The sequence below is a fragment of the Ochotona princeps genome, chromosome 3, assembly GCF_030435755.1.
Source record: "Ochotona princeps isolate mOchPri1 chromosome 3, mOchPri1.hap1, whole genome shotgun sequence".
NCBI classification, from domain to species: Eukaryota; Metazoa; Chordata; class Mammalia; order Lagomorpha; family Ochotonidae; genus Ochotona; species Ochotona princeps.
Genome location: NC_080834.1, coordinates 27,112,168 through 27,180,952, shown reverse-complemented (window position 1 = coordinate 27,180,952; position 68,785 = coordinate 27,112,168). Strand labels below are relative to the sequence as shown.

The 68,785-nt window shown below is 58.9% G+C and overlaps 1 protein-coding gene across 1 annotated transcript; it reads left to right on the top strand.

The window, feature by feature from the left end:
* Positions 1-22,752: 22,752 nt before the first annotated feature.
* On the top strand, positions 22,753-65,990 carry UMODL1 (uromodulin like 1). Its single transcript, XM_058661254.1, has 23 exons — positions 22,753-22,868; positions 25,700-25,942; positions 28,662-28,829; positions 29,750-29,871; positions 30,197-30,383; positions 31,278-31,421; positions 37,941-38,195; positions 39,861-39,973; positions 42,117-42,336; positions 43,747-43,884; positions 45,508-45,650; positions 45,759-46,053; positions 46,942-47,199; positions 49,253-49,365; positions 50,862-51,075; positions 54,241-54,378; positions 55,120-55,397; positions 57,612-57,757; positions 58,397-58,633; positions 58,763-58,922; positions 60,695-60,779; positions 61,588-61,790; positions 65,680-65,990. Exons 1-22 carry the CDS (start codon positions 22,793-22,795, stop codon positions 61,767-61,769), a joined length of 3,915 nt encoding a protein of 1,304 aa, XP_058517237.1. The 5' UTR covers positions 22,753-22,792; the 3' UTR covers positions 61,770-61,790; positions 65,680-65,990.
* The last annotated feature ends 2,795 nt before the right edge of the window (positions 65,991-68,785 follow it).

The following is a 68,785-nucleotide window of genomic DNA, read 5'->3' as shown; positions in this document are numbered from 1 at the left end:
ATTTATTTGAAAAGTAGAGTTGCAGAGAGGAGAGGAAAAGAGGGTTTCTCCAGCCGCCAGTTCACTCTCCAAATGGCCACAGTGGCCAGAACTGGGCTCATCAGAAGCCAGGAGCTTCTTCTGGGTCTCCTACGTGGGTGCAGGGGCCCAAGCACTTGAGCCATCTTTTGCTGCTTTCCAAGGCGCATTAGCAGGGAGCTGGATGGGAAGTGGAGCTTCCCATCAAGCCAGGGCTTGAACTGGCACCCACACTGGATGACTGTATCTCAGGTGGAGGCTGTTTGTATAACAACCGCAGTGACTCCGGGACACTGTCCATTGCTGCGTGCCACAACGCTAGCTCCCAGGCTACCAGTCTGATGTACCCATTTCTGGCTACCAGTATCTGCCAGTCAGAGGCTGCTTAGCCCAGCCCCAGTTCCAGTTTCGCTTCCTTCCCTGCCCGGTGTCATCTGTTTTTAATCTAACTCATCTTTCTCCGGTCACCTGACTGCCTTGCACGCTGCCCTCCAGTGGCTTGCGGTGGCTTGCTGTCTTCCCTGTGTCTGACTGAAGGTGCCTTGCTGCTGCCTGCCTCTGCCTAGGGCTGTCCACCGCCAGCCGTGCTGAGCACACCCCTGCTGAGGCTTGCGGTGTCTGCACTGGGTCTGACGGACAGGTGCCGTGTAGGTGGCCTTGCCCAGGGCTCTTCACCGCCAACATTCTGACATGGGGTTTCCCAGAAGCCTGGCACCCCGATTTCTGTCCTATGGGGTCAGGCAGGCCTGCGCTGCTGTGTCCTCCCTGTGCCTGGGCTGTTCCAGTCTGCTCTGTGTGTTCATTGGTAGCAAGGCCAGGCCTGCCAACCTGAGCCTTCTCAGAGTCCCGAAACCTTGCTAGGGCTGTGCCCGGGGCAAGAGCTTCCCCTCCAATGCCCTGTTGCAGGGGTGGCCCTGTCAGTGGTGTTTGTAATACTGGAGTCCTATTTGTGTTTCTTGTGCCAGACACACACACACACACATACACACACACATCCCTTCTGTGCGTTGTGGGAGGAAAAAAAAGATTAGAGATTGTTGTGACAGACTACCACGGCGACTCGGTGGTTTCCAGACAGCAGCCATCAATCCTGCCTCGGCTCTGCAGGCCACGTGTCTCTCCTCGGTGTCATGGGGGTGGACGTCAGGGTGCCAGCAGGGCCACCCCCATTCCTGGCCTCTTCTAGCTCCAGTCGCTGCTGGCATGCCTGGGCTCATGGCCCTTTGCCCTGGCCACTGTCACCACAGTCCCACCACCTCTGTTCTCTGAAATTTCTCTGCTTGTCCCTCAGCAAGACGCTTGTGGTACACCAGACAGCCTGCCTCAAGATCTTTGCAGAGACCCCTCCCCACCTTCCCTGTAAAAATACCTTAGTGAGTGCAGACGCAGGCCCCTGGGGCCTGTAGGAGTATGGAACACGCAACATCCCTTCCTCTGTGTGACAGAGAAGGCAGAGGGCGGCACAGGGCGGGGGCAGCCAGGAAGGTGGCAGGGTGCTACCTCCATGGCTTATTGTAGCCGCCATGGTGGTGAGTGCCATGTCACAGCCTCAGGCAGGCCTGAGCACATGGCTCGCAGCACACTGCAGCAGGCTCACAGTGGTTGGAGTGATTGGATCCGTGGGTTGGGAAAGTCCTGCTTTTCAAGCATTGTCTGGGGCCAGCACAGTGGTGCAGTGGGCCGATCCTCTGCCTTGTGGTGCCGGTGTCCCATATGGATGCGTTTTAGTCCCAGCTGCTCCACTTCCCATTCAGCTCTCTGCTAATGCACCTGGGAAAGCAGCAGAGGACGGCCCAGTGCTTGGGCCTCTGTGTCCACATGGGAGAGCCAGAAGAAGCTCCTGGCTTCCAGTTCCAAAATTAACTCGACTCTGGCTGTTGTGACCATTTGGGAAGTGAACCAGTGGCTGGAAGCTCTCTTGTCTCTCTCCTTGTGTCTCTATAAAATCTGCCTTTCAAATAAAAAATTCTTTAAACATTGTCATCCAAGACATGGGGTAGCAGTCTCCAGAGCCAGCTCATTCAGAAACCTCCATTGCTGGAGATTTTTCACTGAAGGACCTCACATGTTCCACCTCTCCCTGCTTTTCCCCCAACTGTTGTGTTCTTACTCCTCCAAGAAGAGCTTGAGCCTGCAGCTCAGTGCACAAGTGTCCCTGGGGGGCGCTGGGCTGCACCCACTCCCCAGCCCCCAGTGTGCGGGAGGCCGTTGTGTGGAACAGGTGTAGTAGCCCTCCAAGTTTGACAGTGAACTCTGGGGGGGATATGAAGATGGGGCTTTCTCCAGTGTTACCCCTGACGGAGCCACCTCAAGAGGGCTCGTTGCACAGCTGTCCCATGCCCCGTGTATGCACGAGCCTCAGGGCAAAGTGGAGGGAAGGGGAGAGGAAGCAGCCCTCTCGGTGACCTTGTCAATAAGCAACGCTGCTCTGAGAATATCCTGGGAGTGGCTGGCTGCCAGCCAATGCCACTATCACGGAACACCCGGGACAAGAAGCCTAGGAAGCAAAGAGGCTTGTTTTGGCTCATGGTCCTAGAGGTTCAGAGGCCGCCGTCCAGCAGCTCCTAGACTTGGGCATCTGGTCAGCGGTCCTTACGACAGTCTCCTGAGCAGGTATAAGGTTGGAGGGACCATGTGGGCCAGCACTGTAGCACAGCAAGTAAAGCTGCCACCTGCAGTGTCGGCATCCAGTGTGGGTGCTGCTCCACTTCTGATCCAGCTCCCTGCTGATACGCAAAGTGTGTGGACCCCTGCCTGCACCCACATGGGAGCCCCGGATGAAGCTCCTTGCCCCGGCTTTGGCCTGGCTCAGCCCTGGCCATTATGGTCCTCCAGGGAGCAAATCACCAATGGATAGAAGATCTCTTTCTGTAGCTCTTATATTTGTTTTCATTGGAAAGGCAGATTTACAGGAAGAAGGGGAGACAGAAACATCTTCCAGTCTCTGCTTCACTTTGCAGATGGCTGCAGCAGCCAGGGTTGAGCCAATCAGAAACCAGGAGCTTTATTCGGGCCTCTCACATGATTGCAGGGGTCTAAACACTTGGGCTGTCCTCCTCTGCTTTCCCAGGCCACAGACCAGGAAGCTGGATGGGAAGTGGAGCACCTGGACCTGGCGCCCTGTGGGATCCCAGCACCTGCAGGCAGAGATTAACCAGTGGGCCTTCACACGGCCCTCTCTGTAGCTTCGGATTGGCAAGTTGATGAGCTCTTTGAGGAGGGAGTGTGTGGGGGAGAGCGGGAGGGTCTCCCTTGTTGGCCCCTTGCGTCTCCCTGCCTAGCACAGCCCCAGGCTCTGGGACTGCACAGATGCCGCCATTGGTATCCTCTCTGGGTAGATAGATGTGAACCCAGCTTCCGAGGTCGATGTTCTGAGACGTGGGGACACTCAGGGTCACTGACACGGCAGCAGGGAGGTGTTCTGTCTCTCCTGGGCCCTGGGCCAGGGGGGTTCAGAGACCCTAGATATTGACTGCAGAACTCTGTTTGCTCATAAAATGGGGCTCCCTGGCCAGGGGCCGGACAGCCCTGGTCACAGGTCGAGATGGTGCAGGTATGTTGCTTCCCACGTGCTGGTGGCTGTGAACTTGCAAGCTGGCCCTCAGCCTGGGAGAACAGAAGAGCATGGCGGAGGTGCTAGTCAGGAATGTCCCAGCCATGCACAGGGACTGACCACAGGGGCACGTGGCCAAGCCGTGTGGCCAGTGCGTGGGTCACCGCCGAGAAGGACCAGGTGTTCTCGATAGTTCTTGCTGTTGTTCTTCGGTCTCCGAGAGTTGCGGTCAAGGTGGGCCGGGAGAACTTCCCGGCGTGGAGTGGGAGAGCTGCCTTCTCCTGGAAGGAGATTGGAGTGTGCGTGGAAGTTGCCCTGCCTCCTCTGCGACGCAGCTGTCTCCGGGAAAGTGTGTGTACTCATGTCACCAACCTGACATCTTCCAGTGTCTCTGAAAATGGCTCCCCCTGAAATTCCTGTAGAATCACTTGTTTGAACACTAGACTTGTTGCTGGATGCTTGCTGCCAGGCACTCCCAGGAAAACTGGGTCAGATGGTTTCATCATGTCTTCTCCAGTTAGCCAGGGGCAGCTATCCTCTCGCCAACCCCTCCTTTTTAGGGTGACTCAGTTGATTTCGAACTGTCTGCTTCTCTACCTGTGACTCGGTTGCTTCTAAAAATAGTTGCTCTGGGCCTTTCTTTGTTTCGGAGCAACCATGGTCTGGCCCTGGAACTCGTCACGGCGCTGGCCAGTGACCAACAAGCCCGGGTGAGGTCATCTGTGGTTTGACACAGTCTGCACGCACTATTGGCTCCAGCAGGTCTACAATTTCCAGATGATAGTTGGAAATGCCCCCAAGGATTTTGCCTTACAAGTGTCACTGGAATTTTAATTTTTGAATTTTATTCTTATTGAAATGACAGATTTACAGAGACAGGAGATCTTCCATCTGCTGGTTCACTCCCCAAATGACTGTATTACAGTGACTGTGCTGATCTGAAGCCAGGAGCCAGGAGCTTCTTCCGGGTCTCCCATGCAGGTGTCGGGAGCTAGGAGCTTCTTCTGGGTCTACCACATGGTGGCAGGGGCCTGAGGACTTGAGCCATTCTCTGCTGCTTTCCCAAGTTTATTACCAGGGGGCTGGGTGGAAATTGAGGCAGCCAGGATACAAATTGGCACCATATGGGATTCCAGCCTCCCAAACAGTAACTTTACCTGCTATGCCGTAACACCAGTCCTCAGGCAGCTAATTAATTTAAAAAGCTTTTTAAAGATTTATTTATTTTTATTGGAAAGTCATATTTGCAGAGAGAAATAGAGGCAGAAAGAAATGTCTTCCCAGCAGCGCGTACAAGGCGAGGACTTTAGCCAATAGGCTACTGTGCCAGGCACAGCTTAAAACAATTTTTACGTTTATTTGTTTTTTCTGGAATGGCAGATTTTACAGAGAGAAGGAGAGACAGAGAAAAAAATCTTTTATCCACTGGTTCACTCCCCAAATGGCTGTAATGGCCAGAGCTGAGCTGATCTGAAACCAGGAGCCAGGAGGTTCTTCCAGGTCCCCCACACAGGTACAGGGTCCCAAGGCTTTGGACCTTCCTCTGCTGCCTTCCTATACCATAAGCAGGGAGCTGGATGGGAAGTGGAGCAGCTGGAACGTGAACCAGAGCCCGTATGGGATCCCGGCACTTGCAAGGGGAGGATTAGCCTATTGAGTCATCATGCCTCTGCTTCTGTTACTTTGCCTTTCAAAACAGATACCTGGCATTTGATCTGCAAGGCGTCTGTGCTCAGCCCTGGCTCTTATTGGCAGAGGGACCGGAGGCCCGCGGGCCGGGGAGCAGGCCTCGAAGGTCTCTGAGCAGCTGGCAGTGTCCCCGCTGCACACCGCAACACTGGCAGGTACAAGCCTTGGCACACGTGCAGCCCTGTGCTCTGGGTCTCCGAGAATGCACGCAGGCCCCCAGCCCATCTGCTGCCAGGGCCCTAAGTCTCCCGACGTATGAGCTGGTTGAGATGCCTTCCAGAATGTTCAATCTGAGCCCTACCCCTGTCCACGGTGAAAGGCTCGGGCTCCTCGGCCCATTGAACGCCGGTGCCTTTTCTCAGCTGCACACAGCCTTCCCCTCCTGCTGCTCTGGGATTTCCTTCCAGAGGCCCTGCTCCATGCACACCTGCCCCTGCACCACTCCCACCCCCAGCCCTTGAACTTGGAGTTGGATTCTGGTGGGTACTGTGCTGACACAAAGCCTTTGGGCTTTTGAGGGTCCCTGCTACGCAGGGCAGTGGGAGGTCCACATTGCAGTGCCTGGACCAGGGAAGCCGTAGCCACCTGGATACAGCGCACACAATGCAATTGAGGGAGGTGCTGCAGAACAGAGAGTTGCTCCAGGGTTTGCCAAGGGCCGGAGTCCCCAGTGTCATTAGAAGAAGGTATGGTGAGACCGCTGTCTGCCAAATCTGAGGACGGGGCAGAGGAAGGGCCAGGACATGGGGCCTTGGCCCGTGAGGCTCGGGGAGCGGGCAGCCCTGCTCAGTCTGTGCCTTTAGGCCTGAGCCACAGAGCTGGGGGAGGATGGGCAAGCTGCAGGTGGGTTGCAGATGCTCGCTTTTGGCCTCCAAGACTTTGTGTGCTGGCAGCTTGGTCCCCAGTTGGAATCTTTGGGTCTGGAGGAGTTTCTCCCTGAAGAGATCTTGGATTGTTGTGGTAGGCAAATGTGGCAGAGGAGGTGGTTACTGAAGAGGAAGCCCCGCCTCGCCCCACCCCCCTACACCTGTCTGGCTACATGATGATGTATTCATAAGGGCTCTCACCAGGAGCTAATGGGCGTCCAACCTCCTGCGCCTGACTCCAGAGAGGGTGGCTGAAGCCCAGGCCAACTGCCAGCACCCTCCCTCAGGGCGGGTGTTTGGCTCAGTACCCGCCAGGCGCTGGACTGGAAGACTCTGGTTTTCTGACTGAGGAGTCGTCGTTTGCAGGTGCTCTAAATGCCGGCCTGAATTCCCCTGCTGCAAGAAAGCGCAATGGGCGTGGTCTGTGACAGTCTGCGAATGGTGGCGTTTAGGCTGAGGGTGGCTGGGACACGGAGCACGCGCGTGGATGTGTGTGCATGCTAAAGGTAGGGTGGTGGATTCCGGATGTGTTTGAAAGGACAGTTTGCTTGTACGTTCTCCACTTGCAAGCCAGCCTGGGGCTCCAGGGGCTGCCTGTGGAACCTCTGAGCTCAGGTGGACGGAAATGGGGCTGTAGACATCAACAGGTGATCGCGGGAGAGATAAGCTTGCCCCACAGTGATGGTGGGGAACAATGCCAGGGTGGTGTGGGTGTCCTGCAGGCCGCTGGGGGGTGAGGAACAAGGGGCGCCTGGGGCTGGCAAGGGCAGTGGCGGGCTGTGCGGTCCCTTTAAGGAGGGGCGCAGGCCCAGAGCAATGAGTCTTGGGGTGAGGGGATCTTGTGTGAATTCCACCTACTGCTGCTCCCCAACCCCTCTGCCTGGGTCAGGGGAGGCGTGGAGCAGAGAGCTACATGGGGGCAGGGCAGACAGGCTTTTCGCAGATCCCAGACATCCCTGTAGTCGTTAAACCCACACACAGCCAAACGTCCTGGGCGATGCAGCAGGCACCAGTGAACACCCTCTCACCCAATGACTGGGTTATCCCTGTCAAGTTCGAGGGCAGGCTGTAGGTCCCTAAGGGAGTGACTCCCAAACTGATCCCAGCTCCCTCCTCAAGTCCAGAAGGGAGGCTGGACTTGAACCTGGGCCCTCTGACATGGGAAGTCCCAATGGGAATCCCTAACCGTTGGGCCAAGGACCCTGGGGATACACTTTTTTTAATTTGAAAGTCTTTTCTTCAGAGTAATGATCCATGATACATTTTGTTCCATGTCAGAATTACATTTTACTAGTTGTGATTGATCAATAGAGAATATTGAAATATCCGGAGCTAGCTTTGCCTTATGCCCCAGGATACAGTCATGTGGCTACAGGGTGTGTCCTGGGCTGCTCCAGTGTGAGCAACAGGGAGAGCGGCCCAGTAGGGAGTTGTCCTGGGCTGGGCAGGTGTCCTGGCTGGGTTGGGATGCCACCACGGATGAGGGGTCAGCTGCATCTGCAGCCAAGATCACCTCCCAGCTGCATGCCAGCCATTGCCCACGCCAGTGAGGGACCTCGGAGAAGGGGCTATGAGTGCAGGGGCCACAGATCACCAGAAGGAGCCACTCCTAGGCACCGTGTCCACAGCTGGACACAGCGTCTGACAGCTCACAGGCTTTCTGATGGACAGCAGAGGTGGTGCATGCAAGAGCAAACCTGGGCAGAGCTCCAGGGACAGGAGGGGACTCTGGGCATGTTAGCCTTCCTTTAGATGGTCTGAGGTGGCAATGTGACCGTCGCCTAGAGCAGAACTGGGTGACGAGAGCTCAGCGTGCCATTGTTATCCTGGTGCAGGCTTGTGGGGTCGGCCCTGTGGGCTGTGGCTCAGTCCCTGCTGCCCCCTCAACTTGTCTACATGGCCACCTGGCAGACCGTGAGCTCGTTATCCCACAGGTCTCAGGATGTGGCAACTGGGGTTGGGGAAATTCTGAAGCTTGCTGTCACAATAAGAAGTATCCTCTCCTTGTCAAAGGGCCCCAGTGTCCCCTGGCCTGTGGAGTCAGATCATGGGTTGAGATCTTTGTGTAGCACAGGGGCTGCTGGGCTGTGCCCGAAGAGGAAGAGATGAGAACGAGCCCGGCACAGCTGTTTTGTAGAGTGTGCCTGCGGAACCCTCTGCCACCCACGACCGGTTGTCACTGTGATGGTGGGAGTGGCCAAGAGCGCTTCACATTTCATGGAGTTCCCGTATCCACGGTACCACGCGATCGATGCTTGCCCATTAGCTGTCCTTCGTGTGTTACCCAAGAGGAAGCAGAGTGCCAAGCGAGAGGCAGGGAGGCCCGCATCCCTCAGGTTCCCTGGCTTGGCCTGGATGGTCGTGGGTGCCAGAGAGGTCAGCCTGTGGACTTGGCCACAGCAGCTGTGCCTGTGACTTCCTGCCCTGTTCTCAAGAGCCAAGGGGGTGGCTTGTGCACGGTACGTGTGTGTGCATGGTGTGTGTGTGGTGTGTGGGACCTGCGTGGTGCCTGCCCCGGCCTTACTGTGCATGCGCTGACCTGGGGCCTGGGTCTGTGCCACCTTCTCACCGTTCACCCCACAGTCCTCAGGAACCCGCTTTGTGCTTTTCCCTTTTTTCTGGATCTTACGTTGAACAGCCGAATCCTGGAGGCCCTCAGGTCAGCCAGTGTGTCCTGGGCGCTAGAAACAGCTGGAGCACCTTGCACTCACTGGGAGGAAGGGGGTGAGGCCGGAGCTGGTTGTGTCCTTCCAGAGACCAGCTCTGCTGGGCAGCATGGTGCAGGTGCAGTGACATATTGGACAGATCTCCACCTCTACCCCATGGCTCTGCATAATGCCCACAGATGTCTTCCTCCACAGACCAACCTCTAAAGAGATGTGTGTGCGGGTGGGGGGACAGGACAGGACCAGGAGAGCAGGCCATAGGGGCTCCCTTGGCAGCAGAGGGGGGCATCACCTCCAGCAGCCACACCCCTGGGGGCCTCTGCAGGAAGCCAGCAGGGATGCTCATTGGTGGCTCCTGGTAGCTGCCGGAACTCTTGTTTGTCATCTCCGTGTCCACCCTGGTGGCTGCTGCCTGGCCTGTCTGAGAGAGGGACGGCCAGAGTTCCTGCTATAACTCTTACACAAGCCCGCGGGCCAAGGTGGGTATGCAGCTCTGGTGCAGCAGCCCCAGCTCTTCCTGCCGCGCTGGAAGAGACGTGCCATCTTTTCCGTGGGCAGCAAGCTGTGTGGGGCCGGGCTCCTGGTCACCCCAGAATGGACTCCAGGCCACTTCCACGGCCCCGGGCCAAGGCAGGGGCGCCGGATCCCTCTGCACGATTTGTTTTACAAACAATCGGTCAGGCTTTAGACGCCAGCGCCGACTTGGTGTTTATTTGAAGAACAGTGGTGGAATCTTTAACAGCGGCAGCCTTAATGCATAATCTGTTTCTGTGGGGAAAAAAAAAACCACAAAAACACAATATTTGATTTCCCACTGGGGAGGGGAATCTGGGAAATCCAAACTGGGTCTCCATGAACTGGAGCCCGCAGCGCTGGGGGCCATGGGTCTCCGTGCTGCTGGGTCTCGCGGTGACGAAACAGGGCGGTGGCTACCTGCAGAGAGATGTTGCCGCTTTTCGCCTGTGGGGAAAGCTGTCTGCTGTGCCTCTGGGGACGAGCAGGGCAAGGAAGGCATGTCAAACAAAAATATTCCACTTTGGCCTAAATGGAACATATTCGGAGAATGTGAAGTCATTTTCTGAGTAATGTGCCCATCTTGGAGGCACTTGGGGAGGGAGGGGGGTCTCTCTCCAGCTTTGTTTAGGTCATTACCACAGAGCTGAGGCGTAGGCTGGGGCTGAGGTCATCGGCTGGCTGCCACCCAGGACAGACTGACGACCAAGCTGGGACCACTTGAGTGCTGGATCTGCCACCCCACGCTGGGGTTGGCATCTTCTGCAGACTTCATTAGACCGCAAGGTGCTGGAGGCTTGGGAAGCCCAAGGAGCTGTCGGGGTGCAGCTGTGGGTGACCAGGGATGCAACCAAATGGCTTTCCTCCTCGCATGGTGCCAGTGAGAACTGGCCTGCTCGTCCTAGGCCAAGGAGCTGTGGGGTGGGGAGGGTCAGGGGTTTGCACTGGGCAGCTGTGTCTACTGCCCCCTGGGTTAAAACTTGTCTGCTTCCTGCCTCCACCCTGCCCCTCCTCCGCTTTTCCACAGTAAGCATGCCCTAAGACTAATCTTCCTCAAATGCTAACCAGCGCCAAGAGCCACCTGGGGAGCTTGGGAAAGCACAGACTCTGGTTTGGTCCATCCAGGGCTGGCTCGGGAGACTGCTGGTGTTGCCTGGCCAAGGTCATGGCACGCACGTGGGTGGGCGATGAGTTCACCTTTGTGAGAAGCTAAGGGAACACCAGCATGTTGAAGGTTTGGCCAGGACGCTGTCACAGCGGAGCTCGGTGGGGATGAAGTGGGGACTTGAAGAGCAGAGGGTGGAGGACGCCAGGGGCCGCCTTGGTGGGAAGAGCCATGGGTTGGGCAGGTGGGGCTCAGCCACGAAGACCTCAGGGCGGGGCATGCTGTGGGCATGCTGTGCACCAGAGGTGTCAAAGGCAGAGGGGTCATGGTCTAGGCTGGGCCTGAACCCTGCAGACCCAGGCCAAGTCCCCATGCTTCCGGGAGCCTCAAGGGAAGGGGTCACCCCTGGATTCCAGGGCCACGGTTAGAGGCTGGAGTGCAGCATTTCTTCTAAGGCCAGCTTGGCTGGACCACATGGGGAGGGAGGAGGGCAGAATGGTGAGGCGACACTGTGTGTGTCACTGGGTCAGGCTGACTGGCAGGGACTTGGGGTTGGAGATCACCCTCACGCTTGGGAGATGTGAGTGCAGTGTCTGTATCTCTGGAGGAGGAATTGCGTGTGTGTGTGCCTGTGTGTGAGCGTGTATGTGTGTGCGTGCCCATGCCTGTGTGTGAGCGTGTATGTGTGTGCATGCCCATGCCTGTGTGTGAGCGTGTATGTGTGTGCGTGCCCATGCCTGTGTGTGAGCGTGTATGTGTGTGCGTGCCCATGCCTGTGTGTGAGCGTGTATGTGTGTGCGTGCCCATGCCTGTGTGTGTGTGAGCGTGTATGTGTGTGCGTGCCCATGCCTGTGTGTGAGCGTGTATGTGTGTGCGTGCCCATGCCTGTGTGTGAGCGTGTATGTGTGTGCGTGCCCATGCCTGTGTGTGAGCGTGTATGTGTGTGCGTGCCCATGCCTGTGTGTGAGCGTGTATGTGTGTGCGTGCCCATGCCTGTGTGTGAGCGTGTATGTGTGTGCGTGCCCATGCCTGTGTGTGAGCGTGTATGTGTGTGCGTGCCCATGCCTGTGTGTGAGCGTGTATGTGTGTGCGTGCCCATGCCTGTGTGTGAGCGTGTATGTGTGTGCGTGCCCATGCCTGTGTGTGTGAGCGTGTATGTGTGTGCGTGCCCATGCCTGTGTGTGAGCGTGTATGTGTGTGCGTGCCCATGCCTGTGTGTGAGCGTGTATGTGTGTGCGTGCCCATGCCTGTGTGTGAGCGTGTATGTGTGTGCGTGCCCATGCCTGTGTGTGTGTGAGCGTGTATGTGTGTGCGTGCCCATGCCTGTGTGTGTGTGAGTGTGTGTGTGTGCATGCCCATGCCTCTGTGTGTGTGAGCGTGTATGTGTGTGAGCGTGTATGTGTGTGCGTGCCCATGCCTGTGTGTGTGTGAGCGTGTATGTGTGTGCGTGCCCATGCCTGTGTGTGTGAGCGTGTATGTGTGTGCGTGCCCATGCCTGTGTGTGTGTGAGTGTGTGTGTGTGTGCATGCCCATGCCTGTGTGTGTGTGAGTGTGTGTGTCTTTGTGCTTGTTCATGTTTGTGCGTGTGTCTGTGTCCACACACATGCTTGTGTGCATGTGTGTGTGAGTGGTAGACTCACTGCCAGCCCCAGGAGCTGTGAGCCATGCAGTCCAGGGAGCAGGGGTTGTGCTGGGCTCGGAACCAGCTGGCATTCAGCTGAAGGCACTCGGCAGGAGTTGCTGTTCGCAGGGCCCAGGGAGCAAGGTGGTCTGGAGGGAGGTGGTGGAGGATGGCGCTCTGGGCATGCTGTTCCGGTGCTTGGCCCTCCACCTGCAATTGTGAGGCCTGGCCGTCCTGGGGGTCGGTGTGGTCCTCTCAACCCTCAGTCCTCTGGCGAATCTTTCTGAGAGCATGGATGTGGTCTCCCTCAGTCACTCACCTTGCTCTGTCCAGTCCCTGAACGCCGTCTGGGTTCAGCCCTGCTCCAGCCCAGCCCCTGAATGCCAACTTTGCTCCCTCCTAGCCAGTGACTGCCATCTGGGTTCAACCCTTCTCTGTCTTAGCCCCTGGCATGCCGTCCGGGTTCAGCTCTGCTCTGTCCCAGCCCCTGACTGCCATCCAGGTTCAGCTCTGCTCCGTCCCAGCCCCTGACTGCCGTCCGGGTTCAGCTCTGCTCCGTCCCAGCCCCTGAATGCCGTCTGGGTTCAACTTTGCTCCGTCTCAGCCCCTGACTGCTGTCTGGGTTCAACCCTTCTCTGTCTTAGTCCCTGGCTGCCATCTGGGTCCAGCCCTGCTCCGTCCCAGCCCCTCTCTGCTGTCTGGGTTCAGCCCTGCTGTTTTTTGTAACTATTTTTCCGGCCTAGGTTCTCTCCCAGGTCTGATGTTTCATTTAGCTGTCACAATGCTAAATGATCATGTTCACTTTTGAGTCTGCGGCTGGAAGCAGTGAGACCAAGAGGCTTGGATGTGAAGGCTCAGAATCCCCAACATGCTCTGTCAATCAATAATCTGAATGCAAAGGCAGGTCTGTGTGGGCCCGGCTGCCCCGCAGGGAACAGGTGCGCGTAGAGGCCTGTTTGCAGCTGTGCAGCTGATAAGGCAACGCCGCCTGGCCTAGTCTTTACTGGCCTGGGGGCAGCATCTGCTCCCTTCCATCCTGAACCCAGCTGTGGATGCCACAGCAAATGTACCCTCCATCATACACTCAATGGCAAGTGTTGTCCTAACTCCGAAGGACTAAGCAGCTAAGCAAAAGCAGCAGTTACCTGATATGGACTTGACCAGTTTGCCCTGGCAGCGTTGAATAAACATTCTTTGTCCGGGAATGCTGTTGGGCCAACCCCAGCTCGGCGCCCTTTTTGTGTGTGTCTTTATCTCTGAGGCCTGTGTGGTGCAGATAAGGGAGGTGAGAGGCGGTGATGGGATCGCTCCTGGCCGCAGCCTGCAGGCCCCAGCCGGGTGAGCCCACAGCGTCCTGACCTCATCTTCAGGCCACTGACGCTCACATCCCTTGCTGGGGAGTTAGCCGAGAGCCACGTGCAAACTTAACAAGTGCTTTCAGCTTTTATGTTAAAGAAACCCCAAAACCCCAAGTGCTAATGTCATTTACACTTTTTTTTAAAGATTTTTTTTTTTTTGAAAGACAGCTACAGAGATAGGAGAGAAGGAGAGAATTTCCATCTGCCGATTCATTCCCCAAGTGGCTGCAATGGCCGGAGCTGGGCCGACCTGAAGCCAGGAGCCAGGAGCCTCCTCCAGGTCTCCCATATGGCTGCAGGGGCTTACAGTGTTGAGACATCCTCTGCTGCTTTCCCAAGCTGGATCAGAGGAGGAGCAGCTGGGACATGACGGTGCCCATGTGGAATACTGGTGCCACAGGTAGAAGTTTAACCTACTAGGCCACATTGCCAGCCCCCAAGTATACTTTTTGACTTAACAGCAAAGTATTTAGGATGCTGTATGGACCAATTGGAGGCACTGGTACCACACCTGGCTTGGGTCACACACCTGATTGACACAGGTGGCTTTGCAAGTGCGTCATCTTCTTACTGTGCTTGGAAGGCAATGATGAGAGTGGCCCACCATAGAACCCATGGCTTCATGGTGGGGCCCGCCTTTTGGAGCCCACCAGCTCCATGAACACACCCTAGAGGTCCTCTTGATGCTACCAGGGCATGGAACCTGCCAGAGCTGACTGGGGAGAATCATCACTTGGTGGTGCCCTCGGACTGCCATGGCCGGCGGCCTAAGGGAAGGTCACATCAGCTGCGAGTGTCCCCGTGCTGTCTTACTTTGGTTCCTGCATGGGTTGACAGGTGGACGCCTTCCATACCCACACCCGAAGTTTCTTTCCCCAAGATGCACCCACATCCGGTGGAGGTAGAGAGGGCGGCTGGGCTGGGCTGGCTTTTATTACATCCTTGCGCAGTGCCAGCAAGCAGGGCCACCAGGCCTCCTTTGCTCAGGTTGTTGATGTAAGCCTCGGTGCACCTGTGCACAGGGGGCCCAGTGCTTGGCGCAGGTACCTAGTAACGTCGTCCGGCAAGGTGAGGCGGGTAACACAGCGCCCTCTGCTGCCCGGTGCCCGTGGCCAAGGGCTCCTCGCTGCTTCCAGGAGGCAACCCTGAATCCTCAGTGATGTCTTAGTAACAGTGTCCACACGGAGAAGCTGGGAACTGTGCGAGCAGAGGCCCTGAGTCCCACAGGGAACGCTGGTGCCCTTGCCTAACCACGCTGACTGGGAGCCTGGGCCTGCAGGTGTCTCGTGTGCTTCGTGCTTGATAGTAACTTGCACACTCCCCACTGTGTCCCTGTGTGGCAAGCAGGTGTGGGTGTTTGTGTTGCGGCCACTTGTATTTCCTGTGCATGTCTGGCATCGCAGGAAAGCCCCTCCAGAAGTAGCTGAGGCCCTCCTTGGCCAGGTGGACATCCAAGTCCTGCTAGCTTCCACCCCACTGTTCTAAGGCCCTGGCTGCTTGGACTGCAGCCTGACACCACCTTGCGGGTCAGCCTCCCCCGGTGGCTCTGCCTCCCTCCTGCATTTATTCATCAGGTGCTGGCTGATGGGCTGAGGGAAAGCCGAGCCGGACAAAGATGTCAGCTTGGAGGTCAGGCCAGCATTTCATGGGTCCAGTCTTTGGTCCTGCTGCTAGCTTGCCTCACAATTTGCCCACTGGATTTTCTTAGAACAGTGTGAGAAACCTGACAGACAAGTCAGCTAGCACCCAGGGCATTGTCAGCGTGGGTCAATTTTCCTTCTCTTCTGATCACGAGCAGACTGGCTCTGAGTCCGTCCTGGCTCAGGAAGACCCCCATCGCCTGCCAAGACCAGAGAGAGAGGGTCTGACCTTGGGACTCTGAGCAGGCATGGGTCTGGTGGTGGGCCCTACAGGCCACAAGCGCCCCCCTTGTTTGTCACCGTCTCCTAGCTGGGGTCTCCGCAGGCAGCGTGCTTTGGCCCTGCCCCAGGTGCGGCGTCACAGCTCCCTGGCGCCTTCTGTGGCCTCTGGGGGCGGCCCACTGGAAACCCTGTGCTCTCTCTTTTCCCTTCCAAGATGGAAAAACCCACTGCCTGGCGCCGCCAGCCGGGGAACCCTTCCCGCTGGTCCTCCCACTGGTCCTCCCACTGGTGCAAGCCCCAAGCCAGCACCGGGCCTGGGGTGAGTCTGCCTGTCCCCCCAGATGCCCCCGGGGGACACCCTGACAGGCTTTGAGGTTTCCGGAGCAGATCTGTTTCTCCCAGCATCGGCTCACGTGTGTTTCCGAACAAAAGCCCCGTGGCCTTTGGAAAATGGAAAAGGAGTGACTCATGTGGGCCGGGGGGTGGGGGTGGGGAGGAGAATGCTGAACCCTTTGGGGCGACCACGGTCCCCCAAGTCTGGCTGCGGGCGGGTCCCCGGCAGCGGCGTCGGCATCAGCCTGGCTCCTGTCGGTGGCGGGGATTTTTCCCAGCGAGTTTTCTTCCTGCTAGTGCCACCCTGGGGTCTGGGCCCCAAGTGCCTGGAAAACCAGAGTTGCAGAAAAAAAAGAAAAGCAGCCAGCGTGTGAGTTGACCTTTGTCTTTCTGGTACAGGAGCTGTGGTTTTTCCTTGGCCAGTGGTTTGCAGAAGAGTCTGCTCAGTGGCTCGCCTACCCGGGAAGGTCCCTGCCGTGGTTCACTCCCAAGATCAGGAGCCCCTGGACTGCATCAGTCCCACTATTGGTTCCCTGGAGGGCCTGCCTGTCCCTTGCAGTGGCATCTGTGTGCCTGTGGCCCATGCTGCCCTGCCCACCACACTGTCCCCTGCTTGCCTCAACCCCAGCTGGTGAGAGCTGGACCCACCCATAACCCCGCTGGGGCAGGCTGAGTGTCCGCTGCATGTGCCAGGCACAGGGACAGCTGCCTTGGCATTGGCCAGCTTCATCTGCGTCCTGCGTGGTCCCTGGGGCCTGTCTACACTGAGACAAGCATCTGGGCAGCAGGTGTACTTTTGAGTAGTGACCGTGGCTGGCCTCGCACAGGGGCATGTCAGGGCAGCATGTCAGGTCATTGCATGGGCAGGTGGTGTGTGAACCAGGGGCTCGTCTGTGGGCACTCAGCCGGTGATGCTGGTGTGAGTGAGCCAGAGCAGCTGGGCCCTTCTTCTTTTATTTTTAAGATTTATTTTTATTGGAAAGTCACAGATACAGAGAGAAGAAAAAACAGAGAAAGATGTTGCATTTGCTGGTTCACTCCCCAAAGAGCTGCAATGGCCAGAGCTGAGTAGATCCTAAGCCAGGGACCAGAAGCTTCTAGGGCTCCCATGTGGGTGCAGGGCCAAGCACTGGGTTATCTCCTCTGCTTTCCCAGGCCATAAGTAGACAACTGGACCAGAAGTGGAGAAGGCAGGATTTGAACTGGCGCCATGTGCAATGCCACCATCACAGGTGACAACTTAAACCTGAGCTCAGGTTTGTAACACCCCTCCTCAGTGGGCGCCTCTGCACTTGCCTGGGAGCCCTAGCCACCGTAAACGCCCTGCCCCGTGCAGGGACTGAGCTCCCAGCACCAGAGCGGGGAGGGACTCGGGCCAGGGGTCCTCCAAGTGCCACTCAGCAAGCTGGGGCCACTGTGCTCTCCTCCCAGCAGCTCACGGGTCCCCACTGTTCTGTCCCTGCAGCGCCCCGTCCTTGCTCCTCAGAGTCGACTCCTGTTCACCCATGTGTAAGTGGGAGCCATCGCTTGTGAGGTGGTCCCTGTGGCCCAGGGGCTGCAGGAGCCTGGGAATGAGTGGGACTCGGGGCTTGGGGCTGGGTGGGGGCGGCCAGGCCGAGTCCCCTGCGTTGCCATTCCCACATCACTGTCTCTGGTCTAAGCATTCGGAGCTTGACCCACATTCCTGCTGCTGAAACTCAAGTCTGCCTCCTCGGACACTGCCCCAAGGGATGTGGAGACCTGGGTCGCCTCCCCCAGGAGGGGCAGCACCTCGCCTGCCTGGGCCAGCTCTGTGGCGATGCCCACTTCAAGGCTGCGGTGCCCTGGTGTCTGGGCGGGGCGGGGTGGAGGTGGGGTGCATCTTGTGCTATGGGCTCGGGGTTTCTGGGTGAACCGATCTCCCAGCCCCAGGGCCAGTCGGGGGGACGCCGCTGGCCCCACCCTGTACCCCATCTGCTCCCCACTCTCAGCCCAGGGGCCTGCAGTGCAGCCGATGGCTGGCTGTGGAGCTGTGTTCAGGTCAGTCTTGCTCTCGGACCCTGCTGGCCTGTGTGGGCGTCCGACAGGTGGGATGTCTCCCTGGGAGGAGGAGGACTTAAATTCCCCGAGGTCTGTGCCCTCTCAGCCCTCAGGGTGTCACATGACCTTAGCCTGCCTGCATTCACATTTCGCTCTTTGTAGAAGGACACGTTTTGGGCTGGCTGGCAGCCTCACCTGAACTTGATTACATATGCAAAGATTACATTCAGAAACGTTACCTTGGCTGGGGGTGGGCAACGCTGTCGTGTAGTGCGTAAAGCTGCCAGCTGTGGTGCTGGCATCCCCTAGGGACTGTTGGCACAAGTCCCGGCTGCTCCACTTCCCAACCAGCTCGCTACCTGTGGCCTGGGAAAGCAGTCAAGGACAGCCCACAGTCTTGGGCTGTGTGGGAGGCCTGGAGTCCCAGGCTCCTGGCTTCTGCTTGACTTAGGCACTGGATGATAAATCGGCCACCTGGGGAGTGACTGGGCAGAGGGAAGAGCTCTCTGCTCTTCTCTCTCTCTAGAAGGTTGTCAAAATAAATTAATCTTTAATAAAGCGGTAAATTAGTAAATAAGGACGCCCAATGGAAGCAGGTGGCCTGGTCCGTTCCATGCACAGGGCACGGGGCTGTGACGGGCAGGGAAGGGAGCTGGTCGTGGCTCCGCTCTGTCCCTGTGCCAGGGCCTTCCTGGAGCTGCTGGTTCTTGTCCGCCGTGACATTTTTCTCCTGGGCATCTCTGCACCGCGCCTGCGATCTCTATGACCACGGAGGGGCCAAGAAGACCGAGGCTGGAAGGGGGACTCTGGGCGCTCCTCTGCTCCCCATTTCTGGCCTTTCCCCTTCCCCCTGCTACCCTGTGGAGAACCCCAATACTTTCCCCAGGGATCACATATCAGGGGGAGAAGCAGCATGGTCTACCAGGCACAACCCCACAGAACACCACACCCCTGCTTTGTCCATGCCTAGGCAGGGAAGACAGAGCAGAGAGAGACAGGAGAGAGAGAGGGAGCTGAGGGGAGTTGCAGGTCTTGGTGGAGTTTCCACCCTGACAGTAGGTGCCACGGCCCAAGCTCAAGGATAAAGGGACCCCGCTGTGCTGCCTGATAAATCCACTGCATAGGTCTGCCCACAAAACCCACAGGCACCCCAGGGGCTCGCACTGCACCTGCTGGCCAGCACCCAGGGGCTGGAGGGTGAGGCCGTGACTGCCCTGGCCCCACTGCTGGGTGACAGAACTTCTGGCTCTCACAACGCCCCAGGCTGCCACTCCAAGGTCAGGTTGTGGGCAGGGCTGTTGTCAGGGAGCTGTGAGCCCATGGGCTGCGGGTTTGCTGAGTCGCTGTGGCTCGCTTCCCCGCAGCCCTGGGTGCATGTGGGCTAGTAGACGGATCCCCAGGTTGGTCACGTCTTCTCCTGGCTTTCCCCACGAAGGGTGTCCGCTCTGCTTAGTCTTCGGACTTGGGGTCCAGCCTGAGTCCTGTATGATCTCACCCCAAGATCTGCAGTCACATCTGCCAAACATCTGGTTTCCTAATAAGGTCCTACTCCCTGGGGCTGGGGCTCAGGCACAGAGTGAGAGTATGTGAGCGTGTGAGTGTGTGTGTGGGTGTGATGCATCAGGCTGCCTGCTGGGATTCTCCCACAGTGCTCTGGGCCTGCCACCTGCCCCTCATGGTCCTCATGCACCTGCTATGTCCTTCTGGAACCCTCCCTTCCCCAGCCCCTCCCAGTGCCCCAGCCTCGGCCCTACACTCCTGAGCCCACCCTCCTTCCCCAAGCTCCCATCTCCCCTCAGTCTCCTCCAGCCCTTCCTGTTCACAGACCCTGGGGCCATGGCAGCTTCGAGATGGCCTCATGTGTTGCGCAGAGGCGCTCTTGGCCTGGGTTTCCTCTCCAAGTGGATGCCTGAGGGACACGGCTGTGAACGCCTATAGTTGTCTGAGAGCTGCCTTTGCTGCCTGGTGCAAACTCTCCCTGCCCTCCCCTCCCTCTTACCCTCTGGGCAACCTGAGCCCAGGAAAGGCCCACACACCCCTCCCTGCCTGGCTATGTGGATGACTGTGGGAGGGGACTGTGTGCATGGGCCATTCCCCAAGGCCTCCTGGGCTGCACCAGCTTCCACAGCCTCACTGTGGCGGAGTGCAGCCCAGGACGGTGCAAGGCGGGGACCTGCAGGGTGACGGGTGATGAACCCTGGGGTGGTGGGCGTGGGACTTCCCCGAGTACTGTTGGGGACAGCTAGAAAGGTCACAGAGAAAGTGGGCCCTGGCCAGCTCTGGCCACTTCCCTCCTGCAGGAAGTGCTGTTCACATCCAATCGGAAGTTCTTCGTCTACCACGTCTCTAAGTGTGTGAGTGTGAGCACATGTGTGTGTATCTGCATGCACAGATTGTAGCACGTGTGGGCACTGAGTGTGTGCAGCTGGGTGCACATGTGTGAGTGTGAAAGGTACATGTTCACATGTGTCCTTCAGTGTTGCACACTGGTGGCTGCCCCAGCGCTTGCCAGCCTAAGACACTGTTCAGGGCAGTGGCCCCGGGGCAGGGGGCAGACAGATGGACCCCAAGTGGGCTGTATCCTAGCCGTGTGGGACCCCATGGGGTTATGTTCTCCTCAAATCATTCATATGGAGAGGCAAATGTGGAAAAACACAGATGTGTAACATCTGGAGAAAACGCCGTCTTGGGGGTTACATCAGTTCACACGTGGCTCTTCGGGAGCTGGAAGGCCATGCCAGGCTGTATGGAAGAGAGGAGAAAGAGGTCTTCTCCCTGCTGGTTCACTCCGCAAATGTGTGCAGTGGCCAGGGCTGTGCTGGGCCAAAGCCAGGAGTCAGGAGCCTCTGGGTCTCCCACGGGAGTGCAGGGTCCCTAGGACTTGGGCCATCCTCTACCACTTTCCTGGACAATAAGCAGGGAGCTGGATGAGAAGTGGAGCAGCTAGGTTATAAACCAGCACCCATATGGGATTGCAGTGGCACAAGTGGAAGGTTAGCCTGCTATGCCACAGCACCAGCTCCTGAAAGCTTTTCAAAACCCTCTGGTAGAGTATGAAAAGAAAGTGAATTCCGACACTGTGTGTGGGTGACCCTAAAAACCCAATGCGTCCTCAAGTGGAAAGCTGCCTCGATACAGTCCCCTCTCTGGGGGGTCCATGGTATGCGGTCTCTTTGGGTCATGACCAGGGGGCAGGGGAGTGGTGTGTGAGGCACCTGGGCTTTAGACTGGAGCAAACCCAGGGTTAATTTTTGAACTTCACTTTCTGCATCTGGGTAATGGGGAGGAAGGGCCTCTCCCACAATGGGGTGGTGAGGAGGAGAACCAAGGTCCTCATGGGGCTGCTGTGGGTTAAGCCACCACTGAGATACCAGCATCCCATTTGCATACTGGTTCGAGTCCCGGCTGCTGTACTTCCTGTCTGTCTCCCTGCTGATGTGCCTGGGAAAGCAGTGGGGGATGGCTCACGTGCTTGGGCCCCTGACACCTCCGGAACACAGGTTCTGAGATGGCGTCCACTCTGTCACAGCTCCATATGGACCTCCTAACCGTCTGCCTGGACCTGCATTCACACACTCACACACTCATTCATTAGTATGAATACATTTTTATTTTTCAAATATTGCATTATAGCTTTCACATGGATTCTCTTCTGATTGAAACAAAAATAAGATGATACCTTGATGGGCAACACAGCACGTGAGCCAATTCTACCCAAAGTTTGGGGGCCACTGTGTTCTGGGGCCCCTCACTGTGGGGACCCCTGAATTGTGGGGGTGTTTTCTGCTTTCCATTTTATTAAACAATTTTTGTTTGCTCATTTATTTATCTAGGTGTAGTTATGTGAGAGCTGGAGAGACAGAGGTAGGCTAAATATCCTTCCATCCCCTCTGGTCCACACCCCATGCAACAGCCAAGGGCTGCAGTCAGAAGCCTGGAACAGCAGCCAGGTCACCCACAGGGGTGACAGTGACCCACGGCCAGCACCTGCTGCCTCCCAAGATGCACTTGAGTAGCAAGTTGGAGTCAGGAGATAAGCTGGCACTGCACCAGGTGGGCACTGTGTTCCAAGGGGCCAACCCCAGCACCAAGCCCCCTCCCCGCCAGGGTCCGCTCTGTGCACCTGTCTCAGCATCTCACCTTTAGCCACTGGGGGCGGGAGTGAGGGTGGGGAAGACACTGCAGGTGATCCAGGCAATATTCATCCCCTGGGAAGAAAAGCTGTAGCAACAGCACTAGGGCGTTAGCCCGGGGGGTCCCTTCTGGAAGAACCTTCTGTGTTTAGGGCACTTAGGGATTTGGCCGAGAAGCCAAACAACCACCATGGGGCTCCATCAGACCCACGGGGACTTCCTCCATGGGCTGTAGGAGGGCTTTGGCTGTCCCAGCCGCGGCCCAGGGCACGGGCGCTGCCAGCTACACAGCATGGGCTGTGAATCTAAGCACAATGGCCTAGGAGATAAACCCCCAGTTCCCTACAGCGCTGCCAGTCCTCCCCATGTCCCCATGGCCAGGGACGCTTCCAGGGGCCTCTGTCCTCCTGGCCGGAGCTGCCATCTGCGTGGACGTGGCACGTGGCACAGCTCAGCCTTCTGACAGCTTTTCTCAGCACCGCTGAGACCGGGCTGCCGTGGACATGCTGGTGCCGGTGATGTATCCATTCCCTCAGTTTCTGCTGGACTTCGTAGCTGCTGAGCAGGAAGACGGGGAGAGGCGGGGGCTGAGCTCCTGACCTCTGACCCCCATTGTCCCACCGTGTGAAGGCCGCCTCTGTGAACCAACGGACCGCTTTGATGGGGACTCCAGCTCCCTTGCCAGCTCCGAGAATGCTTTGATGGAGGGAGTCAGGTTCAGGGCCAGGATGCGTTGTCTGCATGGCAACGAGACGGCTTCCAGCGAGGCGGCTAGGGCCATTGGGGACTCAACTTTCCTGCGAGATATGCCATCTGTGCCAAGCAAGAATGGGCCATGGCACGCAGATGCCCCGAGGGGGCACGGCTGCAGTAGCAGGCGTTCCCGAGCAGGCTTAAGGGGCGGGCTTCCTCTGAAGCCATTGCCACCATCAGCAGCCTGGGGAACAGAAGGTCTTTGCTCCCAGCCCAGCAACTCAGCTCCTTTCACGGCCCTGCTTGGGGGAGACTTGGGCTATGCCAGGGGAGCCCAGAACCCTGTTCCACCAGCGCTGGACCATGCTCAGGGCCTCAGGGCTGGCCCTCCTGGCTCTGGTCAACCTTGTGAGCTTGAGCTGGGCCAGCGGCTTCACAGGTGAGGTGTTTGGGAGATCCTGGAGGAGGAGGGCTCTGCTGAGACATGGCGAATGCTCCAGCTGGCCTTGCAGGAGCTGGCCACGGAGGGGGTGCAGTGGCACGGAGGCCGGCTCCTCTGGCATGCACACAGGTGCCTCCACACGCCTGCGGCAGACAGGGTCACAACAGAGGGTTCTGGGCTATGGTCTGAAGGAGCCCCACATTCTGCATTACTGGGGGTGACGTAGCTCTCGTGGGTCTTCAAGCCATGCTAAGGAACAGGCAGGGACTGCCCACAGGCAGACTCGCCAGCAGCGGAGCCGAGGACAGTGGACAAATCCTTAGCAGGTGTGCGCTGACATGGCCAATGGCTGACAGGTGGCAGTCCAGGGAATGGAGACCGCCCTTACTGTGAGCCATCTCCTCTTAGAACCTACCCTCTGCAGCCTAGACGTGAGGGAGGCCCGCTTCGCCGCTTTATTCGGCTTCATTTTGGCACAGGTTCACCCCGAAGCAGGTTTTGCTCTAACTGCTTTTTTGTTTGTTTGTTTTCTCTTTTTGGAGCTTGAGTTTTCCATCAGGAAGGGTCATGGGGAAGATGCTGGGCTCAGTGGTGGGATGAACAGGATGGAAAGAGCTGGAGGAGAGCTGTGATGGCACGGTGGGTGGCCCCTCCTGTGTGCCAGGATGCAGGGCAGAGCCCCACTCTCTCCTGGGCTGCTGTGGCACCCGCTGCCAACCTCAAGAGCTGCAGTCCGGCTCGGCTTCTTGCCGTGTGCCCTGCTGGCTGCCCAGGCCTCATCTCACTGGGTCCTTCTGTAGCTGCCAGGCACGGCTGGGGTATAGAGGATGCAGCATGGGTGTAAGCTCCCGTGGTTGGCACTGGGGTGGTGGGTGTCTTCAGGCAGGGGTCTGACCCTAGGGCACTGGGCTGTCTCATGTCTGAGACCGGAACCCAGGACCTGGACGCCTGACCTGTCGGCTCGCAGAGGGACGGCAGGAGCTGCAGGACATGTCCTCTCCGGGCGCTGCTAAGCACCAGGCCCGAGGCAGCCCAGGGACTCCCAGTGGGACTCGAGAGGCCAAATGTGACAAACACCTCCCAGGTTTCCCAGGAGATGCATGTGTCTGTGTGTAGGTGTGAGTGTGCCCGTGTATGTGTGTGAGGGCCCTGCTGGTGCCCAGCTGCAGTCCTGTGCCTGCCAGCTGCTGTCTCTGGGCTCCCAGGGGCCCAGGACCCCTCACTCTTTGTCCTGGCAGCGTCTGCTCACAATCAGGGTGGAAAGCGCACGCCCGCCCCGCCTGGCTGATAGCGCAGAGAGCCCTGGGTGTGTCCTGCCTGGCAGGGGCCCCCAATCAGTGAGCACGTGCAGCCCCTCACTCACCCACTCCCAAGCTCAAGGCCCAGCTGCCCCGGCCCCTGACACTGACTTCTGCCCCAGCCCAGACCTCATGCCTCCTGCTCCTTATAGGGCTTCTCTGCCAGCTCCTCTCCCATGCTGGAGTCAGCCCACTCCCCAGGCTGACCCCACATGGCTGGTTAGCAACCAGGCTGACCCCAGGCTGTTGCCGCTGCAGGGGGCTGGCTCTGGAGCCCTTCCCATCAGCCCCCCAGGATATGGGATAGCCTTACAGTCTGTACCCCTGTGTGTATGGCAGGGGTGGGGCAAGGGTGCTGTGAGGTCTCCACTGGGGGTCCCAGCCACTGCCCCGCTGTGGGATGCCAATGACTGCTGTCTTGATCTCTGCATCTCTCCCCATGAGCCAACCCTGCTGCTCTCAGAAGGAAACAAACCCTGACCTGGAGCCTTGGCCTGCAGGCTGCTGGGTTGAGCAGCGCTCGCCCAGCGCTCAGAAATTGAGGATTGGCAAATGCAGATGTGCCCAGCCAGCTGTCTACCCTGTCCTGAGGCTCCTGAGGGCTTTGGGGCCAAGGGGAGGAGCGAGGCTGGTGGACAGGGCTGGCTCCTCACCCCAAATCCCACAACCTCGAGGTGGCCAGTGACTCCTGGTATTGTGCCTGTGGTCTGTGGGTGGCACAGGCTTGGTACTGAAACCCTGCAGTCCACCTCCATCCAGTGCCTACGTCTGAGGGTCAACTACAGCAGTCCTTGTCACAGGACAGGAAGACTCTCCGGGAGAGCAAGCAGGGAAGCTCCAGGAGCTACGTACATGGAGAGCAGCCCACAACAGAGGGGTGTGATTGTGGGGTCCTTGCTCATAGGAAGCAGGCTCCAGGCAAGAGATAAGGGAGGGTCTATCCTGAACCCCATCTCCCAGCAGGTCTGTCCTGCACCCCATCTCCCAGCATGGCTGCCCCACACCCCATCTCCCAGCATGGCTGCCCCACACCCCCATCTCCCAGCAGGTCTGTCCTGCACCCTATCTCCTGGCTGATGACTGTGTCCCCCTATTGGAGTTACAGTCAAATAAACCATCACCATGTGTGAGGGTTTTGGTTTTTTTAAATTTATTTATTTATTTAAAAGGCAGAGTTACAGAGAGAAAGTTCTTCCATTTGCTGGTTCACTCCCCAAATGGCCACAGTGGCTGGAGTTGGGCTGATCTGAACCCAGGAGCCTGGAGCTCAGTTTGAATTTCCCAGGTGGGTGCAGGGTCCCAAGGGTTTGGGCCGTCCTCCACTGCCTTCCCAGGCCACAAGCAGGGAGCTGGATGGGAAGTGGAGCAGCTGGGATTTGAACATATGGACACAATCCTGCTGGGGTGTGGCTGGTAGGTGGAGCCCAAGCTTTGGCTCAGTACAGGGGTCTTTGTCCACCTGCCTGAAGCCCCTGGTGGACTTGACCCTGGAGTTCTTCCTTCATTCTTCCCACCCTATCCCTGCTGCAGAGACCGGCCTGTCCCTGTTGGGCTATCAGCTGTGTGAGCGCCTGGTGACCCAGCATATCCGCCGGGTGGAGGCCACGCAGACATCCCACATCTCCTCTGTGTCCTGCGGCGGCTGGATCCCCTGGAGACGATGTCCCAAGACTGTGTACAGCACACAGTACGTGGCGGTGGACGTCCCCGAGGCCAGGAATGTGACCAACTGCTGTGAAGGTTATGAGCAGCTGGGCTTCTACTGCGTCCTACGTGAGTCCAGGACACAGTGCTGGGTGGACACAGGCTCCCCTAGGAGGAAACCCAGAAGTTCAGGACTTGCTGGAACTTTCTAGAATGCTGGTCCTCCACCTCGACCAGGCATCAGGATCATTTGAGGGTGGCAGCGTGGGCCCTGAGACTTGACTCTCTTTTCTACCCAGAGTCTCCAGTCCCCCACCGCATCCTCTTGCTTGCTCCGGGCAGTTTGGGGCTACTGCCACCTGCAGGATGTTGGAGCTGGTCACGGGGTGCCAGAGTGGCTCAGTCACCAATGCCCAAGCAGGCAGGACCTGGCGGTGTAGGGGATCTCCGCTGGGGAGCAGTGGCAGGTGGTGACCCAGGTGGCTGGGTGTGACATGAGCCCTGGGAGCAGGTCCTGCTCCCTCTCCTGTTACAAGGTGGGGGTGGGAAGTGAGAACGTGAGGTCAGGTGCTCACCTGGAGGGGTTCCGTATCACCTGGATGGTGGACACTGCCTGCCCCGGGGCCTTCTCCCCAAACCAGGGGGGACACGCTGCAGAGTCCTGGGCCAGAACACTGCCGCAGGGCCACCTGGGCACTCCAGGGAGGTTTTCCCCAGGACAGGGCAGCAGCTGTCCCCTGGGAACCCTGTTCAGAGGTCAGATGGCTCAGGAGAAGCCGTTTATAAGGCATGCTCCTCTACCAGGGATGTCTCCAGGCCACCACCGTTGTCAGCGCCCCAGCCACTAGGAGGAGCCGGCTGCAGCCCCGGGTTATTTTTTTCAGAGCCAGGCTGCCAGGCGCTGGTCTCAGGGGCCCCTTCTGCCTGACACCTGTTCCTTTCCCAGCAGGCACCAAGGTTGCAGCCTTGAGCTGTGCTTACTGCTGCCCGTGGTCCTGGAACAACCCCTTTCCTTGGGTGGTGGGGTCCAGGGGCGTCACCTGAGAGGACCTTGGGACCAGGCACACTGGACCTCACTATGCGCTCCATCCGGGGCACCCAAGGCAGCTGCACTTCCTCTACCTGCCGGCAGGTGCCGCTGTCTGGGTCGAAGCTCAAGTTAGCGGCAAGATGGGCGGAAGGTGTTTGCAGCCATAAGTGAGGCAGTGGCTGCAGAAGTCAGTTAACAGCCCCCAGGTTTTGTGCGGCTCAAGGCTGGGAGGGCCTGGTGCTGCCATGGTGGACGTGAGGGGCCGCCAGGGACTGAGGGGAGGGGAAAAGGCGGAAGTTGCTGCTCTGCTCTGCAGCTGGTTGTCAGATATGGGTGACATGCGTCCCAGCCCAGGGCCCCCAGCAGGTTTTTTTTCCTTCTGCCCCTGCTGGTGAGCAGGCACCCCTCAGAGGGAGGACAACCGTGTCTAATACAGGGCACTTCTGCGAGAGATCACCTCCACTGCCCTGCGGTACCAACACCATCTCAGTGCCTAGCTTGTGGAGTCCGACCTCTCAGCCAATACCCACTCACTACACGGTCCTCCTCACAGGCTCCACAACTGGGGAGGGCAAGCCTAGGACCCCTCGGGGGGCTGGAGACACCTTCTAAACTTCCTGCTCCCTTGCTGGTTGCTGGGGGCTTTTCTGTGAGAACATCCTGTGCTGACCAGGTCAGGGATGCCAGCGAGAGGAGGCAGTGGGTGATAGTTTTCTAGCAGGTGCCGCTGCCTCCCCTGGGCATTGCTGTCCTTGAGGCACGGCTCTGGGCACCGTCCACTAGTGGTTGCCAGGCACTGGGCACTCTATTTCACTGTATGCAGCATCTGCCAGGGGCTATGCCCGCTGCTCTCTGCGGTGCCAAGTGGAGCGCCGACCCCAAGCTCTGTGCAGATGCAGACATAAAACCTGCCTCAGGATGAGCAACCCTTGATGGAAGCCAAGTTTTGGGGGTGATGGCTGCATTTGCTTTGTTTTTGAAGACTTGTTTTAGTTATTAGAAAGCAGAATTGCAGAGAAAGAAACAGAAAGCAAGAGTGTCTCCATCCACGGTTCACTTCCTAACTGGCTGCAACAGCCAGAGCTGAGCTGATCCAAAGCCAGGAGCCAGGAGCTTGTTCTGGGTCTCCCATGTAGGTGCAGAGTCCCCATGCCTTGGTCCATCTTCCACTGCTTTCCCAGGCCACAAATAGGGAGCTGGGATGGAAGTGGAGCAGTGGAGACTGAAGCTGGTGTCCATATGGGATGCTGCTTCCCTCGCTGCCACCGTGCTGGTCCCTGTGCTTTCTGTTTGTTTAAGTGGATCCCTGAGTTTAGGGTGATTTTACACCCACGGAGAAGCTGTGAAGAGCACAGAGGGTCCCGTGATCCATGGCTGGTCCAGTCTCTGCTCCTGTCAGCTGCTTCCAGCACCGGCGCCTGGGGTCCTGGCTGGGGAGCAGCCGCTCTCTGATCCCCCACACTCCATTCCTCCTCTCCCAGGTGGCCTTGCTGACCCCCCCCACCCTGCAGCTCTGCCTGGCCCTGCGACTCCTACCTAGTCTGGCTTGCAGGCTGTGCTCCCAGGCGGAGTCCTGTGCTGAAAGCAGGACTTGCCTTTGGCTCCCGTGCTGGGGCAGGTGCCTAGCACTGTGCCCAGTACTTAGTCCTGAGTGAATGGGAGGAGGGGCAGGGCCCTCCGGGAGGACGCCTGGAGCCCTGCACTTGGGCTCCTGGGCCCACAGGAGGTTCAGCCCCTCAGGCCTGCTGCTGCTCCCTGGGGCTGCGTTGAGGGCACCAGCACTGCACTTTGTTAACCCTGTTTCCACTTCTCCCCCAGCTCTGAATCGCTCTGGAGGGTTCACCTCCAGACCCGGGGTCTGCCCGGCGGCGGGGGCGGGGCCAGGAGCGTCCGCGTCCCCATGCAGCACAGACGCCGACTGTCCTGGACTTAACAAGTGCTGCCCCTGGCTGGGGGGGCGCCGCTGTGTGGCCCCCACACCCCAAGGTAGGGCTGCTGTAGATGCACACTCAGACATGCAAGCTGGGGGAGGAGGGCTCAGGAGAGGGCGGCAGGGATGCCCTCCCCCATGGGCACAGGTGGCATGTGCACTTCAAAATCCTGCCACTGTGGCATCAGCGGGTGAGCACCAGCAGCTGGCCCGGGTATCCTGGAATGGGAGACGTCCCTTGTAGGGCAGAGTTCCCAGGGCCTCACGGGCAGGGGAGGTGAGGGCTCAGGGGAGCTGTGTCTCCCAGTGGGATGTGTGGGCACCTGAAGCGTGCCCCCAGACTTGGCCGACGTCCTCCCAGCCCCATGCTCAGGACACTGCCCCCTCTGTGTCCAAGCTGCCAGCATTGAATGCTTTCCTGTGACCGGGGAGAATAGGTCAGCCAGGGTCAGAGCCAGAGAAACAGGTGTTCAAAAATATCCCACCCGACAGGTACTTGGTATGGGGTACTATGGGCATAAGCGGCACTATAGCCAACATCACGTGGGTGTATTATGATACTACATGTCCACTCTGCTGTTAAATGATGATCATCAAAAAGGTACATCTGTGCAATGATACAGTTTGAGAGTACAAACAGGATGTGGCACAGTCTACAGTACTTCTGTATGGCGGGAAGACGTTATGCTACATCGAGAACTAGCAGGTGGATTTATACTGCCAGAGAATCTCTTCAAGGGAAGGCCAGCTCTGTGGGTCCCAGGTTCCTGACTGCCCAGGGACAGGTGTCCATGGCCACCAGAGGAAAGGAGTGAGGCAGGGACCGGGGCAGGTCTCACCTGTGCTGCAGGTGTGTGTGGAGAGAGGCCAGTGCTGGCCAGTACTCTGCTTCCCAGCTTCTTGTCCCCTGACTCCATTGCCTCTGGGGTTCCCTCTGTGCCCCCAAGCTCCTTCCTCAACGGTGTTTGGTGTGCAGGTGCAGTCCCCGAGAACATGTTGGCCTGGTACAATGTGACCATCCTGGTGAAGATGGACTTCCAGGACCTGCTGCGAGAGGACCCCCGCCTCTTGAACCACACACGCCTCCTGGGCTCCCTGGTAAGTGGGGAGAAGGGTGGGGGACCACTGAGGGCATGGCAGGCTGCTCAGCATTGCTGGGAGTGCAGGAGGCAGCAGGTGACACCCAGTTAGGGGTTCAGGAGACCAGGTCCATCTCTGCTGCTTTCCCAGGCCATAAGCAGGAAGCTGGATCAGTTGTGGAGCAGCCAGGACTCGAACTAGTGACACTGTGGGATGCTGGCATCACATCTGGTGGCTTAATGTGCTGTGCCAAAGCACCGGCTGCCACCACGGGGGCCTGTTTCCTCGTCTGAAGGCGGGGGGTACCATCCCACTGCATGACGCTCTCATCCTGGCTTCACAGGTTCTCAGTGCCCTGCAGCCGCTGAACGCCTCCGTCCATCACCTGCGCTCGGCCAGTGGCGACCCCTCCACCACGCTGTCGTGGCTGCTGCTGGGCCTGCCGCAGCTGCTGCCCGTGGCCAGCGTCTCTGGCATGCTGGATGAGCTGGTGCGGCGCGTCTATGAGGTGGTCAGCGTCCAGGTGCAAGGTCAGTGCTCCCTTGGGGCAGGAGTGGGAGGGGCACCTGGACATCTATGTGCAAGGTGGACTTGAGGGCTGGAACTAAACCAGTGAGTGGGAACTCTCTCTGTCACTCTGCCTTTCAAACAAATAAATCTTTAATTAAAAAAAAAAAAAAAAGCAAGCAAGTGGGAACTAATCCCTCACCCTGGCCAGAGAAGGGGTGTGGTGTTTGGTGGGTGCCCCGTCTGGGCCTCATGACAGCATGAAGGGGTCGGGCTGTGTCCGCCTGCTCCCTGCACTTGGCAGCGCCTCACTGAGGTCTCTGCTCCGGGAACTGTTGCTGCCCGATAGGACCACCACGGAGGGCAGGCCCCGCTGGGCAGGGTGGCGCTGCATGAGTTTTGGTTGTCAACTCAGAAGCCACCTGCACTCCGTCTGTTCCTGGTGCCCCTGATTTCATCCATAACCACCCTTGCACAGTTCATGAGACATGATCATAGAAAAGAGTCATTGATTCGGTTTCTCTGCAACACGCATTTCTGTAAACTTTCTGATGACCCCTCTCGTGTGTGGATTTCTTCTGTTTTTTTCCACAAAGAAAACTTGCAAAATTCCATTTCCATGAACTTCTTGAAGACTACTTCAAGTGCGGATTTTTAAACTGTTTTCATGACGGTGAAAACTGCTGTGTCATTCCCTGGTGCCCCAACTTCTCAGAGTGCTGCTGCCAGCTGGGCACTGGCGTGCCCTGCCCAGGTGTTGGCAGCTGCTGGGAGGGAGGCCGGCACCGGCCTTCCCCAGAATGTCCTGGGGCCACTGCCCAACGCACCTGCTCCCCTCTCACTGCTGGGCCCCAAGGCAGCCGCGAAGGATGAGAGGTCAGGGAATGAGGAGGTGGGCCTGTCCTCTTTGTCCTCAGATGTGAACGAATGCCTGTATGAAGAACTCAGCACCTGCTCGGGGGCGGAGCTATGCGTCAACGAGGAGGGCTGGCACCGGTGCACTGGCGTGCAGGGGTCCTCGGCGGGCCCGCATCCCCAGCTGCGGAGCCACCTGGAGGAAGGTAGTGCCCAGGGAAGGGAGCCGGGCCAGGTGCGTGCCAGGTGCTGGGTGCAGCTGATCTGTATCAAGCAGAAGTAACTTGAGGGGACGGTAGGTTCCCTAACAGGGTGCTGACCACCCGGTGGCTGCTCCCAATGACATGCAGGTGGCTCTGGGAGGCCTGGGGTCAGGCAGGCTGGAACTCCAGGGCTCCGAGGTGCTAACCTGGCAGACGGCACTGAGCCCACCTTCTTTTTTTTTTTTTTTTAAAGATTTATTTATTTTTATTGCAAAGTCAGATATACAGAGAGGAAGAGAGACAGAGAGGAAGATCTTCCGTCTGATGAGCCGCAACGGCCGGTGCTTCGCCGATCCAAAGCCAGGAACCATGAACCTACTCCAGGTCTCCCACGCGGGTGCAGGGTCCCAAGGCTTTGGGCTGTCCTCGACTGCTTCCCCAGGCCACAGGCAGGGAGCTGGATGGGAAGTGGAGCAGCAGGGATTAGAACCGGTGCCCATATGGGATCCTGGCACGTTCAAGGTGAGGACTTTAGCCGCCAGGCCACCGCGCTGGGCCCGAGCCCACCTTCTTTAGTCATCTCTCACTGTGACCAGTCCAGCGCTTGCACCCTATGCTGTGTGAGAAGCCAAGGGAACTTAGTACCAGCTGGGGGCTTTTGGAGCCCATCCCTGGAGGCAGCAGGGTCGAGAGGGCATGAGTGAGATTCAAGCAGCAAAGCGGGGCATCCAGCGGCGGGTTAAGAAGCAGGGAGAGGGGTAAGAGCAGGCTAGAGGAGGAACCCTGGAGACCACAGGTGAATCAGAGGAGGAGGAGGAACAGGGGGCAGTGACATCCTGCTGGAGCAGTTGGGTGGCTCCAAGGAAGGGGACAGGAAGACAGGGCTGGGCTTGGAGCTGGCAGGGAGCTGGCACTGTGTGTGGCAGCCAACGTGCCCACAGCTGAGGCAGGTGCAGAGTAAGGGACTGGCCTGTGAAGGAGGCAGGCTCCTTAGGCAACATTTAACTGTGGATTTGGAGGGAAGGGTAGGAGCCTGGGCATGTTGACCAGGAACCCTGGCAACTGTGTGGATCTGCGGGGTGTTGAGGAGTGGATCAAGAAAGGCCATTCCCAAAGCAAAGCCAGAGGGCAGAGCTCAGGTCGGCAGTAGCTGTGAAGGGTGAGTGAGGGGGGCACAGGGAGTCACTCGCACCTGGGGCTCCTGGCAGTGGGGCAAGCCAGCTGCTGGGCACAGAGGGGGGATGTGCTGAGGTCCTGGGTGCTGAAGCAGGCACTAGGGCATGGAGTGGAGGCGGAGGTGGTGCTGAAGGCTGGAGGGGCCTGGTCCTGGCCCACCCTTCCACTTCCAGAGGGAACTCGTGAGAACGATGTGATGGGGACTGGGGTGATGCGAAGCTTGCAGCCATGGGCAGAGTGAACAGGTGTGGTAGCCAATCCCCATGCCATCTGACCCGGCACAGGGCAGGCCACAGGAGACCCGGCACAGGGCAGGCAGCAGGCCGCAGGAGACCCGGCACAGGGCAGGCCGCAGGCAGCAGGAGACCCGGCACAGGGCAGAGAGCAGGCCACAGCAGACCCGGCACAGGGCAGGCAGCAGGCAGCAGGAGACCCGGCACAGGGCAGGCTGCAGGAGACCCAACACAGGGCAGAGAGCAGGAGACCTGGCTCAGGGCAGGCAGCAGGCCGCAGGAGACCCGGCACAGGGCAGAGAGCAGGCCGCAGGAGACCTGGCATAGGGCAGAGAGCAGGAGACCCGTCACAGGGCAGGCAGCAGGCCGCAGGAGACCCGGCACAGGGCAGGCAGCAGGCTGCAGGAGACCCAGCACAGGGCAGGCCACAGGCCACAGGAGACCCGGCACAGGGCAGAGAGCAGGAGACCCGGCACAGGGCAGAGAGCAGGCCGCAGGAGACTCGGCACAGGGCAGGCCGCAGGAGACCCGGCACAGGGCAGGCAGCAGGCTGCAGGAGACCCGGCACAGGGCAGAGAGCAGGAGACCCGTCACAGGGCAGGCAGCAGGCCGCAGGAGACCCGGCACAGGGCAGGCAGCAGGCCGCAGGAGACCCGGCACAGGGCAGGCAGCAGGCTGCAGGAGACCCAGCACAGGGCAGGCCACAGGCCACAGGAGACCCGGCACAGGGCAGAGAGCAGGCCGCAGGCCACAGGAGGCGGGGTGGAAGCACGGTGAGCAGGTACATCAACAGGGCTCCTAAGTGATCTCCACGCAGCCAGTGAGGTGTGGGTGCGGCTGGCAGGAAGGAGGTGGTCAGCAGCCAGCAAGGTGCAGATAAGACTCACAGAACTGAGGGTGTCCCCAACAGCAGCCAGGGGTGGGATGGTTGTGGACGGCCACGGGGTGGACCAGAGTTCCACGGGACACACTGGATCGCCCCATGCGGCTGGCAGGTGTGACTGCATCTCCTGTCATTCCAGTGGAGGGCGCACCACTCCTCGCCGGGCCGGCCATCACCACGTATAAATCCTACCGCACGGCCTTCTGCTGCCGGTGACCAGCCTGCCATGTAGAGCCCCCCCAGGAAACCGACTGGCTGCCATGACTGGGATTTGCTTAGGTGGACCTGGCCATACTGCCATGCTCTTAGCTGTGCCCGTTGCCAGGGCAGTAGCCCGCTTCCTGCTCGACCTTCCGCCTTGTGGCATGGGTGCAGGGGTCTTGCTCTCCCCCCAGGGTGGGGTGCGTGGACAGTGTAACAAGCAGGCTGTCCTGTTGGAGGGACTTCCAGAAGGCAGCTGCCTTTGTGCTGGTAACTGAGTTGAGAGACCATGGCACTTGGCACGCGGGTTGTGTGCTAAGCACATGTTGGGTGCTGCCTCATTTAATTTTCAGAAAAGCCCTGGGAGGCAGCTACTCTTTTTAGAAATGTTTATTTAAGTAAAAGTCAGGGTTTCTTCCCAAATGGCTACAATGGCGGAAGCCAGGAGCTTCCTCAAGGTCTCCCCCTGGGTGCAAGAGTCCAACCCTTTGGGTTGTCCTCCACTGCTCTCCCAGGTGCTTTAAGCATGGAGCTGGCTGGAAAGTGGCACACCCAGGACTTGAACCAGCACCCATGCAGGGTGTTGGCTCTGCAGGCTGTCGCTTCACCCACAATGCCACACTGCTGGCCTGGAGGCAGCTACCTTTATGGGCATTTTCGGAGGAGGAAAGAAAAGCCGAGGTAGGCCCGTTTCTTGCATGAGGCCCACAGCTTGTTCTGTGCAGAGGCGTGTGGTCCAGGCCGCGATGGCCTGTCACTGGGGACACTGGCAGGACAGCCCCAAGATGGCTGCCATTCTCACAGTGTGCTCAGGGGGCAGCACCTCCGGAGCTGAGCCACCGCCATGGCCATTCCCTCCTCTACGGCCCTCGGGGCACGGTCTCGGGAACCGCACAGTCTAGGGCCAGTACAGCTGCTTTCCTTCATGTTCCAGAATCCAGCCTGCAGCGGGAACCTTGGGTCCCTGTTTCCTGAGTGTTTCTGCTGGCGGTGAGGATGGCTGCTGGGAGGGAGCGGTCAGATCCCCAGCTGAGAGAGGCCGGCTGCATCCTGACCACACGGTGGGCAGGGGAGCAGCAGGGGCTTTCCATTTGGATGCCAATGCAGATGAGCAATGGGCAGGCTCGGAGCGGAGGCACAAGGCCTCGGAAAATACACGCACGTGTCGGATCCTTTTCTTAGGAAATTAGTCACCCGGCTGGTGACACGCAGGGCAGCCAGGTTCGTGCAGCAGTGGAAAGCTGCAGGAAATCATTTCACACTCCCATCTCATGTCCCGGGGCATCCTTGGGGTCACCCTCACACCCCGCACACTGCCTCTGTGCACAGCTGGGATGGAACAGCCACTCAGTGCCTGGGCAAATCCTGCTTCCCACTGAGCAGGGGCAGCGCCGAGCCAGCGGCACCACCCTCTGCGACCATGCTCTGAGACCCCCCAGCTCAGCTGCCAGCCCAGATAGCACAGCAAAGCAGGCCCTCTCCTTCCCCAGGGGCTCCCTGGCTGGAGCTGTCGCTGTGGCCACCTCCCAGACAGCCCTGGCCCTGGACGAGCAGGCCGAGCTGCTGCTGCTGCTCTGACAGGCAGTGCCCAGGCAGTGCCCAGTGCACATCCAAGGCTCCCCAGGGAGCAGTGGGCACTGTCTGGAGGGACAGTGCTCCTGGCTGCCTCCCTACTTCAGTGCCCCAACCTTGCAGGATGGCAGGATGGCAGGACAGTGGCACTGTCCAGCCTGTGGATTGTTTCCTTGGAAATGAAAGTGGGAGTTTTCCCTGGGATCACACAGCCACTTAGTGGCTGAAGCACCAGCTGCTGAGATCTGAGGTCCACAAAAGGTGCCACAGCTCCCGGGACCACGGTGCTGTCGGACTAATCCGACCCCGGGCCTCCCGGGACCTCGGTGCTCTCGGACTAACCCGGCCCGGGCCTCCCGGGACCTCGGTGCTCTCGGACTAACCCGGCCCTGGCCTCCCGGCTGGTGCCTGCCAACTCAGATGGTCTCCTTCCAGCTTCAAGGCCAATGTCCTGTTTTCACTCCGTCCTCTGCCCTTCAGCATTCCGCCACACCTCCCCGGCTCTGGCTGAGCAGGACACTGGTGCTTGTCCCTAGGGCCACCAGAGTGACCCCAGATAGCCTGCCCACCTCCAGAGCCTGTGTTTCTTTGCGACTAGACAGGTGCCAGGTCCATATACTTGCCCCAATACCTGCTCTAGGGAGAAGTCACCTTCCGCTGGCTCCCATGGGTGGTAGAATAGCGAGGGATGGCGGGGCTCAAGAGGGCAGGGTCACAGCCCTGGAAGAGGGGGCCGGGGCCAGAGCAGCCTGTGACCCCCACCTGTCCACTGTGGCCTCCTGAGATGTGGCGAGCACTGCTTGGTGCTGCGTGCATGGGTTGTACAAACGCTCAAGAGGGTGGCATTTGAACCTGGGCTGGGGTGGGGTCCTCTCCGTCTCAGGGTCCCCTGACATGGAGTTGTGACGAGGCCCACAGTGCGGGCCCAGGCCATGCGCTACATGTGAGTAGAGCATGAAGGAAAATGCTAGAAAGGTGGGATGGCTGGGCCTGTCTTTGCTTCTGTGAGCGGCTTTAGGGGTGTCCAGACAAGCATGGGGGGGGAGAACTGTTCTCTCTGCTGGTTCACTCCCCTAAAGTGCCAGTAACCAGCATTCTGATGGGGCCTGGTGCCTAGCCGAGGGCCACTCACTTTCCCTGCAACCCACAGCTGCTGGGAGCCAGCAATCTCCCCCCTTTTCCCCCTTTAAATCCAAAGAGAGCTGAGCTTTTCACCAGGCAGGAGGGTGGATTTGATAGGAAAGTGCACTGAGGGTTGGGGGGAGGTGGCCCTGCCCACTGTCCTCCCGTGGACACACGTGGGGGCACAGCTTCAGTGTTCTCAGTCAGCTGACCACGGGGTTTAGCCTGGCGACCCCAGGTATGAATCTGTCTGCAGTGCCTGTGGGCAAGCTGCCGTGGGGGTCATTGCTGCCCGTGTCTTGGCACGGTGACATGGTCAGCCGTCTGCAGAACTTGTCTTGGCAGTCTGACAGACACTGATTCTGTACTGCGCAAAAGGCCACCTGTGCGGCCAGCATGGTGGTGGTGTGGGTTAACCTGCCACCTGTGGCGACAGCATCCTCTAGGGGTGCTGGTTCAAGTCCCAGCTGTTCCACTTCTCATCCAGCTCGTGGCCTGGGAAAGCAGCGAAGGATGGCCCAAATGCTTGGGCCCCTGCGTTCGTGTGGAAGACCTGGTTGAAGCGCCTGCCTGCTGACTTTGGGCAAGTCCAGCCCTGGCCATTGTGGTCATCTAGGGAGTTAACCAGAAGATGGAAGAGCTTTCTCTCTGCATCTCCCTCTCCATCTCTGTAATTATTTCAAAACACATAAATACATTTTTGTTCTTTTAAAGGCCACAGTGTTAGCCTGGACCCAGCACCCTTGGGTGAAGCACCTGTTTGGCTCAGCCGGAGAGTGTCTGAGGTCTCAGCCTCACACGTCCGTTCGTTTTTAAAGATGTATTTATTTTTTCTTGAAGTCAGAATTACAGAGAGAGAGAGAAAGAGAGGGAGATTGTATCTGCTAGTTCACTCCCCAAGTGGCTACTGTGGCTGGAGCTGAGCTGATCTGTAGCCAGGAGCCTGGGGCCTCTCCAGGGTCTCCCACGTAGGTGGTGCAGGGCCCCAAGGCTTTGGGCCGCCCTCGACTGCTTTCTCAGGCCACAGGCAGGGAGCAGCTGGGACATGAACTGGTAATGTTGGCACCATGGGTGGATGATTGGCATACTGTGCCACTGGCATCGATACCTCAGACTTGTTGTTTCCTGTTTGTCTCAGTGGCTGCAGCACTTCGGTGTCTTCCCCTGCATCCTTCTCTCAGCATCTGGCAGCTTCAAGGAAAGGAGGGCTTGGCCCTCCACTTTGGACAAACGGGTTTAGTTTACAATCCTAGCGGGCCAGCCTGAGCCCTGGGAGGTGAGGATTGACCTGTGCTCAGGGAGCTCTCCCTGACGTCTCCTCCTCTCCCCCGACAGACTGCCCCCCTGTCAGCGACCACGTGGCGCACAGTGTCACCAGCACTGGCTTCCGCGTGTCCTGGAGCTCCAGTCTCGCCCAGAACTGCACCTTCCACGTCCAGGTGTCCAGGGGCGGGGTCCCGCTCAGCAGCTCCTGGACCCGGGCCCAGACCGCAGCGGTGGCTGGGCTGGAGGCGGGGGCCCTCTACGAGGTCAAGACCAGCTACCAGGGCTGCGGGGCTAACGTCTCGGCCGTGCTGGCCGTCAAAACCGGTGAGGCTGCCATATGGATTGCGGGTCATCCTGGCCCTGTTCTGGGGGACCCAGTATGGCTGCCCCACAATGTCCCAAAGCACATCAGGGCAGGGACACTCCATTCAAATCTCCCATGGGGGTGGCAGGGGCCCAAGGACTCAAGCCATCTTCTGCTACTTTCCCAGTTGCATCAGCAGGGAGCTGGATTGTGAGAGCAGAGACCAGGACTCGAACCAGTGCTCATCTGGGATACTGGTGCTGCAAGTGGCGGCTTAACCTACTATGTAATGGTGCCCCTTGCTTTGAAAAGTTATTGAGAAGTGGCTGGCATCATGGATCAATAGGCTAATCCTCTGCCTGCAAGTGCTGGAATCCCATGTAGGCGCTGGTTTTTGTCCTGACTGTTCCACTTCCCATCCAGCTCCCTGCTTATGTCCTGGGAAAGTGGGGGAGGATGGCCCTAGGCCTTTGGCTTCTGTACCCACGTGGGAGACCGGGAAGCAGCTCCTGGCTCCTGGCTTAGGATCAGCTCAGCTCTGGCCATTGTAGCTATTTAGGGAGTGAGCCAGCAGACGGAACATCTTTCTCTGTCTATTCTCTGTAAATCTGCCTTTCTAATAACAATAAATTAAAAGATCATTTGAAAAGCAAAAACACACGTAGATATGCTGCTCCCCCAACATAGGCACAGAGAGAGACAGAGAGAGAGAGAGAGAGAGCGCTCTGTTTGCTGGCTCACCCCCTCACCCCCAAACGCCTGCTCTGACGGGCTGCCCTGGAGCCGGGAGGGAGCTCTGTACCTGTGTTCCTCCGGAGTGCTGTGAACTGCGTCGCTCGGGCTGTCACTGCCGCCCAGGGCGTCTGCATTAGCAGGAAGCTGGGGTTGCACATGGCAGCTGGGCTCATGCCCAGGGCCTGGGATATGGACAAGGTGTCCCAACTGGCCTCTTAGCCGCTGAGCCAGGTGCCTGTCCTTGGGCCCTTTCTGCGGGAGTGGGGCTGACTCCCACTCTGTCGTTGTAGCAGAAGGCCCGGGGCAGGGGAGTTTTGTGGGAAGGTCTTCCCTGCAGAGTCCTCACAGAGTGGGCGGCAGCCGGGGCGACGGAGCAGCGAAGGGGCAGCTCACTTCACAGCAAACCCACCCTTGCAGTCACTGTGTGACTACACTCAGGAGGGACCCGACCTCCCCTTCCAGGCCCACCTGTGACACCTGCTGCCCAGGGGCCTGAGTCCTCACCATGGCAGCTCTGGCAGTGGGGAGTGCCCTCCTGCCATGGCATTGGCCTTGTCTGAGGCTGCTTTGCGGCCAGCTGGGATGCCAGTGCACGTGGTGCAGCTGGTGCCCCAGGCAGTGCTGGGTATTGACTGTCCATGAGGCTCTAGGCCGAGGCCCGGCCATCTCAGGACATACGGGTGTTTGTCCGCCACCTCCGAGGCAGAGATGGGTGCTTCCGAGGGGCCCCCAGAAGAAGCACGCCACCCTGCACGTGGGGGTTGGGGTCGGCATTTCCTTGGCTAACTGCGGGAGAGACAGAGAGCCCTCTCCTCCCTCCCCTGCCCGCTGAGGGCCGCCGCCACTGTTGTTGTCCCTGCGTGTCTGCACACACCAGCGGCCTTTCCGGCAGAAGTGCCCATAGCGCATGCTCCCGGGATCCGGGCTCATTCATGCACTTTTCCTCTCAGAGGCCCAGCTGTTCAGAGTCACCCTGAGGATCGTGGACCGCAACCTGACAGTCGAGCTGCAGGACCCCAGCAGCAGCGAGTACCAGGCCTTTGTCAGCCAGCTGCTGCAGGAGGTACAGCCGCTTCCCGCAGGCGCCAAGCCAGCCACCATGGCTCCCCACCCCCTCGCCCCCCATGGCTCCCCACCCCCTCGCCCACCATGGCTCCCCACCCTCTCGCCCACCATGGTTCCCCCACCCCCTCGCCCCCCATGGCTCCCCACCCCCTCGCCCACCATGGCTCCCCCACCCCCTCGCCCACCATGGCTCCCCACCCTCTCGCCCACCATGGCTCCCCCACCCCCTCGCCCCCCATGGCTCCCCACCCCCTCGCCCACCATGGCTCCCCACCCTCTCGCCCACCATGGTTCCCCCACCCCCTCGCCCCCCATGGCTCCCCACCCCCTCGCCCACCATGGCTCCCCCACCCCCTCGCCCACCATGGCTCCCCACCCTCTCGCCCACCATGGCTCCCCCACCCCCTCGCCCCCCATGGCTCCCCACCCCCTCGCCCACCATGGCTCCCCCACCCCCTCGTCCACCATGGCTCCCCACCCCCTCTCTCACCATGGCTCCCCACCCCCTCGTCCACCATGGCTCCTGCTCCTTGGGGCCCCTCTCTCCTCCATGACATCCTCTCTTCTGGCCATGTGCAACGCTCGGTCGTCTGACCAGACCTTCTGTTTCCCAACTTTGGTGTGGCTTCCTGGGATAGCCATTTGCCGGGAGCCACGGCCTCTGCTCCTGCCGTGTGGCTGACGGGCTATGCAAATCCTGGGCCTATGACAGCCGAGCCGGGCTCCCTGCTCTCTGTCCTCCGACGAATCCGAGACAGAGGAATTACATCAGAAGTCTGAGATCGCAACCCTTCTTGCCAACTAGCACATTAACCATAGTTGGCAGAAGACATGGGATACCTGGGTGAGGCCAAGCACTTTTTAAAAAAATTATTTATTTGGAAGAGATAGAGAGAGAGAGAAGAGAGAGAGAGAGAGAGAGAGAGAGAGAGAGAGAGAAGAGAGAAAGGTCTTTTACCCACTGGGTCACTCCCCAGATGTCTACAACAGCTGGGTCTGGCCTAGCTGCAGCCAGGAGCCAGTAGCTTCTTCCCTGTCTCCCACCTGGGTGCAGGGGCCTAAGGACTTGGGCTGTCCTCCGCTACTTCTTCAGGCCATCAGCAGGGAGCTGGATCAGAAGTGAGCAGCCGGGGCTGGAACTGGCACCCCTATGGGATGCTGGCATCGCAGGCAGAGGTTTAGCCAAACCCACCACAGTGCCAACCCCAGATACAGGGCTTGTTGTTTAGAGCACAGTCCAGGAACGTGAGGTGGAGGGTCCAGTGGGCGATATGCACCTGTGGGCCGGGCTCAGTTCATGGATAAGTGGGGTTAAAAGTTTATTTTGATTCAATCATTTTTAGATGGACTCATCTGTTTGAAAGACAAAGAGAGAAGTCTTCCATCTGCTGATTCACTCCCCAAATGGCTGTGATACCTGGGTCTGGACCAAGCTGAAATCAGGGGCCAGAGCTTCTCCCAGGGCTCTCACGTGGGTGCAGAGGCCTGAGGACACACACCGTCCTCTGCTGCTGTCCTGGACACAGTAACAGGGAGCTGGATTGGACCGGTGACCTATGGGATGTCCAGGTCCCAGGCAGCAGCTTAGCCAACAGTGCCACGATGCCAACCTTGGCATCGTGAGTTTTTGAAGCCCATGTGTGGCGTTTTTGTAGCCAGTATTTCCGTGAGCTTGTTCAAGCACCCTCATAACCTAGTGCCCTAGAGAGGCAGGAGGTGGAGTTGCTACCTGCCAAGGGCGTTTCCTCCATCTGCTAGCAGGGGTCAGTGCCGAGGGCCTCGGAGGTTCACTTCCTGGCCTGGGAGGACTCCCTGGAGGAGGTGTGCTGACCCCGAGTGCCCGGCTCTGCGTGTTCCCTGCTGGATGCAGCCTAGTGAGGCGAAGAGACCACTCCAAACAGCCACGAGGTCTCCCTGTTCGGTTCTCACATGAGCACACACAGTGACAGCCCAGGCTGGGGGGACCCTCTGTCTCTTGAGAAGCCTGGTGGAGAGGTGCTGTGAGCCATTGGGGGGTAGTGGCGCTGTGCAGCCTGTTGATGGCAGAGGGGAGCGGCGACCCCTGTGCCTAGCCCAGTGCCGTGCCCTGGCGACACACCTGGGACACCTGCCCATCCCACATTCTGCTCCTCCTCCGGCAGGTGGAGAAGTCCTTGCCGCCTGCCGTGTCCGACCTGCACAGGCGCGGGAAACTGTGGATACACCTCGTGTCACTGCAAGCCGGAAGTGTGGTTGCCACGCTGAGACTGACTGTGCAGGACCCCGAGTTCCCACTGCAGGTGTCCACGCTGTCACCCATGCTGGGGCCGCTGTGGGCCAGCACGGTGTTCCTGATTGATCGTCAGGGAACGCAGGTGCAAGGTACAGGCGGGCCTCTCTCTCCCCACAGCGTCTCCTCCCTCCCCAGGGGTTTAGGTGTCCATCTTTAAAGGGAAATCGAGTGGGACAAGTCTGGTTCTTTGCTGGAACCTGACCCTGGCCCGGGAAACACCAGGCCCAAGAGTACTGCTTCAGCTGGAAAAGGGGGCCCCCACTGCACACCCCGACCCCCCAAGGCACGTGGGACTGGGGCTTCCTCCTTCTGGCGGTGCCCTTGGCCTGGAGGCAGAAGGAATGGGACTTGGGGCCAGACAAGGGGGAGAGGATGGGAACATTGTTGGCTCTCCTGGTGTTCCATGGCATCTGGTGTGGCCTGGCATGGGACGCAGGGGGAGTCAGAGGGGATATAGCCACAGCCTGGCTGTCCCAGGGCTTGAGCACACGCAGGCTCTGGCTGGGAGGGCGGGATCATTTCCTCGGAGCTCAGACACGCTGCCCGGAGCCCCTGTCCCAGTGGAGGGGTCTGCCTGGCTGGGCTGCAGGGCTGGGGCCTCGTGCATGGGGTTCTGAGGTGGAACCCTCCATGGTGTGCAGCCCAGCGTGGCCACCCAGGCTCCCTTGGCTCCCTCCTCTGTCCTGCTACATAGCTGTCAGTGTAGACTGTCCCAGATCCTAGCTGGATGAGGATTTGGTTATGTCCGTCTGCAGAGTGGGAATGTGCTCAGTTAGGACGAAGTCTTTGAGGGACACGACTCTCCGGGTCCGGCCACCCTGCGGTAGGGCTCAGCGGGGATCCCAGTGCACACGGGCATCCTTCCAAGAAACAGAAAAGACACTACAGGCATGCGGGGTGGGTGAGAGTCACTTGACAACAAAGACAAGGTCCTGAGTGATGTGGCCATGAGCCCCCAGGGCCACCAGAGGCCAGGAGGCCGAGGGGGTGCGTCTCCTGGAGCCTGCCCCTTCCAAGGAAGCACAGCCCTGCTCATGCGGGGCCCCAGGGCTGCCCCAAGCTGCCCAGTGGGTGCCGATGGGTAACGGCCGCCCCAGGCATGGAAGGTCTCACGTGCCTAATGGCTGGTCAGGCTGTCCTAGCACCCCAGGCCCCAGGGTGCTGTTCAGGCTGCCTGGAGGTGGTGGCACACCTTGAGTGTACTGCGCTTGGCCCCAGTGGGTCCCAGTTGGCACCTGCTGGGGCAGTTGAGGCTGGAAGGCAAGGGCACCGGGTCCTGTGACCTCACTGGGCCTTGGGCTCATCCATCCTTAGGGATCAGTTTTCCACACAACGCGCAGGGGTGGGAGTAGGGTACAGCCCCTGACTGGCCAGCCCAGCAGCATGCACAGTGCCCAGGCAGCCCTGACCGTGACCTTTTTGACTCCGCGGGCAGCTGGCTGCCTCCCAGCCTCAGCCCCTGTCCTCTGGTCAGTGTCTCCCTTTCCCACCCACTGCAGACTGGGACGAATGTGCAGACAGCTCGGAGAACGACTGCTCGCCGGCCGCTCGCTGCATCAACCTCGAAGGATCCTACACCTGCCAGTGCCGTGCAGCCAGGGATGTCAACCCCAGCCGGTCGGGCCGGGCATGCGAGGGTGCGTGTTCCTGTCCAGGCCCTGGTGAACACCACTTCCCCACCATGCACGGTGCCAAGGGCCCCCGGCAATGCTTGTATTTTAGCTTCTTTTTAAAAGTGGATGAGAGGGCCCGGCGGCATGGCCTAGCAGCTAAAGTCCTCGCCTTGAATGCGCCGGGATCCCATATGGATGCCGGTTCTAATCCCGGCAGCTCCACTTCCCATCCAGCTCCCTGCTTGTGGCCTGGGAAAGAAGTCAAGGACGGCCCAAAGCCTTGGGACCCTGCACCCGCGTGGGAGACCTGGAAGAAGTTCCTGGTTCCTGGCTTCGGATTGGCACAGCACCGGCCATTGCAGCTCACTTGGGGAGTGAATCATCGGACGGAAGATTTTCCTCTCTGTCTCTCCTCCTCTCTGTATATCTGACTTTGCAATAAAAAATAAATAAATCTTAAAAAAAAAAAGTGAATGAGAGACAGTACCATCATGGGAGCAAATGCATTTTTAAAAATTATTATTTAATTATTTGAAAGAGTTACAGAGAGGAGGAGAGAGAGAGAAAGAGAGAGAGAGAGAGCTTTCATCTACTGGTTCTCTCCCCCAGCTGGCCAGAGCTGGACATGTCCAAAGTTAAGACCTAGGAGCCTCTTCTGGATGTCCCGTGGGGTGCAGGGTCCCAAGGCCTGGGGCCGTCCTCTGCTGCTTTCCCAGGCACGGAAGGGAGCTGGACTGGAAGTGGAGCAGCTGGGACATGAACTGCAGCCCATATGGGATGTGGGCACTGCAAGGGGAGGCTTTACTTGCTGTGCCGCAACGTTGGCCCTGATTTCAGTTCTTTTAAAAGCAGACGAGAGACATTAAAGTTAGCCTGCTGCTAATCTTCATTTTAGTAGACATAAAATGTGATTTCCTTTTTTATATATATATATATATATATTTAAGATTTATTTTATTTTTATTACAAAGTCAGATATACTGCGAGGAGGAGAGACAGAGAGGAAGTGGAGCTGCCGGGATTAGAACCAGCAGCCACATGGGATCAAGGCGAGGACCTTAGCCACCAGGCCACGCTGCCGAGCCCGTGATCTCCTTTTAATCAAGGCATGCAGGCGGGGCCCAAGAAGACTCCGTGTTACTGACCTCTGGGGGTGGGGTGGACCCCTACCTAGGGAACATCACACCCCAGAGGGTGGGATTCTGGGTGAGCCCTGGCCGAAGGCCCAGACATGCCGTGTCTCTGTCCCCAGTGGGGGCTATTGGGCCACTGAGCTATGAAGCTAGGGTTGATTGGCTAGCCAAGTCTACAGTTGATTAGCCATGTCTGCCCTGGGCACAGATAGGGACAGAGTGCAGACCAGCCATGCTTCCCTCCTGGGCACAGATGTGGACAGAGCACGGACCAGCCATGCCTCCCTCCTGGGCACAGACAGGCACAGAGCGCGGACCAGCCATGCTTCCCTCTTGGGCACAGATGGGCACAGAGCACGGACCGGCCATGCTTCCCTCTTGGGCACAGACGGGCACAGAGAGTGGACCGGCCATGCCTCCATCCTGGGAGGGTTCTTGTGGAGGCTAGCTTCTGTGGGCATAGCTGCACTCCTCACGTACCAGGCGCCTGTCTGACAGTGGCTGTGTCTTGCAGGAGACATGGGGAGCCCCACGGAAGCTGTGCCATCTGCAGCGGCAGGGGTCATGGCCCCATCGCTGGGCACAGCAACAGCAGCACTCAGCGCAGAGAACCCTACCTTGACATCAAGCGCAAGGCACCTGCAGGGCACCCAGACTGCCGGGGCCCCCACCCAGCATCTTGACAGAGCCTGACAAGGAACGCTGGGGCAGCACAGGGCGAGGTGTGGCTGGGGCAGAGCCCAGCGCAGCCCCCGGCCTGGGGAGCACTGCCCAGGTGGGCCGGCACTGCCCCCCTCCTCCGGGACTCTCAGCTCAGTTCCCAGTTCCTACCAGGGGGCAACAACTGACCTGCTGGACACCCATGGACAGTTTCTGGGAACACTCGCCACGAAGCCACCCACTGAGGACCCCACGGGCCACGTCATGTGGCACACCACCCTGCCCGTGTGGGAGACTCCCCTGAGCCCCACACAGAAGAAGAATGAGTACCCCAGCCTCCCCGGCTCCCCAGCCCTGCCACGGACCCCCACCCTGGCATCTCTGAGGACCCCCACCTGCGGTGAGTGCTGGGGAACCCTGCAGTGGGCAGAGGTCTCTCTCCTCTGGGGCACGAGGGCACCCAATGGGCTGGCACTCTGCAGCTGTGCTGGTCTGGGTGAGGGCGCGATCCCTCCCCATCTCAGCCCTCTGCTACCCTCCCTAAGCTCCCTGTGTGCAAGAGCGCAGAGGAGCCCTGGGGGATCCTGTGTGGGACCAGCGTCAGCAGCGGTGACCCTGGCTGGTGGGCACCCCAGTTATCCCGTACCACAATTATGCTGCACATTCAGCTGGCTGAGATCCTGTCCAGCGCCACCACCAGTGGGGCACTGCACTCAGTGGGGACACACTCCAGCCTGGACCACCTCCCCCCTCCCCACACCAGATCCACGTCATGTGCAGAAGAAGTGTGGCTGTCCCCAAGCCCCCAGGTGATATGCAGGAGACCCCAGGGGCAGGAAACAGTCCGGGCCATGGCTGCCCTACAGAGTTTTCTGTCATGAGCTCACGGCGCTGGCCGGCCTTGATCAGTGCCGAGACTGGGCTGCTGAACAGCAGAGGCCGGCCTCTGTTTGACCTCCCGTGAGCCCCAGGACATCCCTGTATGTACACACAGCTCTCTGTCCCCCTCCGTGTGTCCCACCAGGATGGGAGCTGGGTAGCCCTGATGACAAGGGACCCAGAGCCTGTCCCTCATTGTCGGGGTCCAGAGGGCTCAGGATGCCTTTGCACCCACCCCCCGAAGCCACTCCTCCAAATCCCTGGGGCATGCAGGTGCATCCCAGGGCATCCCTGGACTGGGATGCTGCAGCCAGTGCTGTCCGACTGCTGTGTCTGACTCCCAGCCTGGACCAGGCTCCCCAACAGCGGCTCACTGATGGTGGTTTCCATGTTGGTGTTCTGCTCGCAGCTCCCGTCCTCATCGAGCGGATCACGGTCTCCAACGTGACCAGCTATGGCTTCCACCTGGCATGGGTGGCGAGTCTCGCCCTGCGCCCCACCTTCCAGCTCACCCTGAACCCTGCACTGAGCTCCACTGTGGGCCTGGAGACCCAGGACACGCGTGTGGTGTTGTCGGGGCTACAGCCAGGCGTCCTGCACCTGGTGGAGCTGGTGGCCAAAGCATGTGGGAAGGAAGGCACCCCAGCACACCTGAAAGTGAGGACAGGTAATGGGCTTTAGAGTGTGCCTTCCTCTGTCCTTGTGACAGTAGGACAGGAGGAGGAAGAGGGGACGAGGAGGAGGAAGGAGAGGAGGAGGAAGAGGGGGAGGAGGGAGAGGAGGAGGGAGAGAGGGGGAGGGAGAGCAGGAGGAGGGAGAGGGGGAGGGAGAGAAGAGGAGGGAGAGAGGGGGAGGGAGAGCAGGAGGGAGAGAGGGGGAGGGAGAGGCAGGAGGAGGGAGAGGGGGGAGGAGGAGGGGGGATTTCCCTCTGGCCGGGATTTCAGAGGACTGATTTCTCCAGAAGCCCCTGGGGTTCCGTTTTCTCCTCCGTGTTGTGTGTCCGGCTCATTTTGCTGGACACAGGCTGGCCGGAGACTCCTTTCAGGGTAAGCTGGGCAGGCAGTGGGCTGGGAGGGGGTGTCCCAGAGCAGCCCACTGCCTGCCCAGGAGCCCAGGGAGCACTGATGAAAAATTCTGCAGTGTTCATCTGTTGAGCTATGCCCCCCCTTGCCTTGCTCGGTGGACTTGGCCTTCAGGAAGGGCAGTGCTGATCAGTGGGGCAAGCGGCTGGAGACCTGCGAGTGACCCTCCCGAGCCCCGGGGCCCCACAGTAGGGGCTGAGATCGGATGGAGGCACCATGGGCCACACGTGAACTTTGTCCCCGATGATGTAGATTCAGATAAAATTCCTCTCTTCTCCCTGTTACCTGAGGCGGTCGCAATTTCAAAAATTTTCCTTACTTACTTTCATGGAATTTGAATGAGAGAGAGAGGCAGATACATCCCCAACTGCCGGTTCCTTTCCTAACTGAATGTCCCAGATGGGGTCAAGCCAGGCCAAAGCCAGGAGGTCAGAAACCCATCCTAGCTTCCTGTCCAGATAGGGGGTTGGGGGGGCCCAGGTGCCTGAGCCGCCACCATCAGGTGCACCTGCTGCCTGCCAGGGTGCACCTTAGCAGGAAGCTAGAAGTGGGGGGGGGGGGGGCAGCTGGGACTTGAACTCAGTGTGTCCCGTGTTTCCTGGGCCACTTCTTACCCATGTCCCCTGAAGACCCAAGGGTGTGCAAGGTTTGCAGGCAAGTCCTCACACCTCAGGTTGCTTCCCAAGCACCGAGAGGGGGGCTGCACTCCTTGGGGGCGGCTGAAGGTGACCTCCTGGGATGCAGCAAGAAGATCTTTGGGGTTCTGTCGCTGTCCTTTGATGTGCTAAGGGGGCTCTGCTTGGGAGATTAGACCCAAGTCCTTGAGACCCTGGTGGCTCAGGCTCGTAGTGAGCTGGAGGGGGCAGTGGGTGTCACTGGCTGGTCAGACAGGCCAGCCATGGGACTAAGAGCAGAGCTCGCTGTACCAGCTGTGTGTCATGGGCTGGAGACAGCGGCATGTGGGGCTGGACAGCTCAGCGGTTCGTCTCCAACCTAAGCAAGGAACTCTTGGCAGTGGTGGCAGCGGGATGGGGGCAGGCTGTAAGCTCCCCACCCCATGTCTCTCTGTCACTGCCCACATAACCCTTGGCACGTGGCAGGTACTGCAGGAATGTCTAGTGGAGGCAGGACTGGCCAGGGGCACAGGACCGCATGCCGGAGCCAGGCTGCTTTGGGGGTGGGATTCCAGGCTGTGCATCCCATGTGGTCCCAGAAAGCTCATGTGGGGAGAAGATTCAGCCGGAGGAAGCCAGGGCCAGAGCAGGGACCGCCCTGGGGGAGGGGGCATCCTGGGTGGCCAGGGACAACTGGCTCACCTCTCAGGCCCTGGCATTAGCCGGCGATGGTGCCTTCCTAGGCCAGTTGGAGTTGTTCTGACTTGCAACCAAGTTGGCTGGAACCCTGTGTACAGAAGATGGCATGAAGGTTGGGGAGGGGAAGCTGGGGGAGTGGGTTCTGCAGCCCCTGGAAGGTTCTCCCTCTGCCCACACTCCCCCTTCAGGGCAGCAGGTCCAGCTTCTCCGTCCTGGGGCTCAGGTCAGCCTTGGCTTGTTGTTCTCCCTGGGTGATGAGGCTGCACAGGACATTCTGCTGCCCGGTGCTGTGCCCTCAGCCATGTGCCCATGCCTGTTCCCGCAGTGGCCAGGAAACTCGGCGGCCAGGTGAGGATCGCCAACGTCTCGTTCTCCGAGTCGCTGAGCAACACCAGCAGCCGTGAACACCGTGAGTTCCTGCAGGTCTTCCTCAAGGCGGTGAGTGTCCCGTTGCAGGTAATGGCAGGTGGAGTCCAAGGCCCGGGAATTAGCCCCGCAGGCCCCTGGGCTCCGCCTGTGTGCTGGAAAAGGCGGGCAGGTCCCCAGGCTCCTGGCTTGCCATGGGTAGGCGCATCAGCAGGAAGGACCCGTCTTTCTGTCCTGTGTCACATCGCTTCTGCCCACAGTGGGGTCCTGGGAACACACAGCCCCATCTCCTGCTTAAAAAAAAATGGAAAAAAATGAGATATATTTCACATACTGTGAAAATTTTTAATTTTTGTAAGGTTTAATCATTTTCATGTAAAAAACAAATTCTATAGAGACATATATATATAGAGAGAGAGAGAGAAAGAGAGAGAGAGAGAGAGAGAGAGAGGCCGATCTTCCATCTGCTGGATCACTCCCCAAGTGGCTGTAGTGGCTGGGTGGATCTGAAGTCAGGAGCCAGGGGCTTCTTCCAGGTGTCTAGCGTGGGTACAGGGTGCCAAGGACTTGGACCCTCATCTGCTGCTTTTCCAGGCCATAAGCAGCAAGATGGATTGGAAATGGAGCAGTTGGGACACAAACCAGTGCCGCTATGGGATGCCGGCACTGCGGGCTGAGGATTGGCCTGTTCAGCCACTGTGCTGGCCCTCAGCGCACAAGCAGAGGTTAGACTATCTGGCACAATCTCGCAACGACCGTGGATCACCACCCCTTTGAAAGGAAACCCCGTGGCTGAGAGGTTGCCGGTCACCCCTCCCGGGCCAAGCTGAGACTCACAGGGTTGTGCCACGCGTGACAGCCTGCCTGGCTGCTCTCGCTCAGCGCGGTCTCAAGCCCCGGCCACCTGCAGAAGGTGTGTTGTGGCTGAGTGACACCATCCCACTGCACGAAGACCCCATGTGATCCCGCATTTCCTATTCTTTCCTGCCACCTAGAGGCAGGCTGTGATACTGCAGGACTCGACATTGCCACCTAGGGGCAGAGTGTGATAATGTCGAGCTTTGCAGTGCCCCCTAGAGGGAGGGTGTAATACTGCAATGACGAAGCAGCGTTGGTGGCCAGGGAGCGGCCACTGCCTGCCGCAGCTGTCCAGTGCTGGCCCTGGGATCTCGGATGTCAGCTGTCTAGGGATCCCCAGTTCCCAACCCAGCACATGCATACAGGAGATGTTGGGGGTTTTGTTGAGAGAGGTGGCAGCAGACACAGATGAAGCTGCTCAAAGCCAGCCAGGGCTCTCTCTGGGGTCCACAACCATTGTTGGGTGATAATGGACTTGTCCCTTGGACCCCTTAGACACTGGGGAACATGACGCTGACTCCTGGGTCCTGGGTTGCCCTCCCAGCTGTTCTCCGGGAGGTCACGGCCCTGCAGGAGCTCAGCATGACACAGCCTGTTTCATCTGGCCTTCCTGGGCTGGCATGGGATAGCACGATCCTGCTGCGGGACAGCGTCACACCAGAGGCCGCCCCACGGCAGGTGGCTCTGCTCACAGTGGCATTTCTCTGAAGGTGCGGGGTTCCTTGCCGGCTGTGCTGTGCCAGCAGCTGGACGCCGGCGGGGTCAGGCTGGAGGTGACCCGCATCACCAACGGCAGCGTCGTGGTGGAGTTCCACCTGCTGATCATTGCCGATGTGGACGTGGGGGAGGTGTCTGCTGCGTTCCTGGCTGCCCTGCAGAACATGACCATGCTGGAGGTGGTCCCCAGCGACACCTTCCTGCAGGGTACGTGGGGGCAGGGTCCCCAGGGCAGGGGAGACGGTGGACACCCCAAGGTGCCTCTCGAGGCCTCCCTGGGTATGAGTTGGATAAGACAGGATCCTCCTCATTTCTCGCTGTGATTGGAAACTTTCTCTCGAGGCTCCGGATGGCAAGCAGCTGCAGCAATGTGAAAGCTCCCCAGGGCGCTGTCCCAGCCCCACCCTTGCACTTGCCCCAGGGCTGAGGGGTGCTGGGTCACTCCCTGCACAGTCCCCCCCAACCCCAGGCTGAGAAGAATCATTAAGAGGTGGGGTCAGTGCCATGGTACAACCAGCTGGTCCTCTGCCCTGTGGCGCTGGTTTCCCACACGGGCACCAGCTTGTGTCCCGGCTGCCCTGCTTCCCATCCAGCTCCCTGCTTACAGCCTGGGAAAGCAGTTGAGGACGGCCCGAAGCCTTGGGACTCTGCACTCGTGTGGGAGACCCGGAAGAGCTCCTGGCTCCTGGCTTCGGCTTGGCTCAGCTCCAGCTGTCGTGCTGATTTGGGGAGTGAACTAGCAGGTGATGGAAGACCTTTCTCTCTGTGTCTCTCCTTCTCTTTCTGAAAAAAAAATTCTTTCAAATAAAAGCAAATCTATCTTTAAAAAAACCTGAGAGGTAAGACAGCGAAGAAGGCAACACAGCTTCTTGTCTCATATCACATCAGAAAGCAGATACTAAACCATCAGTGACAAGTGTGAAGCTGGGGGTCTGGGTACAGTCGCAGACGCCGAGATCCGCAAGCAGTTGGAAATGTCCTGTTTCACACCCAGCCAAGTCCAGGTGTCCTTACAGAGCAAGCACAGCTCCCCAGTAGTCTCCGTGACTCGTCGGAGGCTTAATGTTCTAAAGTTACAGCAAGCCCGTAGAAACAGATGGTAAGTGCCCGAGACCTGAGAGCTGTGTGCACGAGAGCCCGAGCCACAGCGCAGAAGAGCCACAAACGGCCGCCACTCCTGGACTCCCTACTGGGGCAAGCCGCAGGCTGCTTCATCCAGGCACAAGACAAGTCAACAGTCCTGACCCGAGGGGCGGGGCCGGTCTCCACCCTGCAGCGCATTTGCCAGCAGGTGGCCTCAGCTGGACCCTGTGACTGCTGCCTAGCACTTTTGAGACGTCAGGGACCAGGTGACATCAAAGCCAAGGGCCTGGATGACCCGACGGTCCTGAGGCGGGAGAGGTGTCAAGGACTGTTGTCAATTAGGAACAAGAGAGGTATCCACTTTCTTTTCAGATTCATTTACTTATTGAAAGGCAGAGCAGTAGGAGAGAGAGAGAGAAACAGAAAGAGAGTTTCCATCCACTGGTTCACTCCCCAAACAGTCGCAATGGCCAGGACCGGATCAGACAGGAGCCAGGAGCGTCTGTGTTTCCCACGCGGGTGCAGGGCCCAGGCACTGGGCCGTCCTCTGCTGCTCTCCCAGGGGCATCAGCAGGAGCTGGATCGGAAGTGGGATAACCCGGACTCTCACCAGGTCCTTGATGTGGCTTAACCTGCCGTGCACCATGCGGGCCCCAAGTGCAGACTTCTGAGCTGGGAGGGTGTTGGTTCAACTGGATGAGGAGCGTGGCCGCTGCCATCCTGGCTACAGTGTGGTCTGCACAGGCCAAGGGTCCCAAAGACCCCTGGGCCTGGGACCAAAGTCTTTCAGATTCTGGAATATTGGTTAACACCTAATGGGCTACTTTGGGGACAGCACCCAAGTGGAAACATGGAATTCATAGATGTTTCATGTACAGGGGAACTTCTACAAAATTTATGGGAAAGGCATGCTGGTTTTTTTTAGAGTTATTATTTTTATTGGAAAAGCACATTTACAGAGAGAAGGAGAGAGAGAAAGATCTTCCGTCTGTTGGTCCACTCCCTAAATGGCCACAACAGGCAGAGCTGAATTGGAAGCCAGGAGCCTCTTCCGGGTCTCCCATGTGGGTGCAGGGTCCCAAGGCTGTGGGCTGTCCTGTACTGCTTTCCCAGGCCACAAGCAGGGAGCTGGATGGGAAGTGGAGCAGCCGGGATATGAGCCTGTGCCATATGGGATGCCGGTGTGGGAGGTGGAGGATTAGCCAGCTGAGCCATTGCGCTGGCCCCCCGTGCTGCCGTGCATGTCTGCTGTTACAGAGGCTTCTAGAAGGCCCTGTGCAGGGAGCTGAGTCAGGAGCTGGAGCCAGAGCCAGGAATCGAACCCAGGCACTGTGCCACGGGACATGGGCTGGCTTAACTCCCCCTCAGCCTGTGTTTTATTTTAAAAATGGTAATTAATGGATGAACAAGTTAGAGCTCCAGGGAGACACACACGTCGCGGGGCAAGAGGGAGGGTCTTCCATCTGCTGGCTCACTCATGCCCTGGCTGCAATGTCCAGGGCTGGGCCGCGCTGAGGCCTGGAGCTTTCTCTGGTTCTCCCACATGGGTGCCAGGGCCCTCTAGAGCCCTCCTCTGGCGTCTCCCCAGGCAAACCAAGAGCTGGACTGGGAGTAGAGCAGCCAGGGCATGAACCGGTGCCCATATGGCATGCTGGCATTCCTGGTGGTAGCTTTTCCACCACCCCACAGTGCCAGTCCCTCGGGCTATGTTTTAAAAGACCAGAAAGAACCGCACCAACCAGCAGCTCTGTGCTGGCCTTTCCAGGTCTGGCCCGCTTCCAGCAGAGTCTGCGCCGCTCTTGGTCCGGGATGCAGACAGGCACAGTGACCAAGGACCTTTTCCAGCTTACCGGGGTGGGTGTGGGCCCCTCCTGTCTGCTGGCCGCCCCAGGGGGGTGGGTGGAAGACACTCCACCCTGGGCCCAGGCTCCTTCTTCTGGCTCAGCCCCTGCAGACATATGCCCCCTGTGTCCCCAGAGCCGCACGGCTCCCATGCTATACCCCCCACTGGGAGAAACAGCCCCAGAAGGCTGTGCGAGGGCACCCTGACCCTGCTCTCTGCTGGCAGCTCCCAGCTGCCCCTGGGCCGCGCGAGAGTGATGGATGCCCAGGGCCCACGGCGCTGCTCTCTGCTGGCAGCCCCCCGCTGCCCCTGGGCCACGTGGGAGTGATGGATGCCCAGCGCCCACTGCGCTGCTCTCTGCTGGCAGCCCCCCGCTGCCCCTGGGCCACGTGGGAGCTGTAGCACTCAGGGCCCACGGTGCTGCTTTATGTCCCAATGTCCCACAGATTACGACGAGTGTGCGACAGGCGAGGACGACTGTGCACCTGGGACCACCTGCAGGAACACCCTCGGCTCCTTCTCCTGTGACTGCGAGGAAGAAGAACTCGACCTCCCCATAGAATATTCTGGAAGATCCTGTGAAGGTGGTGTCCTTTGTTCCTCTTCCACGACCCTGCCCCACAGCCTCTTCTCTCAGGACACTCGTTCACGAAGGCCTGCTTGTCCCAGGGAGGTCCTGGGCAGGCGTCCTGCGTGTGCACGTGTGTCTTCCCTCCCCGTCCCTTCCCTCACACACCTCTCAGGCACTGCTGTTCACTTGGCCCAGGCGTGTGCGGGGATGCTCCTGCCTGCCTGGCGGATGTGCAGTGTGCCTGACCAACCCCAGAGGCAGCACTTCTCAGCCGGCCATCCGCTCTCTGCTTTCCTCATGTGCTCGGCCTCCGTGTTTAGCGACCCTTAGCTCCTGGGAGAGCTGGAGTCCAGAGATGGGCTGGGGCCACCTCCAAGGACACTCAGCCTCAGGATGAAAGCAGGAGGTACAGCATAGGCAAAGCTGTTCCTGTCCAATGAGTGTGGTCAGGGAGGACTTCCTGGAGGAGGTGTCTTGGAGCAGCTGACAGGGGAAGACTGAGGTGGCCCCTGGCAGAGTGGGCAGATGCACCATGAAAACAGGGCTGCTGACAGTGGGCAGGGTGCACGCTGGACATCAGGCACCCACAGGAGACAGGGGTAGGTGGCCGAGGGGAGGAGCAACGAGGCCTGGGCTGGCAGAAGCACGCACTGGTGCCAGTGTGCAGCCGTGGTCCGCGCACTGTAATCCTCCAGGTGCGGCCGGCATGGGCCCCCGAGCACAGACCCACACTCCTTCCTCCCATGCCTTGCAGGTGACTTCCCCGGCAGCACTGTCCCGGCCCCCAGCCCTGTGGGAAGCAGCCCTGCACCCTCAGGCCCGTCCCCTCGGCTGACGCTGAGCAGCGCCGTCAGGGTGCTGTGCGAGATGGAGAAGGTGGTTGTGGCCGTGCAGAAGCAGTTCCTGCGGCAGGAAGCTGTCCCCGAGTCGTCCCTCTACCTGGGCCAGCCGGCCTGCAACGTGAGCCACAGCAACCGCAGCCACGCGCTCCTGGTGGCCGGCTGGGGCGAGTGCGGGACCCTCGTGCAGAGCGTAAGGCCTGGGCCCAGGGAGGGGTGCCCATGGGGGTTGGGTCTGCACCCCCACGGCTCTGGCCCCAACAGGGACACAGGGAAACCAAGGGCTTGGGGCAACTTCAGAGTCGGGGTGAGCGGCCCCTCCACCGTGAGGGCTGGAGGGGCAGGGGGAGTGGACGGCAAGAAAGCCGGGAGTTGTGTGTGTAAGCTTGTGACTGTGTGTCTGTGCCTAGGTTTGTGTGTGTGCCCAGGTGTGTCCAAGCAGTACACATGTGTGAGTGTGTGCAAGCTTGTGACCATGTATATGTGTGTGTGATTGTGCTTGTGTGCCACTGTGAGGGGATTCAAGGGTACACATGTTCCAATGACTGCATGCTTGCATCATGTGACCGTGGGGGAACACATGGGAATGTATGTGTATACATCTGTGTGAGCACTGTGTGAGAGTGTGTGTGACTGTCTTTGTTAACGTGTGTGTGTGTGCTGTGTGTCTTGGCTGTGTGCACATGTGCGTATGAGGGTATGTACAGTGTACAAATTGCTTAAGGTGTGCGTGAAAGGTGTAAGCATGGAGCAGCTGTGAGGGTTTCCCAGTGTGCACGTGTGTGTGCATGCATAAGGAATGTGTGTACGTGTGTGCAAAGGATTCATGTGGGGGAGTGTGTAAGGAGTGTGTTATATGTGTAAGGGGTGTACATGTGTAAGGGGTGTGTTACATGTGTAAGGGGTGTTACATGTGTAAGGGGTGTGCACGTGTATAAGAAGGGTTTGTTAGGGACTCATGCATACGTGTAAGGTGTGCAAGACACATGTGTATGATGTGTAAGGTATGTAATGGGTGTGCATGTATAAGGCATGTAGTTGGTATGTAACACATGTGTGATCTGTGAATGGTATGTAAGTGCACGTGTGTGGAAGTGGCAGTGGAGGCCCATGGTGGTGGTGTCCCCAGTTCCCTTGCACACTGGGGGCCTGGGCCCGGATGGGGGTGGTAGGAGCCCCGCTGGGTTGGGGCTGCGTGGTGGCAGCCTTGGCAGCCTGTGTGGGGTCCACTGGGCCGGCTGGGGGTGCAGCACCTTGTGGGCTGTGGGTATGGGTCCCAGGCTTTGCCGCTTGTCTGCCTGTGTCCCTGTCACCACGCCCTGCAGGGACAGGCAGCGCCTGCGGGAACTCAGCCCTGGGGTTCTTGGGAGCAGGCAGCCCTGGAGGTCTCCTGGCCTGGCTGTGGAGGCCGGGCTGCAGGATGGCTTGAACGGGAGGGGCTGCCTCCAGTAGCTAGGGGCCAGTCCTGGGAAGGGGCCTGCAGGGGCAGCTGGGCAGGGGGACAGAAGGCTGACGAGGGAGCTCAGCGTGGTCCCTGTGGTTCAGGGCTTTTCAAGAGGGGGGATGGGGAGGGGTTGTGTGCCCCAGTACCCCGTGGACATGCGTGAACCATGTGATCTGTGTGCAGACATGATGGCATGCTAGATCCCCAGGGCACCTGGACCTGCTCTACCAATGGCGTTTAGGGCAGATCCCTGGAGGTCCAGCTTGTTCCCGTGCCCTGTGGCCCAGCAGATTCTGGGCCTGAGGCAGAGCCGATGGGCTCCTATGCAACAGGTCCACTGCCCGGGGAGCCCACTGCCTGCTCAGAGGGGCCCTGGAGTGGCAGGAGCAACCCCCACATCTGCTGTGACCACGTCCTTGCCTGCCCCACTGTGGACCCTCAAAGCCACACGGCTTAAGAGGCACCTTGGGGGTTCTGCTTCCAGCCGGTTAGGGCTGCCCAGGCATGGGGTGAGTGGCAGCTTAGGCCCCAGGGACAGCATGGAGGATGTGCAGGCTGCAGTAGAGGCATTTGAACAGCCTGCAGGGTGGTCCTGGGCATCCCAGCCTCAGGGTGACAGGAGTGACATGGTGGCCATGCAAGCTGTGTCCTGCTGCCGGAATCCCAGGGGACTCTGCGACCTTCCTCACATACAGAGCTGTCCTGTCTCAGTTTCCCAGCCAGGTGCCCTGGGGCAGTGCTGTGGTGGCAGGTGCAGTGCCCAGGTGGACAGCAGGGGCCCAGCCCTCCGCTGTCTGACGGTGTGCGCTGCGGTGGATCCTTGGAGTGTGTTCACAGTGGAGGGGCAGGCAAAGCAGGGCGGCTGACTGCACACCCCATGATGCCCAGAGCGGGGTCCCAGGTAGGGTCGGGGGCCCCAGGCACCCCGGGCACTCACACCCTCACCTGTGTCTGTGTGTTCAGAACAAAACGGACACGGTGGTGAGGACCACGCTGAGGAGTGACCTGTCCCCCGACGGCGTCATCCGGCACCTCAGAATCCTCAGCCCGATCCACTGCGCCTTCCGCAACCACCTGCTCACGTCCTCAGGGTACACGCCGGAGTGGGGGTGAGCGTCTGGCAGGGGCATCCGGCCCACCCGGGACCCTTCCTGGGAACAAACAGGCAGATGCTGAGGGGCCTGATGAGCAGCCGCCAGCTTCCCCGATCTTGTTGCTCTGGGTGGGGTGTCTCCAGTAGCTGGCAGGAGGCCCTGGCCCTGGGGCGCTGCTACAACCCACCCCCACTCCGCCAGAGCCTGACCAGGGTCTCCTGGCCTTTCCTCTTCTTTCCATAAACCCCTCCCAACACCTGCTTTTACATCTCCACCTGAAGGAGTGAGGGCTGCCTCTTCCCTCTGCTGGCCCTCTCTTAGGTGAGAGAGAGAGACAGAGAGATCTTCAATCTGTTGGTTCACTCCCCAAATGGCCACAGTAGCCAAGGTTAGGCCAGGCCGAAGCCAGGAGCCAGAAACATCTGGGTCTGCCACATGGGTAGCAAGGGCCCAAGCACTGGGCCGTCCTCCACTGCGTTCTCAGCTGCATCAGCAGGGAGCTGGGTGGGAAGTGGAGCAGCGGGGATTTGAACCTGTGCCCCTATGGGATGCCAGCCCTGCAGGTGGCAGCTTAACCCACTAGGCAGCAGTGCTGGCCTCTGGTGTTCTCGCGTGGGCGAGGCTCCTAAGGGCTGCTCCGCCCCCCGCCCCCAGGGTTTACACTGTCATCGAGGATCTCCACGGCGCGGGAAGCTTTGTCACCGAGATGCAGCTGTTCGTTGGGGAGTCCCCCATCCCCCAGAACCACAGCGTGTCTGCCAGCGATGATGTGAAGATCGAGGTGGGACTTTTCACCCACAAGGGCAACCTCAAGGTGGTGCTGACCGAGTGCTGGGCTACGCCGTCCAGCAACGCCCAGGACCCGGTCACCTTTGGGTTCATCAACAACAGGTGAGGGTGGGCCACAGGGCTTCAGGGACAGGCGGGTTCACACTGGGTTCTGGGGGCGGGCGGTGTGGGGAGCCCTGCCTCTGGGGCTGCCCGCGCGAGTGCGGGTGGATGTACCCTCCCTGCCCCCAGCTGCCCGGTGCCCAACACCTACACCCGCGTCATTGAGAACGGCGACTCGCACAAGGCGCAGTTCAAGCTAAGGATCTTCTCCTTCATCAACACCTCCCTCGTCTACCTGCACTGCCAGCTGCGTGTGTGCCTGGAGGCGCCCGGGGCCTCGTGCAAGATCGTGAGTGCCCGGCTGGCGGACGCTGTCCCCCCCCTCCGTCCCTGCTGTCGCTTTAGCCTCAGAGCCTAGGGGCCCGGTGGCTGCCGGGCCTGCAGACTTGGCGTCAGAGCCATGCGTATGAGGCCTGTGGAAGCTGGGGTAGGGGCCCTTGGCAGGCACGGTGGACTCCGGCAGCACTTCCTGAGGTTGCCTTGGTGAGGGGGTGTGCTGTGGTACGACACAGCCCTGCCCAGCTGCTGTCCGGCCCCGTGCCTCCGCGGGCCTGTTACTGAGCATGTGCTGACAGCCACCTGTGGTGTCATTAGGTGATGACGAGTTCATGAAGATGTCACAGGGTAGTTGGAGTGCCCCTAGACGGTGTGGACTTGGCACTAACCCCAGAAGGTTCTGGTGCTTTGGGGTGCTGGCCAAGTCCCCCAACAGTGTCCCCAGTAAGCTTGTCCCTATGAGGAGTAGGATGAGGAGGAGGAAGAGGAGGTGGAGGAAGAGGAGTTGTCCTCTGTCGCATGGTGCCGATTCGTGCCGCGTGGGTCACCACCAGTCATTCCTTAGTGCTCTCAAGGGCTGGGCATGCTGTGTGAGTGGGCTCATTGCCCTTTCCATGGCTGGCAGTTCCGTAGGTTTGTTTATGGCAGTGCCAGCACACACATGTACACTCCTATGTACACACCTGCACACACACACGAGGAAAATGTCACATGGACGTCGCCAGCTGCCCCACAGCCCTTCTCCATGGGGATCCACTGTGTGAGTGGCCTGGCATGGCTCATGCTGTGTGTCTAAGGCCTCCAGGTCCCTGGCTCTCTCAGGAGAGGCGCTGGCCCCTGAGCTGGCCCAGGACCCTGGTGTGGATTCCCCGAGCTCAGCCTCTACGGAGGCGGGTTGAATAGCCTCTTCAGTTAAACTTGCTGCTGCCGCCTTTCCCACTCAGAGCTGATGAACCTGCCCCTGTCCCGCCAGAGCCTGGGGGTGGGGGGACCCCGGCCGCTGCCGGGAGCAGGTGGTTCTTCCCTACCGTGTGTGACCTCAGTAGCTCTCTCTCCGAGTGCCCTTAAGATGGGGGTTGTGCTAGGAGGGTGTCCTGGGGGGTGGAGAAGATCTGTTTCAGGCCTCTCCCAGCTCCAGATGACGACAAGGTCATGAGCAGCTGGAGGACCAAGCCAGGCAGCCTTTCAAAAATTACTATTTGATAGACGCTAGCTAAGTTGATCTCCCAGCCACTGGTTCACTCCCCAGATGTTTGTAGCAGGCGTGGTTGGGTCAGGCCAACGCTGGCAGGCAGAACCTCGGGTTAGGTCTCCCCTGTGGGTGGGTTGATGGCTGCTGGAGCCATTGTCACCGTGCCCCAGGGTCTGCATTAGCAGGAAGAGGGCGTTAGGAGCAGGAGCTGGGAACTGAACCTGGGAACTCCAGGATGGAGACACGGTCTTTGTACCCGCTGGGACACATGTCTGCCCCCATGTGTTTGTCATGTGAAGGCTGTGGGGAGCAGACAAAGGCCGTGACCCTGGAGAAAGCAGAGGAGACTGAGGGCAGGAGGAGCCTCACAGGGGCAGGTGCCAGGGCCCCGGGGCGTGCCCAGGGGTGTCCACCTGCATGCTTCTGTGCTCTCCATCTCCTTTGGCCCTGCTAGTGCCCCGGGCTCCCTGGGGGCCCCTCCACCTGGGGCATGATCACCTGCCACCCGGCTCTGCTGCCGTGGGACAGAATGGCCTGAGCCGGACGCCCGGGCCAGTGCAGCTCACTTCTGGCTTCTCTCCTGGGTCCCTCAGAACTGCAATGACCTCCGTGTGCTGAGGAGCGGCGAGACCTCTGCGATGCACCAGACGTCCTGGGGGCCCCTCGTTCGCTCCATAGGTGAGCCCCATTTCAGCAGCAGTTGGAACACCCGAGGATGTGCCTTTGGAGCGAGACCTTCCTGCAAGGCTCCCCATGGCAGAATCCAGGCTTGCCAGGCTCCACAGCCCCATGGGCAGAGGTCTGTCAGCCCCAAGCTAGGGACAAGAATATCTGGGCTCTGCGAGGCCCAGGCCGAGGTTTCCTAGAGCAGTGTGTTGAGCTACGAGAGCCAGTCAGGGGACATGGCTGCATGGGTTGGGGGGTACATGGGACAGGTGATGATGGGAAAAGTCCTGTGCCTGCTGTGTGTGCTCAGGAGCGTGTTTGTATGCCCACAACAGAACAGATGTCTGACTGCTTCGCCTGCTGGGGGGATGCGAGTCCATCCATCACACAGACCAGTTGTTTACCTGCCAGGCCACATCCATCTCCAGCTCCCATGAGGGACAGGGCTGTGCACACATGCCTGTGTGTGTAATGGCTGAGGTTGCCAATTTTTGAGGTGTACAGCCTCTTGAGTCTATGAGGGGTCCGTGTGGGCCTCTGTGCTGGAATCTGGCCCTCCCTCACAGCACCCCCCCTTCCACATTCTTGCTCCAAAGTACCCCAGACACGAGGCTGGCTGAGCTACCCCAGCTCTTGGGCCCCTGCCACGTCTCCTTGGGAACGCACAAGGTCATGGTCTCCTAGGAAGGGCTTCACTGGGCTTCAGCTGGGAGCCAGCTGCTGGGCTCCAGGCGCACCCTTGGGTCCCCCACGGTGGCTCTGGCCTGCAGTGCTGGACCCTGGGCACACTGCTCACTCTGCACCTGTCTGCTCCGTGCAGGTGCACCTGTGGGTCCAAAGCCAGGCCTGAGCGCTGGCTACGTGGCCCTCATCGTGGCGGGTGTCCTCGGTGTCCTGGCGGGAGCGGCTGCCCTGGTGGTCGTGCGCTTCCAGAGGATGACTGGAAATTACAGCATCAAGCTCCGCTCAGACAACTTCAGCTACCGAGAGTTTAGCCAATAGGAGCTCGCGGGCGACCCAGAGGTGGGTGGAGCGCGAATAGTGACGGTGCAGTGGGCGGGCTCGAATGTGCGTGGTCCACCTTCCTGGACGTGACTGTGTGCAGTCGGGGAGGGGCCCTGGGCGAGGAGCAGGTGGCCATGATTCGCGCCTCAGGGCCAGGGCAGTGTGGAGGGGCGGAGCAGGACCCAGTATCCAGCCGTAAGGCCAGCTCTGCGAGCCTCTGACGGGGCACCCCCATTGTGCAAGCATTCCCGCACATGTGTGCGTGTGAATGTCCGTGTGTGTACATATGTGTGTGCCCATGAGCCCATGCCCACATGTATATGTGCTTGTTTCTGTATCATGTGTGCACATGCATGTGTGTGAATGTTTCACATGTGTGTACAAGTGAATGTGGGTTGTGTGTCCTGGTGCACCTGGCATACTGGGCTATGCTGGGGGCGCCGTTCTCTGTCCTTGTCCTCGTGGGGTGTCCTTCCTGGGGGATGTGAATCCTGCTCGCACGGACAGTATCACAGGTGTGGGAGTGTGGTGTTCTTGCTGTGCGTGCTTAGTGGGGAGTGCCCTGGTCATCTTTTGCATGAAGGCTATGCGATCCACCAACGTCAAAGGTGCACCGGGCAGCATCGGGGGATCGTGGTCTGCGTGGGCCATGTGGCTAGGGTGGACGCGGGGCCTGGCTGGAGCGATGCGGGCAGGAGTGCACCCCACCTTCCTGTCCTGGTCCGCGTGTCACCAGCGTCTGCCGTGTCTTTCCTTTCGCAAGGGCCCCAGGGTGAGAAGAGCTCTGAGCACACCTGTTTCCGTTCAGCAGGAGCTCTGGGGAGGGGGCTGCATTCCCACCAGCCTCTCCGGGCTGGCCACAGAGCACGTGGGCCCCACTCTGACCTCCCCAGCACACGGTCAGTCATCTGCTTCCCAGTGGCCACTCCCCACCTAGCTGTGCTGTCCTTGTCACTCCTGCATTACAGATGGAGTCTGGGCAGAGAGGGAGGTGCCAAGTGTCTCAGGTCATAGCCTGGACCGTGGGACCCGCCACGCAGGTCATAACCTGGGGCGTGGCAGGGCTGGGTGTTTTGCCCTAGTGCACACCTGACTGGTGACACTTGGTGCGATGCCCTCCAGCCTTCCTGGCTGTTTGAAGGCAGCTTGACAGAGTGGGAATATCTTCCATCCTCTGCTTCCCGCTGCAGTCGGCCAGGCCTGGGCCAGCCTGAAGCCAGGAGCCAGGCGCTCTGTCCTGGTCTCCAACATGGGTGCAGGGCCCCAAGCACCTGGGCCGTCCTCTGCCGTTCTGCCAGGAGCATTGGCAGGCAGCCGGATGAGGACAGGAGCCGGGATAGGCACTGGCTCTCCAGTATGGGGTACCAGCCTCACATGCAGTGCCTTAGCCTGCTGCCCGAGCCACAGAGCTGGTTCCTGTGCGGGGGCTTTCTGAGGAGCCTCCTGGTTCTCGCAGTAGCCCCAGGTATCCATGGTGGAGGGAGCCACTACTGTGGCCAGGAGGGGCAGAACCACCCCAGCAAGCAGCTGTTTCTCCACCCTGGGACAATTCTGAGGGTCCCAAACAGGGGCAGACAGGAGCCACGTCCCAGTGCGGCCTCACATCCTGATATCAACTACTGAACAACAAAATGCTTCTTTAGGCCCCAGATTGGGCTCCCAAGGGGTGGGGTCCTGAGGCCCCTCTCTGTCTCCAACCTGTTCCCTCACCCTCGCCAGGTGTCAGCCCTGAGCTGCCATGTATCCTTCCTCATCAAGCAGGCAGCTTTCCCAGCCTGGCTCCCTGCCTCCACTCTTAGGAGACAGGGAACACTGGAACAGCTCAGCCCCAGGGGTGCACACCAGTCCCCTCCTCAGACAGGGAATTTGGGTCCCAAGCATTCTAACCAGCCAGTCACTCTGGGCCATCCTTCTCTGAAAAGTGTGCAGGTGCCACCTGCTGGGGATCTGCTGGCCCCAATGTGAGAGTGACGCTTGCCTCAAGTCTGCCACAGCTTCTCCTGCCCGAGGTCCCTGACGCCCCTCCACCAAACCACCACGTACAAGTCACTCTGGATGTTGGTACCTGCACAGCAGAGACCAGCCCTGGAGGTTGGTCATTAACCAGCCAACTCTCCAATCAACCAACCAACTAGCCAACCAATAACTGACCAACACCAACAACCAGCCATCAACCAACTAACCAATCAACCAGTCATCAACCAACTGACCAGCTAATAACTAACCAAGCATCAACTAACCAACTAATCACCAACCAATAGCTAGCCACATAGCCATCAACTGACCAACAAACCAATAACTAACCAGCTAACCAACAACCAGCTATTAACCAACTAATCAATCAACCATCAACCAACTAACCAATCAACTAGTAACTGTCAACCATTAAGTATCCAACTAACCACCAACCAATAACTAGTCAGGCAACCATTACCTAGTCAATCAATAATTAACCATCAATCAACTAACCCACCAGTAACAAACCAAATAACCAATGAACAAACTGTTAGATCTGCTGACCACCTGAGAAAAAAAATACCAGCTGAGTACAAACAGGCCTTCATTAAGCAAAGAGCAGTCCGTTCCTGGGCCTTTCCCGTGCGGTGGAGGAATGGACAGGAGAGGAGAGGACCGCAAGTGGGAAGGACAGGCTGGGTAGCGAGACAGGTTTTATACCTCTTCTGACGTGGGTGCTGGCATCGGCCCTGCTTGGGTCCTGATAGGAGAGGAAATGTTGGCCTTTGTCCATCATTGGCCCGTACGGGGCCTTGTATGCCTATGGGGTGTGCCAGATCTCTGGCTGAGGTCACTGTGGTGTCCACCCACTTTCTGTAACCACAGTAACCATCACGAACAACTGACCATCAACTGACCTAACCAACCAATAATCAATCAATGAATCAACTATCAACCAATTAATAGATAGGTAACCAACTAATCAACCATTAACTATCTCATCAAACAATAACCAAGTAACAAACCAATCACCCACCAATAACTAACCAACCAACCAACCACTAACCAGTAGCTAGCCAACCAACCAGGCACCAATAATTCACCACCCACCAGTTGCACCCTGCGAGGTGTGAACTTGGTGCAGCCCCTCACAGAGCAGCCTGAGCGTGTCTCCACAAACAGTGCCGAGGTGCTGAGGTCCAGGAGTGGCTCACGGCCTCGTGGCTCCTGTCCTTGGCGAGTCGCTAGCCTTGCATTCTGGGCATGACCTGTCACTCTCCAGCGGGCACCTATCATGTCCTCAAACCCCCTTCGGTCACCTCCACTACCATTAACTCCTGGGGGCTCCAGGATCCAGGGGTGTCGGCAATGCCCACGTCATCATGTACCCCAAGCCGAGTGGAGGGACTAGGGTTACAAAGAAGACAACACGAGTGGGTCATTCTTGTAAAGAGAATGCTGCTTTATTGAACTCTAGCTTGCCTTTTATATTCTGGTTCCTCCCAGTATTTTTCCAATGCTCAAGCAGCTCCTAAGACCCCCCCCCCCAGGGGCATCTTAAAAAAGGGGAAGCAGGGAAGGGGGAACTTGTGGTCCAGCCAGGGGCTAAATGTATCAGGCCAAGATTGCCCATCCTGTTACCCCTAGAGAAACAAGCTAAGCTGTGGAGTTAACCCTTGGGAGACTGGGCCCTACACAGGGGGGTTGGTCCTAGCAAGCAATGGCACTTGGGTTCCTGATGCCAAATGATGGGAGGTTTGCATGTCACCCAGGCACAACCTCCCTGCTGTATTACCCATAACACTTAGTGTCATGTTTGTGTCACTTTGTTGCTGTTGAGTGACATCCAGGAAGCAAGGGCAGCGTGCCTGGGTGTGCTCAGCACAGACACACTTTCTCTCCGCTGCGCACAGTGCCACCCATGTGACCACTTCCCAACCCTCCCACCCAGGTCGCCGAGAGTCAAGCCCGCTCCTCGGTCCAGTGCTCGCAGGTGTCACCTCTGAGCCCCAAGATACCAACAGCCCCTGCTCATGCCCACAAAGCTCCTCCAGGAAGAGGGAGGGCAGGTGTGGCTGAGGGCAGCGTGCTGGGTGGGGTCCCCCAACCTGGCACCAGCATGCTCTGCCATCACCCCGGCTGGCCATTACTCTATGTATTAGAAGAGCATACGTAGGGATTGATGCCACGGCGTAATAGGTTAAGCCTGTGACTGCAGCGCCAACATGGGCCCTGGTTCATGTCCTGGCTGCTCTGTTTCCCACCCAGCTTCCTGCTTATGGCCTGGAAAAGCAGTAGAAGATAGCTCAAGTCCTTGGGCCCCTGCACCCACATCATGGACCCAGAAGAAGCTCCTGGCTTCTGGCTTCAGAAGGGTCCAGTTTCTGGCTGTTATGGTCATCTAGGGAGTGAACCAGTGGATGGAAAATCTCTCTCCTCTTCTGTCTGTAACTCTTGTCTCTCAAATAAATAAATAAATATTAAAAGAAGAAGTATATGAGTTAGCTAACAGCTGTGTGATGGTCTTAGATGAATTTAGAATCCACTGTGCTCTTAGCTTTTTAGTGCACAAGGTTGATTCTGTTGGCTGCAACTGTTATTCACGAAACATGAAGCCTTGTGGGTGTTCTCAGCATCCATGAGGAACCATGACACGTGTATGCAGTGATCCTGAGCTGCTGACATGGCCCTGGCTGGGCTGGGTGCTGGGCTTGCTTCGACTCATATCACAGGCTTGGGAGGACTGCACTGCTTCAGGCTCTTCCTATGTAGCCCCACCCATCCCAGCATTAGCCCCACACCTGTCACTTGCCCCTCATCACCAGAAGTGTGAGGCATGTGCTGGGGGCCTCATGTGGCTCTCAGAGATGGAGCAGCTGCCACATATCCAAGCACGCCAGGTGCCAGACCATCCACGGTTCCTGCACAGTCGTAAGGAACAGGCCCCGCCCTCCACCTGTGCTCTCTGCCCCGCCCTCACCTGTGCTCTCTGTGGTGACCTCATTGCAGCTCCCCTGGCCTGGCCCCCTCTTTAACACTTGCTGAGCACCGCTCCCAGGCCCAGAACTCGGTGCCCTGGATGACACAGACCTCATTGCAGCTCCCCTAAGCCTGGCCCCCACAGAGCATGAGGCCCTGTGGGAAGGCAGCCGTTCTGGCCAGTAGGTGGTGTGGATCTGAGCGCTGAGCAGAACGAGCACATGTGTGCTGTGAAGTGTCCCTGGCCTGGTCCATGTGTCCATGTGTCTGTCCATCCACTTGTCTACTCAGCCACTTAACCATTCATCCTCTCGACTATCCATCCATCCTTCCACCTACTCATCCATCCATCCATCCATCCATTCATCCACCCCATCCATCCACCCCATCCATCCACCCCCATCCATCCATCCATCCACCCCATCCATCCACCCCATCCATCCACCCCATCCATCCACCCCCATCCATCCATCCATCCACCCCATCCATCCACCCCATCCATCCACCCCCATCCATCCATCCATCCATCCACCCCATCCATCCACCCCATCCATCCACCCCATCCATCCACCCCATCCATCCATCCATCCATCCATCCATCCACCCCATCCATCCACCCCATCCATCCACCCCATCCATCCACCCCCATCCATCCATCCATCCATCCACCCCCATCCATCCACCTACCCATTCCTCTTCCATCCAGCAATCCATCTATCCATCCATCCATGCACTCATCCAGCCAACACACCCAGGTATCTGTGTTGGGTCCTCGTTCTTACACTGACACTTGAAAGCTGAGAAGCCTGAGGTGGGGTCCTTCATGTCCCCATCCATGTGAACAAACCCTCCTGAGTAAATGACACTGAAGCCAGTCAGGCCTCCGTAGGGAGCAGGGAAAGGACCCGAAAAAAAAAAACGCACCACATGAGGGTGCATGTGAGCTGTGTATGAATGCATGCATGTTTATGAGCTGTGCACACATAGGGGTGTGTATATGTGACTGTGGATATAAGCTGTGCATGGAGCATGTGATCTGTGTGGATTGCATGTGAGTGTGTAAGCAGCGCGCACACATGTGCATGTGTACATACGCTGTACATGTGTACACATGAGTGTATGTACATCTAATCTGCATGTACATGCTGTGTGCACATGTGTGTAAACATGTATATGAGCTGTGTGTGGAGTGTGTACACGGCCTCTGTACACATAAGTTGTGCACGTGTGTGTGTGTGTGTTGTCACGTTACTTCCCTGTGAGAGCTGTGGCAAGGCCAGCATCCTGACTGCTGTGTCTGCACTCGCCGTGCCTCTCACCCAGGCTCTTGGCTGGACTGGCTCAGGGCATTACACCCACGGCACGTGGAGCCAAGGAGAGGGCAGGGAGGGTTCCAGAGTGGCCTGGGGTGCCCGTGGAGTCACCCACTGCTCTGCCTGGGATTGTGTGGTGCACTAGGAATGGCCCCAGAAGACTCTGCCCCAGACAGAGCAGCCTAGGCCACTCCTGAGATGGACAGAGGGAGATGGTGCAGCGAGCTCGCAGCCGTAGCAGGCGTCTTCCTGCTTGGCCCCACCGAGAGCCTGCTGTGTGCCAAGCACCCACTGGGAAGGGGACATATTACGGGCTGGTCCACACCAGGTACAGAGACGAGAACAAACCTATGCCCCCTGCTGCCTCGTGGGGGAATGGGAAGAGAGCTGTAGGTTGCTGGGTTACCACCATCTGCCAAATAAAGATACCTCTGGGACCCAAATGTCCGCAGTCAGGATCCCGGGAAGTTATTTGCCCTACAATGGAGGATCTGGTGGTGGAGGGTCTGGTGATGAGGTCCGATGGTGGAGGGTCTGGTGATGAGGTGTGGTGGTGGAGGGTCTGGCGGTGAGTCTGGTCGTGAGGTCTGATTGTCAGCGTCTGATGGAGGAATGTAGTCCCATGGAGGGGCAGTCATGAACTCAGAAAGTTCTCGTCGCCAGTGGTCCAGCCTGCACATCCCCTTCCTGCCACCAGATGGCAGCAGACACCTGCAACTGTGGCCCAGAGCAGCACCCACATCCCTGATTCTCTGGGGTCCTCCC

What these genes read in the sequence shown, in the direction of transcription:
- UMODL1 (XM_058661254.1), top strand. Translation starts at nt 22,793, where the DNA reads ATGCTCAGGGCCTCAGGGCTGGCCCTCCTGGCTCTGGTCAACCTTGTG. An exon ending in TTCTGGAAGATCCTGTGAAG is followed by an intron (nt 54,379 to 55,119) that starts GTGGTGTCCTTT and finishes CATGCCTTGCAG; the next exon opens with GTGACTTCCCCGGCAGCACT. An exon ending in GGGTACACGCCGGAGTGGGG is followed by an intron (nt 57,758 to 58,396) that starts GTGAGCGTCTGG and finishes CCCCGCCCCCAG; the next exon opens with GGTTTACACTGTCATCGAGG.